General features: G+C 40.0%; 3 protein-coding genes across 4 annotated transcripts; 1 reads left to right on the top strand and 2 right to left on the bottom strand.

Moving 5' to 3' along the window:
* Positions 1-22,005: 22,005 nt before the first annotated feature.
* On the bottom strand, positions 22,006-38,837 carry LOC119728527 (COBW domain-containing protein 2-like). Its single transcript, XM_038200799.1, has 11 exons — positions 38,766-38,837; positions 35,979-36,193; positions 33,612-33,708; positions 32,606-32,697; positions 31,776-31,835; positions 30,333-30,417; positions 29,890-29,976; positions 27,824-27,868; positions 26,033-26,089; positions 24,420-24,564; positions 22,006-22,110 (listed from the first exon to the last, which is right to left on the bottom strand). The coding sequence occupies exons 2-11, from the start codon at positions 36,151-36,153 to the stop codon at positions 22,021-22,023; spliced, it is 933 nt and encodes a 310-aa protein (XP_038056727.1). The 5' UTR covers positions 36,154-36,193; positions 38,766-38,837; the 3' UTR covers positions 22,006-22,020.
* Positions 38,838-41,583: 2,746 nt separating this feature from the next.
* LOC119727082 (trans-1,2-dihydrobenzene-1,2-diol dehydrogenase-like) lies at positions 41,584-50,618 on the top strand. Of its 2 annotated transcripts, XM_038198949.1 has the most exons (8): positions 41,584-42,088; positions 42,323-42,486; positions 43,788-43,923; positions 44,615-44,728; positions 45,321-45,445; positions 47,057-47,252; positions 47,668-47,831; positions 48,926-50,618. In XM_038198949.1, the coding sequence occupies exons 1-7, from the start codon at positions 41,887-41,889 to the stop codon at positions 47,808-47,810; spliced, it is 1,080 nt and encodes a 359-aa protein (XP_038054877.1). In that variant the 5' UTR covers positions 41,584-41,886; the 3' UTR covers positions 47,811-47,831; positions 48,926-50,618. The 2 variants fall into 2 exon arrangements, with proteins under 2 accessions (XP_038054877.1, XP_038054876.1); XM_038198948.1 differs by lacking the exon at positions 48,926-50,618 and having other exon boundaries at positions 47,668-48,005.
* A 5,008-nt stretch (positions 50,619-55,626) lies between these two features.
* LOC119728162 (cystathionine gamma-lyase-like) lies at positions 55,627-71,815 on the bottom strand. Its single transcript, XM_038200245.1, has 9 exons — positions 71,446-71,815; positions 66,356-66,437; positions 64,778-64,983; positions 63,616-63,744; positions 62,075-62,210; positions 59,858-60,010; positions 58,661-58,835; positions 58,022-58,160; positions 55,627-56,072 (listed from the first exon to the last, which is right to left on the bottom strand). The coding sequence occupies exons 1-9, from the start codon at positions 71,626-71,628 to the stop codon at positions 56,052-56,054; spliced, it is 1,224 nt and encodes a 407-aa protein (XP_038056173.1). The 5' UTR covers positions 71,629-71,815; the 3' UTR covers positions 55,627-56,051.
* Between the last annotated feature and the right edge of the window lie 274 nt (positions 71,816-72,089).

The following is a 72,089-nucleotide window of genomic DNA, read 5'->3' as shown; positions in this document are numbered from 1 at the left end:
AGGAGATGGCAGTACACATTTGTTCCGCAACTTGACTCTTTATTTTCTCCCACCACCGTAAATTGAAGCCTCTTTTCATGGGGCAAACAATGCCGTTTCCCCCTCGGACCCGGCTGGCTCGCCCGCTGCCCCATTCCGCGGTCTTTCTCAGCGCGTTATTCGGCTTGTTTGGGAGAGAGATGGGGGAATTTGCCAGGGAATTACACATGCATTTTTTTGTGTGGTCATGCTCGTTCTGAGTGCGATTGCCGTCTGTATATCCCACTAATTGGATTAGCCCTGCCCATTTAGTGCATGTCTACTATTCATTACCCAACAATATTTGGCATCGTGGCTTTTTGTATTGCAATGCACGCTGTAACAGCATGTGGCACGACCGTTATATGTTTGTACATCTCCCCACTAATGGAATAATTTCGGGTAAAAAAACCTTCCGATTCGGGTCAATATTCCTATAATCTTGTAGTGATTTTGCCTTAACGAGGGACAAATTGCACAAATGCAAATACTAGACTTATTATATCGTGTACATTGTGTATTTGATGTAAATACCGCAGACACAGTGAATTTCTATTTGAGTTCGTAGTATATTCAATTAATTAATAAAGGACATATTTTTCAAAGACAAGATATTGGTCACCTACACATGTACATAGACCCACTTCTAATCTGATCATTTTAAAGATTCATTAATAATTCCACAAAGATTCGATTTATTAGCATCCTACAGATGTTCGATATCCTTAATACATGTAATTCAAAAATCCACAGCTATGTATCTTCGACTAGAAATCTTTCAAACGGGGAACCGGATGACTTTAACTTATTTAAGAAAGGATCTGAAATGGGCAAAGTATACAGATCACGGCATTAACCTGACCTTTGTTTGGTTCTCAAAAACAACGATGAAAAAAATAGAAATATGCTACCAGGAATTTCCTGTATCCTTTATAAAAAGAGAAGAAGTAACATTTGCATCTAAATTACAGATGTCACATAAAAATACGAAAAAAGCAGTTTACAACCCTCAATATCAAATGCGGATCGTCAACCAACAACATTAAATTCATCTTTCCCAAACCCATTGCAAAATCATAGTCCCCCCCCCCCCCACCCCGGAAAAAAACACTCAGCATTTTCTTATATTTCCTTTCAGTATAAAAAAAAACCCTAAAAAACAAAGATGTTTTCGGAATTTTGGAGCACTTTCAGTGCCCCCCTCCGATCTTCAGTCGCAAAGTATGGATTTTTTGTAGGGGGCTCTTGTTCGATGCCAGGAAATGCGACACGGTTTGCCAGCGGCACCGCACCTCACCAGCCCTCCCGGCCGTGGTCGGGCCCGCTGGGCCCCCATCATGCGGTGCATCAACGCGCTCAATATACAAATTCGCTACAATACTCGGGGCAGTTTATGCGTGTGTCAATGCCTGCGAGATAGTCTACCGCAACAAAGTTCCATGTACTTTCAGGATTTTCAGTTTTAATCTTTTTATTCTGTCTTTCTCCCTCTTTCTTTTTCTTCTCGGCTGCATGTATTGCATGACAATTGACATATAACATTTGGTAATGAAGAAATCTGAAGACTCCATACAAGATGAGGGGTAATTTGGGGTACACAGTATTACTCCTTTTTATAAATAAAGGGCCGGTGCAATGTAATGTTTTTTAAGCAATCCTTGGAACAATCCTTGGAAATGCACCTGCGTGTCTCATTTAACCTTTTTTTTTTAATTTTCGTTTTGAAATTTTCAATGGTTTTTTTGGTGGTTTTTTTTTTTGGTTTTTATGCTAATGCGAATCAGTCCATATCCACGAGCAGAACTGTGATGTCATTCCGGGCAGAAACCTCAAATGTTATACACAGCTATTTCAGCACAAAAGTTACTATCATTTTGGACATTTTGCTGTCGTAATGTTTCTTTTCTTTGGTGACTCGTTGTTGTGTCAGTACATGGCAGTTAGTCAATGAGCTGTCTCACAAATGTTTTCAACGAGCAAATTTTGGGTTTACAATTTGAAGTGAACACCCCTATAATGAACTGAGCAGTGTGTTCCTGAAATGACATCACAGCAGCAGCGCCCTCAGTTGTCCGGAAAAACATGGACATAGAAGTGCACTCTTCAATACAATTAACCAAAAAAGGATTTCAAATAGTTTTCCTACATTAAAGAGGAGTAGAAAGTTGTGTGTTCCTAAGAGAAATTCATCGTATGGACCCTTTCATAAAACGGTGAGCTTCCACATCTCAACTCCAACCTGTAATGATGCATGGCTAACATGACAGGATATTTCCATTAAAGGGAATATACATCATTTGCTTTTGCTGTAATTTTCAGAAATGGATGGCATTGGGGGGTTGGAAATATATAGCAAATATAGTTACACTGACTTTTTTGAGGTTTTGGGTTCGAAAATGCTATAAAAACCAAGAAAAACAATCATTTTCCTGTAGTCTGGTTCCCTGACTCCATTTAAGAAGAAACAGAGCAGTTTACATACATTGGGGAATTGTAAGGTCAGGGAACCAGTCTAGCTGGCTTGTACCCGTTCATAGATGTGTAATCGATTGCAAACAAGTGCGATTGTCAACTGGGGCCAGTATTTGGAGAAAAAAAAACAGTTTTTTTCCAACGCTGGTCGGCCGATCAGCGTTGGAAATTGATACAAAAATACCACTTTTCTTGAAAATGACAGTATACCAGGTGCCATGATTTTACAGGATGCTTTACACTGTCATTCACTAACAGTCCAGCAAGGTATTTCAAAATGATTTGGTAGTTTTATTTTTTGATGTTTGCAAATGTTGTATTTTCCCTTTAACTTTTGGTTAAAGGCATATAGGATCATTTGTTTTTTGTGCTTTTTTTCTTCTACGTTTCCAATAATAACACCATTCAAAGTCCGAAGAAGAACATTCAAAACCTAACCCGTTGAAGTTTCAGCTCAGTGGATATATTACACTTTTCGAGAAAAACAACCTTTTAACCCTAACTCCCTACTGAGTTTTACTAAGTAGAAGACCATGTCCGTTATAATCTATCACTTACTCTGCTTCACATATATGCTTTAGGACCAAATCAGTTAAAATCTACCACTGGCATGACTGATGCTAGTGGATTTTGATGGACTTGGAACACATGGTTAGCTGCCAAAATACCTCAAAACAGGGTGGAGTTGGTAAAGTTAGGGTTAATCACGAAACACAATTTCGCAGTCCATAGCAGTCTGTATTTCCAAAAATCAGTCAACTGAGTGATCCATACATTTCATTATTTCTTCTGAATGACAACAAGCCAGACGGAATAATTTCACAGGGTATGGCAACTTACATGAGATTATAAACCATGCTTTACATGTATGGTCTCACCATGCCCAGAGTGTGGAATGCCATATCAGATTATGCATTCTACGCCTTATGCTTTGCCACACGGGTGTGACATCTCACTTAAGATTATGTGACTTATGCCACACCACAAGAGGTTATAAACCATACTTATGCATTATGGGTGCTGTACCTCACACAAGATTATGCACCATGCTTTATGCCACTCCCTATGGGTGTGGCATCTTGTATGGGTGTTCCTACATTTGTACACATACCTCATACCATACTCTATGGGTATGGCATGTCACATGAGATTAAATACTCCTTGCCTTATGACACGCCCATGGTCTGGCCTCTCACATATTACATACTGCACATTATGTATGTCAAGCCCTATTGGTCTGGTATATGTCATGAGATTATGCACCATGTCTAATATGGTGAGATTATGTGCCATGCCTTATAGCACGCTCTGTGTGCAAAATCCTCAAATGAGATCATGTGCCATGCCTTATGCCATGCCTTATGCCATGCCCTATGGGTGTGGCATCTCACATTACGAGATAACGTGCCATGCCTTATGGCATAAGCCCTATGGGTGTGGCATCTCAAATGAGATTACGTGCCATCCAGTATTTAAACATGAAATTGTGTTCCATGCCGTATGCCACAACCTATGGGTGTGACATGTCCCATAGGATTATGTGCCATGCCTTATGTCACGTCCCTATGGGTGTGGCATGTCACATGTGGTTATGCGCTGTGCCTTATGCCATCCCCATGGGTGTGGCCTTTCAATGAATTTGCTGAGCATCTTCTGGAATCCAAAACCAAGTATGTACCCAACTACCACATCCAGACTGAAACACAAAAAAGTACAGCCCCCTCTCATCACTCCCCCCCCCCCCCCCCCCCCCTGTCTCAAAAACCAAAGATAGGCTATCGGATGCTTCCCAGAGTGCAATTTTTGTATTCTTACTTTTCTTCAATCAGCGAATCAGAGTCGACTTTAGCAACCGTGACGTCGTTTCAACCAGAAATGTGGACTAAGCTGTTGATTGGTCAATTCGGATGCCATTTTTTTTGTAATATACAACGGGTTGTCGAAGACCTGATATAGAAGGCACCCGCTGAATGGTCAGAATCTCGAGGTCCAGACGCAGTCTTGTTTTGCATAATTAATCTCCGAATCTGCTCGCATATCATAGACTTTTGCTGTGCAATGGGATATTCCATAGACTATCATACCCACTGCGTTCAGGTACAATCCAAGGCATGTATGCAGTGCTCATAAGATCTGCTAAGCCCCTTCCCCCTCCCAATTTCTCACAGTGTTCCCTTCTTTACAACTCCCCCATTCATTGATGTGTTCCTTTCCTTACCACAGCCCAATGCATTTCTTTTGCAGGTACATGTAACTAGCATGTATACATACATGTAAATACCTAGATGAACAGTTGCTGGTTCATATTATAAACAAATACACGGTCCGGTGTCCCATTGCTACTTCATGTTTGTCTGTTCGCATTGGACAGACCAGAGAATGATGATGTCATCCCAAAGACATTCCCAGGCAAGCAGGTAAAAGTTTGTTTTGACTAAGTCCCAGCTCCACCAGACCAAATTAATTAAAGACAGGTGTTTCTCGGCCAGTGTATATACACGTATATACACAAACTGATATTACATTTCACCAACTCCTGAAATAAATGGCAAATGGATGCTGATACATTTGGATCTGCTTGTGCCTGACCTGCGTTAAGTCCGATAATCCACGTGCAAACATCACTTCCACATTGTCGAGTGTTAAATTAGGACAATGACAAAAGCGCCGGTGCAGTGTGGACCGTCCGTTCCTTCCCCAACACTCCCCCTTTTTTTCCTTTCCTTTTCCCCCTCCCTGCACTAGGCGAATCGATGGTGTTATTCCTGTGGAGAAATGGAGGGAAATAATGAAGATTCCAGCCGATTGGGTCTGGACTGATGGGATGGAAGCCTGGACAGGTGCAAGCCGTTGATGATGCCAAGTCAAGCCGAGCGAGAGCGACGGGAGCGGATGCGAGAGACCAGGCCAATCACACCAAACTCGACAAATATGTACAAAACGGGAGGACATCATCCGACCAAATACACACGCACAAACACAGAGGGAAAAAAGATTGAGGAGAATGCAAATGGATGGATGTGTGCGGACTTCTCCTGTGACACAGATAGTCGAGATGTAGGTTAAACGCTGTTTACTGTTTAAAGTCATCCACTGCTGTACAAACTGTTGGTGAAGCAAGAGATTTCCGACTACTCCGTTCACTAAGTTACTTTGTCTTCCATGATCAATGCCGTATAAACACAAATTTTCTGGAATTTAAAAAACCCTTTGATATCCAATTCACAATTTCCACAGAGCTCTGACAATTAAAAAAAAGGGTAGGGCCTACGAAAGAGATATACAGTCATACATAAAGTAATGAGCTTTATAAAGGTGTCATTATTTTTCCTTCATGGCACACTAGTATAAAAATAGACTTGTTGCCATTTTGTAAAATCAACTTAAGACTACATACATATATGTATAGCAGCTGAGGGTTTGAAAAGAGGGGAAACTGACAACATACATTTAATGTCCAGTTTAACAAGTTTTGTACTGTTTCAATGTTATGATCATTAGCCAAGTAGCCGGCAAAATTTTAATTCTTCTAATTTTATGGGCACTGTACAAGCATTGAAAAAAATCCAACTTTTTAAAGTACACCTTCTAGTGATTACCATCCAAATTCCAGATGAAACATAATAGACTGCGATGAGAAAACTACATTTGTCTCACTAAGTCTCACATCAAATTGAACTAGGTTTTGTCCAGCTAAACAATCTGCCCCTTTGTCTTTCCTCTTAACAAAATTTAGTTTTTTTGAAATCACTGGCAATACTCTTTCCTGTGATTTTGATATCAGATTGAAATGGGCAAAGAATGGAAGAGTAGGATTTGAGTTTCTTTTACAGTATACATACATCCATACAATCACATTATCACCCAACCAACTGAGCTCTCCGATCCTACGGCAAAAATAAGGGGGGCTGGATACTTATGTACAAGGTGAATCAAAAAGAAAGTGACTGAACAAAATATTTTTTAAATGTGGCTTGCTCCATTTCATAAAAAATAACATATAGGGATAAACTACATGTTATTGACTAGTATAAACTGTGAACATTTCACATAATTTAAATACTCTATTCCCAAGTAAGGCCTACATGTACCGGGTATGTCTATTTTAATTAAAAGATCACAAACTTGAGCTGTCCACCATTGATCATTTACCGTTCCACGAAATAATGCATACCCATTAAATACAATGAAACATGGACATTTTCGCACCGCAATGAATGAACGAGAACTTGCAAAGGAAAACAGACAAAAATCGTCATCAACATTTCAGGAAAAAAAAGATTTCTTCCTCTTATTCAAAACACAAAATCTGACAGTAATAATAATGTTTCGCTTTTGACACAACTTACATACTGTATTAAAATCTCATTTGTATTTGAATGTCTGCGTGCAATCTGTAATTCTCACTCAGCTCAATAGCTTCCAATGACATTCTATAAACAGCTTTAAAAATAGGTTGTTTTAGTAAAAAATGCATAACTTCTGATAGCATTGATCAAATTCAGTAATTCCTTTACTCAGATGAGTGGAAGAACATGCTCTTTTAAGACCTACTTCATTGGTGTACATCACATTTGATTGCTATTTAAGAAAAAGAAATCATTAATCCAGGTCACTTTTTGACTCACCCTGTACAATGTACATATATAAGTACATATAACATCTGCCAATGTTAAGATGTGGTCAAACTGATACCTGTGTACATATATGTACATCAAAATGATCATACCGAGTGATAAACAATGTACCAAAATGTAGAACACACTAAAGTACAGTATCTACATGTACACTACTGTGATTAAGAAAAATTTAAAATAAAAAAAAATATCCTCAGGCCTGCTTTTGACTCATTTTAGAGAAAAACCTGACGTCTTTTGACCAAGATTGATAGAAAAACTGACTTGAGTGATTGTGGTTAGTCACCGGTCTGTGAAATAATAATGAGCATTCAGCTGACAACCGATCTGGGCAGATCCTCAGCTGAGCACCATACAGTTCAGGGATGACTGAGTAAATCTGAAACAACTTGACAGTGGGCAGGTGGTGCAACCGCAAGTAGAGTATACATGGATATTGAGTTGTTTGTACAGATTCTTAATTAAAGGGGCAAATTCTTCAATTGTAAAAAAATAACCACTATTACGGACATGCACAAGTACCCCCTCAATGGTTGAAAAGAGAGAGTTGGGAGATATTCCTGGAGGGTAGGGGGGGGGGACATTCAAAAACTATTGCTGACAGCACCTGACACTCGCGCGACGGTGTTACAGTTTTTGTGGGCATTCAGCATAAAAATGTGTTGTGCGAACTTCACACCAGATGCCTTATATGGAGATTGGTACTGCGCAATGTGACGCAGAATGCAGCTGTGACGGTGAATTCAGGACTATGAAATACGGACTCATTGGTAGTATTGTACATGCCTAACCGAGGATTGTGAACGTGCAACCAATAAAAGGGTAAAGGGACCGGATTTTGTGACACTGGAAAAGTGTTTAAGAACAGCCAGCTGGTGTTTTATGAACAAATCAAAACATGAAATTTTCGGGGATTTCAGGCCGTAATGACCTTTTAATATTTAAAAACTTTCTACCATTACGGCTTACGTGTATTTAGCAAATGTTACCTACATGTATAGTTCCAAAGCTCAACTAAATATGTGTGCATCTTTCTTTTAATAACTTTTTAAGGAAATGACAGGCCCTGAAAATCAGAATCTGAAAAACAATTTTCAAACACCCTGTAATTGTAGTTGGGTAGCCCGGGAGGAGACTTTCGCAAGCCATAATATTTTTTTGCACATGCATTCATGCTATACCTGTACCCACAAGCAGACCCTTACAGGAACACATTTCCCTCTTGTAACGAGTTCTCCCTTTCCAAAACAAACAGCACATGAAACAAACAGACACTCCAGGCCCAGGAATCTGGTCTGTCAAGATGGACACAAGTGTCCCCATGCGCAAGGCCCCCCCCCCTCCCCCCAGCCAAGGTGTTTACTGTTTTTCCCCCTCTCAGATTGTTGGAAATCGACCTTAGCGCTAGAATGACAAAAACACAATCTCCCTGATCCTGCAACTCAGAGGGGATCACCCTGAAACAACACCCGCAAATCCCACTCCTTGAGTGCCGTGCCGCCCTCGTGTTTGAAAAAAAAAGAAGCAGGACAGAGACTGAGACCTTGACTGTTTACGTGTCTCATCCAAATTACACAGATTCCCCAAAAGGAGGACAGGGGGCTTTATCACTAAAGGCACTACAAGTACATGTATAGAGACGCTAAGGTGAGCCTTCACAGCACGAGCCGGCGATGGATGCCCCTTCTAAAGAAAAACCCAAATGCCAGCATTCTAATCTTGACGAGGGTGCTCTTGCACGATCCGCACGCAAGGAAACAACGAGGAGTTGTTTGTATACGAGTCTGATCCAAATTACACAGACCGAGAGGGAAGAGTGGAAGGTTAAAGGAGGGTCTCAGCAGAGGGTACAGGGTGTGAATTCAGCACTTGACTCGAGCAGAGCAAAAACCATCACACTGCTGATTTTTTTACCCAGCGCAGCCGAAGACAGAGTCCTGGCAATTAGTGAACCCCATTTGACAACTGCTCTCTCCTCGGTTCAACAAAGCTTTCCCTGCCAAAGTAAACCGTCATGTGACAAGCCAGTCTAAGAGACACAAACATTGCCTCATCTGCAGGTAAAAAAAAAAAGAAGGTCTCTGCTTGCCCTTTTTATTTTCTTGGGCTGCTGGAATGTTCCCTTCACCTGCCCACCTCTCAGACTCCGAGGCAGCACATGTCAAGCCCGATTAAATGTTTACCCCGGGTGTTTTAAAGGCACTTGGCCTGTCTGATTGGACGTTGTGAAAAACACGGGCGAACAATTACACCTTGAGATGTCAGGCACTTGGAAGAACCTTCCATGTAGTTGCATAAACATTGCACACAACAAACTGAAAACTGTAATTTCAACAGATAAATGGAATTTCAAACAGTGTTCTCTTTCGTGTTACACTGGTTGATACATTTGTTAATCGAATGTAACGGAATGCAAATTAGGGAAAACGGTCCAACTTAGCCTACTTGTAGGCTTAGATCGTACCGTTTTGAGAGGATCTCAAAAAGCAAAAGAAAATGTAAAGAGCATCTTTAATTTTTGATTGATTTGACTTTGACAAAGTAGGAAATGACAGATCCACTTTAAACATGTAACTTGACACAAGACATCAAGTGGTGGTGCAACTAATTAAGCATATCACTTTAATTTTCATGGTGTTGTGTCCCCTACTACAGTGATCAAGAAATGTGCTTCATCCGCCTATGATTTCAAGATTTTGATTCACTGATTTCTAGACGTGTACCTAAAATAAGAGTGGCAGTGAAATTCATGTCTTTGTTAATTATGTGATACAATTCTGATACACAAATACACAAATATCAAACGTTGGCTGGGTGTCAGTGATAGTACCAGTAAGCTACATATGAGTCTGGGAAGTCAGGTCGATGCAGCGGAACATTCCTCGCCTTCCATCTCTGTGGCCAAGGTTCGAATCCCCCCAAGCCAACATTGGGTTTTCAGCCAACAACTGATTCTGTGGGCCTCCTCAGAATTTGGGTTTTTCTCCCTGGCATGCCTGGACATTTCTTCATCATCTTATCATTTCAGGGTTTTTCAGGCTGCAGAGCTTCAGTGCATTGGGCACTTTGGAGACATTCTTGATTTCATTACCATAAATAAATAACAATAAAATGCTACTATGGAGGGTTTATGAAGTTTGAGTGAGTCACAAAAAGCGGTTAAGGTTCCAGTCCCACCCAAGAACACATGTGCCATTTTATTTCAGAATCAACTGGAATGACAAATTCCTGCTATCACCATAATGCCACCATTTACATGTATCACTAATGCCAATCATATACCATCTGCCAATCCATCTTCATACATTAACTTCGATCTTCACCCTCCCCACAAATCTGATTGCAGTCGTCCACACAGAGCAAAGGGACATTTCCTTTGTATCCATTTGTCAGTCTTCCTGAATGTCTAGGTGTCTGTCATTCCCATTTTCTCCCTTCTCCATTCATACACAATAGCAACAGGAGGTCAGCAATATCGGGGCCTGTTTGTGTATCTAATCTGCCTAAAGGTGTGTTCAGGTGTTGTGTGTTTGTGTACAATTTCGTTGCTAATCTGGTCCGCCCGAATTCTTTTAAGGTGTGACCTCAGGGGCCATCTGCGTGTTCAATCACTGCCGCTAAGCCACAGAGACAGATGAGCTTTAAAGGGAGAGCTCCACCACAAGAGAGTCAAGTCACTTGTTGGCAACAGTGTGACACTATCCTCGCTGTTAAAATAACTGACAGAAATTGTATTAAATTGAAAAGGATTGACATGCTGGGACTGGAACTGACGTTACATGCACATCCAATGGCAAATCCTTACTATCAGAAGTGAAATTCAATCTTCATAGGTTCTACATGTAATTGTGAACAAACTGTATCCATGGTTCAATTTCCAAGACTCAACCTCACAGACTTCAATTTTCAACCCCAAATACTCAACCTCCAGCATTCAACCTCAAACACTGAACCTCAAACATGTAACCTTAAACACTCAACCTCCAGCATCACACTTCAACACTCAACCTACAATACAATGTACATGTACAACACTCAACCGTTCACTCAATCACAACAAAACCCCACCTCAAACACTTCTTCTCCAGCTCTCAACTTCAAAATCCCAACTTCAAACACTCCAGTTCCAAAAAGTACTCTTCCTCCAACACTCAACCTCAAACACCCACCTCTAACACTAATACCTCAAAAACTTGACCTCAATCTCCAATACTCTTCCCCTAAACCTCTGCCTCCAACAACCAACCTCCAACATGAAAAGTTCTAAATTTCAACCACCAACACTCAACTTTATACACTCAACCTCAAACACTCGACCTCAAAGGCTTTTAAAACCTAATGCTCAACCTCAACCTCAATATTCAACCTCAAACAATGTTCTTCCTGTGTTGCTCATTTTCACAACACTTTGTGTCAGAAAGTCAAACTTACAAAATGTACATTTACACTGTCTAGCCTAACACTGTGCAAAAAAGCAGGTATGTGGTCCCTGTTAAGTTTGACTTTTTGATGACCTACATGTACATGTATACAAACTACAGTCTAAGATGAAAAATGCAAGTATCATATAATAGAGGAGATGTACATGGAATTGAAACAAAACCTGAACATTTACTCTCTCAAATTTATTAAGGTGCAGTGTCGGTGATCAGCAATCACTGCACAAGTTTGTTCTGTTCAATTAAGGTGTCGGCCTGTCGCGGATGGAACACTTTCCAAATTTCCAAAATTCTATTCAGGTTGATGGGGGACACATGTGTCAAGGTGAACACTGGATTTGTTTATCTCCAGACGTCAACGCGTCAGCGGGCATCCGCTGTTTTCACAAGGACCGAAAACTTTGATCTCTCGAAGTGCCAAATGTATATTACTCTTTGCGGTGTGAAACACAAACAGTGTGTCTTATTTTGAATGGGGAGGGGGGGAGGGATGGGGGATGAGGAGTGGGAGAGGTAGACCAGCATCTGGCTGTCAGTGGGTGGAATCTCTCATCATTTGGTAGCAATTACAAGCTACATGTGTCAGGAAGAATATCAATCACTGTCAGGTTCAATGGTATCTGGCCACTTTGATTCAAACTCAAAGCTACATTAAATAACATGCACCTGAAAAACTGGGCCAATCACATAATTTGTCCAGATACAGTACTTCTTAAAAACAAACTGGTTCATATGACCATTTCCGTTTGGTTTTTTTAAACGTACGTACCGGGTATTATGCCAATGAATGTGCAGAGGCAATTATAGTTACATGTAAATGTCTTACCCAAGAATGAAAACACCATGTTCTATTTTGTCCACACACATTGTACCTTCTCACTAGTGTTTGAAGTGTCCAACAAATCATCCCATAAAAGACAGTTTATAAAGATTTCTGTTTCTTTTGAAAATCTAAGCACGCTACTCAGGTTACTTCTGATTGACACAAACAAAGCAAAATGGGAATCTACTATTAAAGTTGTTGTCTCATGCTATTTTAATTCGTATTTTCATTTCCCCCAAAAAGATTCAGTTTCGAAATTGCTCTATTTCTTGCAATACAAAACTTATTCACTTTTAAATAAGACCGAAAAAAGCAGCCAACGATGAGTTATTGAATTATTACTTTACAATTTCAAATTATTGGCTGGCAGACAATAATTCCATTCTCGCGGGGTAGGATGGTCCCGCCCCACAATCAGTAATGATAATGTATGGACCGGGAGCCAGTCTGGTCGTCAAGCTGAACCAAAAAAAGAGGGGGGGGGGGAGTTTTTTTGGAGTTTTTTTGGTTGCAATAAAACTAACTAAGTTGAAAATTTATAATCAGAAAAAAGTTGAATTTGTTGAAGAGCACGGGAACACAACTGTAAACGGAATGATTTATTACTAAATTTCAAAAATAAATTCCTAGATTTAAACGCAAAAATCAGATTTTCAGAGGGAAATTGATTCTTTCTTCTTTACCAAAATGCAAAAACAAAATTCTGAAAGTGAAATAGAGAAAGAGGAACCAACTTCTCAAATTTCACGGGAAAAAATAAAAACCTAGTTCAACACTGCAAGCACATATTCATCCCCATTATCAATTCTTGCTCGGCAGTTGTTTTGTGTGTGCGCAACCTTCCTGACACGCAGGGGGAAAACTAATAAACACGAGTCTAAATGATGAATGTTGATTTTTACTGGGGGCGCCCCCGCCGGGCACGTCACGCAACAAATTATTGTCAACAACCTACAATACTCCGGATCAATTTTCCCATGCAATTCCTTACTTGCTACCCCTTCACCGGTCCCCCGGCACGTCTTGTGGGCATTCCTCATTGGTGAAACGGGACGCCAATGAATGATTTCAGCTCCAACCAAAGAAAAAAAACAGTATGATCAGAAGATTAAGTACAACGCAATCCGAACCCTGTGTATTTTCCACCAACACACAATATAAAAACTGGACATCAATTTGTATCCAAATACAGGTCATTTATATATAAAGATCAAATCCAAAAAAAAGAAGACACTTGAAAAAAGATGGCTTTTGACATCTTGTTTTTGTTGGGCCAAGGATTGCATCGGCCTGGGAAGAAGCAACTTTTTGGCCAGATTAATTGAAAATCAACAACTAGCTACCACTTCTGGGGACATTCTTTTGTTGTTATGAGGCTAAAAGGTCCGCCAGATCTGGCCCCAGTGGAGCAAGCGGGAGTCAAGAGTATAAAAGGGAACGTCTCAGGCCCAGAAGGCTTGGACCATCTGCCGCTTCACAGAGAGAGGGGTGTTAATCCATTGCCGTGGTAACAAACAAGTAACCCCTAAGATCATGGGAAAAATGTTGCAAAAAAGTTCTGGCTTGGTTGTTGTGATCCGGGGCATGACACACTAACAAGGAGGTCGTGAACTCTTTATTTAGTTTCCCAATAACTTCAACTGTTTTGGGGTTCTTTTGTTTGTTTTGAGTTTTGGGGCTTTGGGGGGGGGGGGTTCCAAACAGATGTGCATGTAATTTGACAAATGTTGAGTTTTTCCTTTCTTATTCACTCACTGAGAAAAGAACAAGTAAAATCACAAATATTACAAATGTAAATCAAAACTTTATATATGTATTATTTATTTATTAGATTTCAGGCAACATCAAAATACATTCATGACTATATTTAAGAACTAAGATGAAAAAAAAAGAAGCAAATACTCTCCATTAACTTTTCTCAACATTTGAACTGTAAATTAAAAATGTTGGAAGTTCGGATGGATTAACAACAAAACAAAACTGGTTCAAACCATTACACTGTGCTCAGATATTAACTGCATATTAATGTTCATTAATATGTCCTGTGTAAATTGCAATCACCACAAATAGTGCATGTACCTGACGGTGGTTATAGGTAGGGGCGGCCTGACAGATGAAAACATCTATTCATTTGCACACCAGTTTTCATCGTTTGCTATGCGTTACCATTCAGCACTCCAAACTCAAGAACCATTGATTTTAAGATTGGAATGGTGAACATACATGTAGATCTGGGAAAAGCCACTGTAAAAAAATTCCCGGATGTCTGCGCCAAAGAGATTGACTGGAGCGGGGTTTGAACCTGAGACCTCTGGTTTACTGTACAGACGCTGTACCAACTGAGCTATCCAGCCCTTTGTACAAATAGTACATTGTAGGCTAAATAATATCTAGACTAGACAGTCCCCAAATCATTATGAAGGTTTCATTTTAAAAGCCATATTTTCAAAACCCTCAAGAGTAGACACAATGTTACTCATTATAACTTCCAAATATCCCAACTGCATGCTCAAACACTTGTGACATTTAAAAAAACTCCAATCCAATTTGATAAACTAGTTCCAGTCTGTTTTCCAGCAGACAACAGATGAGTCCGTCCAGTTGGTAATCTTTAATAACGGATTCCCTCAGTGCAAGTAATCTCACCGGTACCCGCTCCGAAAAAATAAACAAGCGGCAACTCAGGTGCAAAGGATGCAGCCTGTGATTATGATAACAATCAAATCCTGCTTTGCTTAAAGGGCCCCATGCGATGGAATTTTGTTTTCATCGGAATCCTTGAAATGAATCTCTGTTTGACATTTACTGTACCTACAAGAAACAGGTAAACTTGTGCAGAAAAAAAAGCGGGAACTCTAAACTATAATAAATATGCGCTTAGCAGATTTTAAACACGGAACGTTTAAAACCGGGTTGGGGCCTGGTCACAGATAACATCCCTTGTCTTCAGCTTGGGCCATTATCCGAGCACCTATTTATTCCTATTCATAAACACCTTTCGGTCCAAAAGTCAAAACAAGACATAATTCCAACGATTTTGTTCAACAATTTTACTTCATGTTTTGTGAAACACCCCTCTGGGGCCAATTTCATAGAGCTGCTTAAGCACAAAATTTGCTTAAGCACAAAAACGTCTTGCTTAATAAAATCAGGTGACCGGCCAAAACTCCATGCGATTGTTATGCTAAGTAAACAACAGCTAAATACCAGTCACAAGCAATGTACATCACATGGAGTTTTGGCTGGTAACCTAATTTTACTAAGCAATGTTTTTTCGTGCTTAAGCAAATTTTCTGCTTAAGCAGCTCTATGAAATTGGGCCCAGGCCATACATGTATGATGTCTAAGGCATGTGCCTCACGTGAGTAGTATTAAAAATCTCCTGATATGGAAATTGGCGCACGCACAGTGCGTACTGCGCGATGTGGTGCAGAATGCAGCGGTGTTTTATCGGCGCTTTAAAACCACCCACGTGGTGGGCTCTCGACCAACAGGAATGGTAAACTGTCTCGTAGAAATGGTCCTTTTTCCCCTTTGTCATGTTTGTGCTGGTTCTGATGTTCATATCATTGGTTAAATAGTAATGCTATCTGGAGCAGAGGGGCTTCAGTCTAAATAACAGCTGCACTAATGAGCACTAAATCACCACATTTTTAGTTTATTCTTTACATATAAGTCAATTTCCAGTATTTTTTTTTTATTTTTCCTTATTGATCAGTTTAGTTTAGTGGTATATCTCACAATTCCACCTCAAAGAACAGCTTTTTTTTAAAGATTGTTTTTAAAAAAATTTTTTTTTTTTAATGTATATATATTTATTTTGCTTTCAGGTCATTAGGCAGATAAAACAAAATTTCAACAAACCTTCACTTTCAAGGAAACTATTTGGTAGGACCACATACATACATGTATGTACTGAATGTACTTTCCACCCTAAAAACCCAAAAGAAAGAAGTTAGTTTTCTGTTTGTAGATAGACAAACACTGCCGATACCACACAAACTCTGTGAAGTTGTCAGCTCATTATGAAAATCTTCGCCCACAGTGTCAGGACGCTGCAAGAAGAATGCATTTACGGCTGTCAGTGCCAAATCATTCCTGTCCCAAATGACCAATAAGCAATGCCCACACTATAATTCTATTGGTGAACAAGATCGGTACACATTTGTACATGTACATAAAAGATCACAGACTCTCACTGACAATGAATCACATTTCTGGAATGAGAAAATCTAAACAATTTTCCAGAAGGTCCCCCCCCCCCCAACCTAATTTACCTGAGATGCATATTGCCGCTGGCACCTACATGTAGTGCCCTCTGAATGACATTGCTCTGAGCCTAATGCAGCTGATGTACGGCAAGCCAAATGTGTAAAAACTATTAGGAATAGGAAACGTCATAAAAAGTTGGTCCTTTTAGGCCTACATGTAAGTACTGGTATGTAACTCTGAATAAGTCAAGAAAACTGCTGCAACCATGCATCTGAAATTCTTTCAGGTACGTGTAATGTCTGTTAGGCCAAAAAAAAAATGTTCGGTCTCTGGTCAGACCAAAGTTCCGGAATTGACGCGGCCACGTGGCTTTTTTTTTTTTTTTTTTGCTTTTTTTTTTCTTCAAGCTTGGATTGTACAGACAAGGTGTACATCCCATACTGCACCACCGGCGTGGACAGCAGCATACGTCCCAGGGTAAACGTGTTGCGTGCAGAATGGCAAAAAACATGCGGGGACGCTTTGTGTATCCTCGGCCCCAATATGCGCGTACATGTAGGTCGATACCAATTACCGACTTCAATAATCTGTTCTCGGCTTTGTAACAAACTCGCTCACTGACATGAAGACACTGATCTGAAATCAGAACTGTGTTCCAAAGTGATCAAAACCAAAAATGGCAAACAAAATAATGTTCAGCCAAAGCTCTAAGCTCACCATACCATCAACCTAACAGACCAATGCACCCAGATCTAGACTGCCACCAATTTTTGTACTCCAATTCCACCCAACACCCCCAGAAGTTCATCCTCTGGCACGCACAACAAGTGAGGGGGGGGGGGCAGGAAGGTCTGCAGGTAAGGCCTAGTTGGAAGGCGCTGATGGACACATCATTAACTTGGAGCATTCTAACATCTGTTACAAATGGTTATGCTGTTTGCTTAACCTCAGCCAGCAGTTCCCTTTTCTCTCAACAGGGCAGCCAGAATGCCCAAGACTCCTCAAACTATTTCTTCTTTTTTTTTTTTTTGCTAAGTATTTTTTTTTGGGGGGGGGGGGGGCGGGGGGGATTGGGTACTGTGTCTGTCCAGTTTTTATGGCTGCTACACATCTTTTAAAGGACCAACACAAATAGCCTACTATAGGAAGTTCGGCGGAGTATGATATTCACTTCTACCATTATATCGTGGAGGAAAGAGTCTATTCCTTCCTCCATGCTATACATAATATACATGTAGTCATGTCCTCTAAAGAGCCTCCCGACAGGCAGGCCCTTTGCTAATAGATGGGCCTATTAGGAACTTACCAACTGTCTTCAGTTCACATCTAAAATCAACAAAAGAAATCTTCTCGCACTCACACAAAGGGCGTTCTTAATTAATATGCTGCTAAGTACCGCGTCTGTGCCCTGCGCGGAATAACCTACATGTACTAAGAAGTCTGCACAGTCTTTCTACAGATGCAGATATCATCCGATTCTTCATGCACTACCACTGCCAACTCACAAGACAATGCCCCTTTAAAACCCTGCAATCCCCCTAACGCTTGCGTGTGTGCGGTCCCAGTCCCTAAGACCTCTAGACGAGGCCCATCTGTACATGTCATCAATGTTTTAAATTGCCTGGCTTGAGGCCCCTCAGGGCCATAGCTGTGGCAGTTGGTGCCAGGCAGACCCGCGTTTGGGTGGTAGAGGCAGGTGAGGCTGACATGTGAGGGCGGTGTCCACATCAAGTGGAATGTAGGAGATAGGTTGCATTGTGGAAGCCGTTAATGGCAAAATGTGGCAGACTTCTTGTACCTATCATGACAGACTGTCACTTGTGAATACAATTTCTTAAGCCTCAACCTTGGCCCCAAACTAAACTCATATATAAAAATGACTTTCAATTTCCGCTGGACATCCACAAAAACATTTAGAAACTCTCCTGCAACTCCAAAAACTGCCTTTTTTAATAAGACATGTACACATAGCAATTCCTCCTCCCAAATTCGAAGTATTTACATGTACTTCCAGCACATGCACTTTTTGATTTTTTTTTTCACGAATGACAATAAAGGATGTTTGTTCAAGGTAAAGGTGGATCCAAGGGGTGGGTGGGGTGGCTAACCACTCCCCCACCCCCCCCCCCCCCCCCACCCACCCCCTTTCCAATGTTAATTATTTATAAAATTGCAAAAAAAAAAGGAAAAAAAAGAAGAAGGAAGTTCCTCAAACAATGACTTTTATGTTGAACTGCTTTAACTGTTTATGGGGCGATTGGTGGGGGGGGGGGGGGGGGGGGGGGGAGGGAGGGGGAAGCATTGATTTGATGTTGCAGCCCAGGCAAGATGATTTCAGTTGACCAAAATGAGTAATCCCGTCTGTCTGTATGTGTGTGGTCATCAAACAATGAACAAGAAAGGTGAGTATGCCAGGAATGCAGGATTCACACTCACTAATTGATTTATTGCAACTGCCCAAGGCTGACTGGTGGAGCCAGAACTTCTCCAGACCAGCAGGTGTGGGGGGAAATGGAGGTATTGGGCCAATAGAGGGCAGCACACATGCCACACGGAGCTCAACTGAACAGTACAAACTTCAATTGAACAGTAGAAATGGCCATGCACCAAAACCAGTGATCTCTATAATTATACAAATATGGATGCTCTATTGCCATCAGAAGTGAAGTCATCGTCCGCCATATTACTACTCTTAAGAACAAGATTTGTAAAGAAAGATATCTAATTTAATTGATATGCACACTTTTTACTGAACAAGTTGTTACACACTGCTTTCAAAAAAATCAAAATTCCAACCAAATATATTTTATGTAAAATTTCTGTTTAGAAAAAAAAAAGTTCTACATGAGTATAAACTTTTAGACAAATCTGGCGGAGTCAAGTTGTTGCGGTCCTTTCCGCGCCTTCCACTGCTGTGACCCAGTTTGAATTTCACTGGGTCAATATGTGGATTGGGTTTTCAGTCCCTACCTGATTCCGTGGGTTTTCCCCAGAATATCTTCTGGGCTTTTCCTCCCATCTCTAAAACTGTAATTTCTTCTCATTGCATGCTCTCTAAGTTGGTGTGATGTTTCCCCTGGGATACTTTACCGACTATAATATACAGACACAGATACACAATCTAGCTTGATTATTTTCATTAATGGGATTGGTTGAGGCTGGTTCCCTCCTCACATTCGAATGGAGGGATCAGGAACTGGTGAACAGCTTTACTTTTGAACAGCTCAGCCTGTCAACATGGAGATCAGTGGCCAAAAACTCACATGCATTCTTCTAACACAAAAAAAACTACAAGATCGTGTGGTTGAAAACTTACTGAATGTGGGGGTGCATGCATTTACGAGTAGTCCAGGAACCAGGTACTTGATTGATAAAAAAAAACAAAAAAAACATGGGTACCCGTTAAAGAAACCCAACGCCACACATGCCAATATTCAAATGTCGGAAGTTGCTGTTGAGATTGTTTACAAAGGTCCATGCGATAATACTACCGCATCAGCATACAAGTGGGTACAGTGAGCTTTATAGCTTTATGGTGTAAACTGCAGCTTTCGTGAGCGTCATACTGTGAAATGTGTTTTGTTTTCCCATATATGCCTGGTTTTCATTTTGAAAATTCACCACAAAAAACTTCAAAACCTGAGTAGGCCTAACTAAGTCATTTGTAAAGTTGGTTACGGGTACCCGATCCCATAGGTGACCCGGTTTCCGATGCACAGCACTAACTGAATACTCGTATGTCCTAAAACATGTATCTACACTCAAATGAGTAGACCACAAAACCACCTACAGTTACCTTTATTCACAGTTGTGGAATTTAGTGCTTTCAAGAATCATCCAACATTCACTGACAGATGGCACAAAAAAAGTACTACGTCTGAAACGGGAAGAGATCTTGAGACAAAGGGAATGGCTAAGTTGAGCCAACAGAGGGCGCTGTAACTGCTGATCAATGCTTTGCAAGTCTGTTAAATCAAACAAATGTACACTGTGTGTATGGTGACGATTAGTCTGAATATATTAAGAGCTAGAAATTTGGATGAGACAACTTCCTCAATTCAGGGGGAAAAACATATAAAGAAATACTTTTTTTCAAATGTATAGCAGCATCAACTACAGCACTTGTAGGCAGCCTTTTTCAAATACCCCCCCCCCCAAAAAAAGAGAGAAAGAAAAAACAAAAGAAAAACAGAATCACATGTTCGCATAACCAAAAAAAGTTTATCAGCTGGGTTTGGAGCAACTATAGAGGACAGTATTTTCAATGCACTTCATCACTGACTGCTTTTCATTGAAGAAAGTCCAATATTTATTTCAGTAAGAGCACTTGCCAGTTCAGCAAATCATATGATGACCCTTTTGTGTCTTGACAGAAATTATACACAAACAGCCGTTGTATTTGCTGTTATTATCCTTGTCTAAACTGCTATTATTTAAAGGTTGTACAGCCACGCTATGTTTCGTAAAAAAGATCATATGTTTATTGCACAGATGAACAACAAATTTGTTGTAATTCCCATGCCCAGCATAAGTTATGCACCATTTCATGAAATTGGCTGCAGAAGTTTTAGAGGGCAATTCCTGTCCCAATACATCAAGGATCGATTTTGGCAGCAATAGCTGAACATAAAGAGGGAGTAAACAGACACACACACATTTATCTTGGCAACATGGCATCCATGGCAACAAACCATGCTACATCATGCCAAGTAGCATGGTCCATATCAAAATCCGTGTATTGCACTATTCTAAGATGCGAGCGCCAGTCCAGCTGAAGCGCGAATAACCGCCACAAGGTTTCTGTACGTTGATCAAGTTTGCTTAAAGATAACTTTGTTTCGGCCTTGTGGCCATGTGGGACACAGAAGCACTACATTATTCCTTGTTCCCACTCGTTGGATAACTAATCATTTTCCAAGCTTAGCAATTTTTGTGTGCAAGGGCTTCTCAAAAGTCGGGGGGGGGGGGAGGGGGGGAGACACACCTCGTTGAGCACTAATGCGAGTGCGAAGCCCTAACGGCGTGGGGTTCGGGGCCCATTTAAGGGCCCCTAAAAATTTTTGATTCTAGACGCTCTGTGGTGCGATCTGAGGCAATTTTTTACCACTAAAGCCATGAGCAAAAGATCATCTTTTAAACATCATTTTCGAGTTTGGAGTCACTGCATCAACTATTCCGAGCTATAGAATCATTATAGCAGGCTACAACTTTCATTGGGGGAAGAAAAAAGTGGGGGGGGGTGCAAACGATATGATATCCCCCCCACATTAAAAAGTGGGGGGGGGGACAAACAATATGATATCCCCCCCCCCACCCGTCCCCCACCGATTGAAGCCCATGGCATGTTTGTGTGCTGAGTATCTCCATAAGCGTGGTCCCCTGTTCTCCTGTCAACATATCACAATAGCTGCACCTGTTTTTAGAGAAACCAAGCATCACTTACCTTCATCCTGAGAATTTCCATGGGTCGATTCTCCTCGTCAACAATATTCTTTTCCCAGAGTAGATCCTTCGAAATGTAAAAAAACCACAAGCCAAGACTGGTAAAACTGGTCCCAGTGCACACAAAACTCTATTCAATTGATTCAGAATGGCTGAAAAAAAATTGTAGAATAAGCTATAGTGGTAACGTGATGATTTTATGAAAACCACTGTTGCTTTTCGCATGGAAACTTGACTGATGCCTTCACATGCATCATGAAAGTACATGTACATGAAACAAGCGGCGCGAGACTGACGCACATGTGGTGTAGATACTACAAGAACTACACGTAGGCAAGCCTCATCAGGTTGCAGGCAAACAGGCCCAGCATTGCCTATGCCTAGCCAAATCACAATTTGCATGCCCTCAATTGTTTTTGCTATTAGAGCATTTTGTGAGCCATGAAGTTCAGGGTTTGTAAAAATGAAGGGTGGAAGCCATGAACAGGACTGCAAGCTAGTATTTCTGTATCATGAAAGTACATGAAACAAAAAGTGGTGCCAGACTGATGCACATGTGGTGCATACGTAGATGCTACAAGACAGAGGCAAGCCTCATCAAGCTGCTCCCAGACCAGTGTATGTCACAAGTGACAGTCAGTCAGTGAGATAGGTAACCGGTCTAATTCAAAAGCAACAGTGTGTCAGTCAGCCAGTGAGTCCCAGCGTCAGTGAGGTGCAAAAGGCCTGTAGGCTGGCCCTGTCGCGAATTTTTTTTTCTCCCAAACGACATCCGCATATGGGTGTACGCTATGGCATTTTGGACTTTACTTTTCTAAAAACATGAGAAGAAAATATGAAATGAAAAAAAAGTGAATTTGAACGTTATGAAAGTTGGACTTTATTTCCTTTTTTTTTAAATCTTCCAAAGCCTCAGGTTAGAAAAGAAAAAAAATTTGGGTGCAAAACCGAGATTCGAACCCGCAACCTCGCGGTGCAAAATCCTACTCTCTTTCGACTGAGCTGTCGCACTGCTCGCCAAAACGTGGGGAAACAAACAATTATACACCTGCGTGCGTATCATAAAAGTATCGTAGAGGGTGCTAAACAACCATGTATGCGGATGTCGTTTGGGAGAAAAAAATAGGGGCAACCAGTAGGGGCAACAAAAAACACAGCGGTTTTTCCCTCACCTTCCGATGCTGTGACCAAGGTTCAAAATCTAACCTGAACAATCTGTGGTTTGGGTTCTCAATCCCACATCCAAACCACTCAACTCTAAAGTTAAAATTTATAACAGGAAAAATGCTAGTAATTGACATACAGCGTGCTTATGTATGCATGTTCATGTGTCACACTGCATCCCCAACAGATTAACGTTGATGACGCTTGCGAAAATGCACTTCACTCTGTAAAGCTACATGTATTTAGCTCACTGCACACACTTGTATCTTGTTGTATTGACGCAGCAATGTGGTAGTATTATCGTGCGGACCTTTATGAAAAATTTGTACAGCAACTTCTGAGATTTAAATTTTGGGGTTGTATTCGGGTACCTGTGGTTTTTTTTCAAGCCGTTACCCGATTCTCGTACAAGCACACCCCTATTTGAAACTGGCCATGGACCCATACTGAGCAAGAGGCCCCCTAGCCTTGGTCAAGGCGTTCATCGATAGTGTCCGTGGCGGTATATGGCCGCCAATATAAACACTAGCCGCCCGCTATGTACTGTACGAAGGGCCAACAGCGACCTCATATGGCTATACAATATTCAAATCAACTGAAAAGAAGGAACACCTTGGGACAACGGCTTATCTTTTGTTTTCTTCTGTCGCTGGATTTCCAGCAACGACTTCATAAGAGAGTACAGATGAGATTATTATTCAGAACTTGCTCGTGTACGCTCATATTTTCACATGGATACAGAACTGGGTAGTGTAGGTACATGTACAATCTCCAACAAGTTTGGAGTCCACATACCAAATTTAACTGGATAGAAATCCAGCGACTAAATAAAGAAACAGATAGGCCAATGCGATCCGTTGTTCAAGTCGTTCGTCCCTCGCCAATTCATTTGCATATTGCATGCAGCCGCATGAGGTAGCTGGGTGAGGTCGCTGTTCGCGCTTCATACAGTGTACATGCACATAGCACATGGCTAGCTTTTATGTTAGTGGGCAATACGGACACTATCAATGAACAACTTGACCAAGGCTAGAGTCCCCAAAGTCAAGGGCCTTATTTCTCCCCAAACCAAAGGCATAGAGAAATTAAAGCATTGGTTTTGAAAACCCCCCTAAGCATCCACGCTTGGCTCTCAATTAGTCTGCATGGCGCCCTCTATCATTCACAGCACGCTTACACACTGACTAGGCAGATGATCATCAGCACACCTACCTGCATAAATGTGTCTAGGTCTTTGGACACCATACTGCCCTCTAGCCGGAATGTGATTGTGGTGACTGAGGGGTCTAGATGGTGACTCGGACCGTCCAAGACGATGTTCGTTTCCAGGCCTCTTTCTTGAAGAATTTCTAGTCCGCTGTAAAAGACAAGTACACTTTGTCTCATAGATAGGAGAAGCTCTGCGTGCATTTAGAGCAAGTTCTGGCGAGGACCATTAGTCAACTAATGGCTTATGTAAAAATAATAAAAACACCGGATTCTTATATAGCGCACGTATCTACCAACAATTAGGTACTCAAGGCACTGGTAATTATATCTATTTTTAAAGACAGTTAAATGAAGTTTTATGAGAAATGTGAGTCCCATTATGTAGCACCTTTATAAAGGGTATACAAGGTGCTGCGTTATTCTAGCGAATTTATTCCAACTATTTTTTAACTGTGGGCTCCGTGTGCCGAAGAAAGAGGGCGCCCTTTTACCTAGCAACGACGCCCCATGGGCGGGACATTTCGCTGGTTGACGCGCACCGTTCCTTATTTGTGACGCACGTACACCAGGGGATTTGTACCATGTACATGTACTACACGCAGTGGTACGGCCGCGCGTTGCTGCAAAATTTCAGTCAGGCAAGATGGCGTCGGTAGGTCATCCTCAACTGTACTTTCTTTGCCAGTGAGGGGGTACTTGTGAACGGAGCGGAGAGTTTGGAAAAACTACCTTTTTATTTCTATTTGGGGCATGTGAAACCCTCTGAAAAATCGGGGCATTCATTTTGGTATTCTTTAGCACCTCTAGCTAATGCACAGAAAAAGGCCCACTGAATTATTGTGAGGTTGCAAAAGATTAGAAATACGTACAGTGCTTATTCCATAAATAATTGTGGGCTGATTTTTTTCATTCAATGTCTCATTCAATGTGAACAAAAACGTTTGTGTTGCTTGGGCATTAGCAATTCAAAAAAAAGAAGAAGAAACTTTCCCATGTATCAACCATTGATAAAGAATCAATTATGGGCTCTGTGCACTTGAAACAAAGACAGCATGTGCTATATATGCTACTGGTTTGTGCATGTTCAGATGAAAACTAAATGTTTACTTCACGACATGCACCCAGAAATCAGTGTGTTCACACAGAGCTCTCAGAGAAGTGATCTGATACACCGTGCCCTCTGGAGACATGCACACAATGGGGAACAAAAAATTGTGTACGTCTCCACAGAGCAATTTCTATAGATGAATACGTCTCCACAAGGTTATCGCAAAATAGATACATGTACTTTACTCAAAAACTAGGAATTTCTAAGGTATGTTGATGTCGCAAATGGAAGAGTTTCAGAAAAGGGATATTAAGTCCAAATTTCATCCAAGGAAATTAATTCTGGTTAAAATAAGAGCATTTTGAAACTACACTTTCAAACTCGAAAACTTTACTACACAAGAACAAAGAAATGTCTCCACAAGGATACAAAGTTCAGTATGTGTGGTGAGGAACGCAATCTACTGTTCATGCACAGGGTCTAAAGCAATTTTCGTATTTCAATTTCAGTGACCCACTGAACAGAAACCCTGCATATTCTCAACATGTCTCCTCAGAATCTGTCTTACCTCTTCTCTCCTGTGTTGTCATAAGCATGTAGATCTAAAATCATATCTAAATCGATCCTGTAATAAAATTACAAAAGACACATAATACCGGTGTAATGCAATCATTGTAAAACTCTTTATCCAAATAAAATTAAACAAGCATCAAAAATTTGATTTGAATTTGAAAAAAAAAGGAAAAACAGATGAGAATCGTTTCTTTTCATCTTGGGAGAACTTTGTAGATGGGTCATAAATTTAGGGCCCAAATGTGAATACTTTTTCTATCCATGCTGCCTTGGTACTATTTGCCATGCAAGTATCATTAAGAATGACTTCAAACCATTTTTTATCTGTTGGGTAGGTAGTTTGCTATTCATGATTACTCTTGGAGGGCAACTGCTTTAAAAATTGCTTCAGAAATATAAAATCATAGACATCAGATTAAACAGGGACAGGAAAAATGTGGATCCCAAAGTTAAAGAATGATCCAGATGCATAATGTGGAGTGATGCACTCTATATATTCTTTCATCTTTCACGGACTTGCAAATGTAAAAAATACTGTATGTTCCATGTACGTGCACAGTGCTGAAGTTTGCCAACATTGGCTACGACTGCGCAAGCCGGGCAGAGTCCTGATTCATTTGCTACTCTTTCCAATATGGCAAACTCACACACAGTGTCAGATCTGAAATATGCCTTACATGTATTTCTACAGCAAAAATCTCTGACAACTTCACACATGTGCATCACTGACGAAATTGCAATTTTGCTTGTGAAATTGCAGTACAATTAAGGAATAGCAATGCAACAAATCTGAAGCAGGTTATTAACTCTTTCAGTGCCCGCGAAATTTGAAAAGTTTAACCCTAAAGTGCCCAACTTCGAGCGTTTTTGTTAATTGTTCGAAATTCTGTAAAAAAAAAAGTAAATAAGTTTTACTCACTAAATTTGTTGTTGTTGCTCTCTGGTATATCCTTGATATATTGGAAAGTCAAAGTAGTCACAAACATAGTGATACACCCTGAAACACTGGCCTGAACACAGGGGAATTCCGCACTTTTTGCAGAAAATACAAGATTTAATGCTGTGCCCTCTCGCAAGAACTCGAATGAAAAAATAAATACAGGTCGTACATGCATGAAAATGGTACCATTAGAAAGAGCGAGAGTGCCCCCTTTTGATAACATATTTACTCTACCTCGTACATGTACGAGGTTTGGCAATTTTAAGTACGAACATTACCTCGTACATGTACGAGGTTGGCGCTTTTGTACTAACAAATATACCTCGTACATGTACGAGTTTGGCACTGAAAGAGTTAAAAAAACTAACCTGTTGAAATTTCAGCACAGTAGATATACTTTTTGGGGTAGAAAACTGTGAAAATGCTACTTCATTTCTCTTGATGCAAAGCATAGGTTTCCGTTGAAAGCACAATGGTTTTGTCCTAACCATCAGGAGGAAATGATGGAAATTCCTCTTTTCTCGAAAATGACAGCACACCAGGCATAATTATTTCACGGGATACTTAATCCTATTATTTACTTACAATCAAGTAGGATATTTCATGATATTTTGACAGTTTCATTTTTGAACATGTGCAGATTGTATCTATTACCTCCAACACCCCAGGTTATTCTCAGAATCATTTCTCTTGTGGAGAGTAGGTTTTTCCAAAGTTGCGCTCTTCATCATTTTTGTGGCGTCTGCTGTACGCCACAAAAAGCTTCAGAATAAAACACTGGAATAATATATTATTACCATTTGCCAAATGAGCACAAAGTAGTCATGTTTAAGAAGGGTCACTTACTTCGCTCGCTGTGTCTCCACTAATTTTCCAAGACTGTTAATTGACCTGGAAAATATACAAAAAATTGTTTTTGATTTCCATCAGTCCATTCGATAAACCACCAAGGCAAAACACCCTACCTCTTGAATGCAGATTACCACAATACAATACAAATCAAGATAATCAAGATCATTATCCTTATTGCAATCTAATCAATCACAACTCAAAATAATAAGTCAGTCACAAGTCAGATCACGAGTAACAGGTGATGTAAATCAAATTAGGTTTTTGCCCTCCACCGACGTTTAAACACTGTATACTCAGTGTGTTACCTCCCGAGTAAAAGTTGGAAAAAATCACTCGGGTGGGACTCGAACCCACGACCTCCTGCTTTCTAGTGCAGATGTCTTACCACTCGACCACCGAGCTAACGGGATCGGTTGGCTGGTTCGAATCTGATGTACATAGCAGCGGGTACCATCTTATAACAGGTGATGCACAATAACGCAGGCATGCCTTTGTCACACAGTTCAAATAGCTTGTGATGAGTTGACTTGTGATAAACTCGTGGTGGGCTTGTGAGAACCTGCGATGTACTCAACTGCAGTCGGTAGGTTACTTTCAGGATCAACACATTGATCCTACATGTACATGCCTCTACACTGTCACTGGTTTTCAATAACAAACACTACCCTTAGTGAGGGTGCACTGTGCAATGGGTCAATTGGCAATTGGTCAATATGGCATTCTTGTATGATTATCAATACATCAACACAATGTTACATCACTACAACCAATCAATGCCCAATTCCTAAAAATCTCACAGATCTCAGGTTGACCTCAAAAACTTTTCTTCAATTTGTTTCTCTAAGAGGACTCCCGTGCCATAAAGGAATTTCTCCCTCATAATTTTACACAGCGGTAAAAGGTTCTTCTGGTATCTTGTCTCTGACACCGTGATTTCATTTGCCTAGAACAGTCAAGCTCCTGAAAGTGACTATGACATCATTTACATCACTCAAACACTGCTTAGTAAGCTATTTGCATCACCAAGCAGGCCTCGAAATAGTACTAGCCTGGCGTACAAATTCTAGCGAAAAATGCTCCGGGCTACCTAAACTTGGTTCCTTGGTTGCCTGGTGGGCTAGTGAAAAATTCAGTATTAAACCTACCTGTTGAAATTTTGATCAAACTATATAATGCTTTCGGTGATAGTAAATACACGATCGCAAAAACTGAGTCGTTGTGGATGTTTTTATTTGTGTTTTTGAAACATGATACTCGCGCGATAGGGCGATATAAGAGACCAGACCGCGAATGCCACGAACAGAGTACTGGTGGGTTGTAGTATATAGCATAGCACACGGTACGGCGTGGTACCGCACGTGCACACTATTCTCGTTTACATCGTTTATCAAGTTTTCTAACCTTGACTGGCCACAGCTAGCTGTACTGGGCGTTGCAGGAGTCCTTGAAAGCGTTTGATACGAAGTCTACACAAAGCCGCGTGCAAACAGCGCCCTCTTTGATTGAAAAAAAGTTTTTTCTTGTTCACCGCGCACATTCGGAGGTCCAAAAGCAAGCAAAATGTGGCGATTTTTGCCAAACGTAAGTAACCCAAATGATAACAAATTTGGGGGTTTTCTTTTTTTTTATATACGGGCTAGTAAAACTCTAAACGGGCTAGTAAAATATCCAGTTAACTAGCCCAGTGGGCTAGCCAGGAAAAAAAGTTAGCGCAAGGCCTGCCAAGGAGTATCGCGTGACGTAGCATGTGGTGCAGTGAGTCAGACGTGTAGGGCATGCCCTGCAAGTCCAGAAAAATGCATTCATGTCCAACAGGAAAGCTCACAAGAAATGCAACCTTACACACTACGATGATTTTTAATTCATTTCTCAGGGAGCATGCCACAACGTTTAATGTTTAGGTCTCACTGTCACGATACATGCATAAACTAATTTCTGACTCCTGTGATGTGCATCAACGATGAAGCATAACACTCTCAACATAAAGAAATGTGTAACATAAAGGAATGTCCCACATCACAGCAGTCAACTTCATACCAAACGATAAGCAACAGGCATACCTGATCTGTCTGTGAACGTCACTAAGTTCTTCTCTGGCAACCAAGTCAGTCTTGTTGAGCAGAATAAGATCTGCCAAAGCTACTTGTCTGAATAAAAAAATTAAAAAACAGAATACAGACCAAACTAGGCAATAAATGTTACAATACAACTACTGTGGACTTTTAAACAGTGGACTTATAGCTTGACATGAAAGTTCAGGGCTTGTGTCCTTCAGCAAGACACGTTATCACAATTTCAACCTACTTGCCAGGAGTGAATGGGTATTTGTCCAGAAGGTGAGTTTTTAGAAATACCCTTACTTCGCAAACCAGTGCATGCATGCAATGAGTCTGACACACAGAGCTTTCAAAATTGCTTTAAAAAAACGCCACTTATGTTCATGCACAGAAAAATCACTAGTTAAGTTCAAAACACAATTAGTTTTTAAATAATTTCCATTTACCTAATGGCTTCGTTTATGACCCCATCTGGTTTAACTTCGTCTAACTGTTGTGGGCCATACTTGGCATCCACTACCACTACAATGCCTGCACAAACAAACAAAAATTGAACAAAAGACAATCACAAAAAATTACCCTGTATGGTACTGAAATGTTTCAGCCGGTATGCTCCAACAGTGGAAAGGAATATCATAGATATGCACATTAAATTGAAGGTAATATACAAAATTTGCAAACATCAAAATACAACACTACCAAATTATTTTGAAATACCTCATTTGACTATTACAGTCTCAAACATCCTGTGAAATCACGGCATTTTTGTATCAATTTCCAACGATGGTCGACTGACCATCATTGGAAAAAAACATGACGTTTTCTCAAATAGCCCCCAATTTACCAATTTTAGTATGATCCATAATTTCTTTTGCAAACAGTTTAAATACACATCCCTGAATAGATACAAGCCAGCTACATGTAGTTTGGTTTCGTGACCTGACTGTTCCCCGACGGAAATTGTTCCGTTTCGTCTGAGGTAGGCTCAGGGAACCAGACTACAAGCTTACAGCAATTTTTTTTTGGGGGGGGGGGGGGGTTTTATCAGCAACTACCGGTATACATGTATGAACACAGTACTTTAAAGCTATAGTCCATCATTTGCAGCCATCCGAAAAGTAACTGGCGTAATTATTGTTGAAAAACATACTTGGTTGAAAGATAGTAAGGAAACTAAACTCCCTGTGAAATTATTCTTTCTGGGAAGCTGTCATTTTGAAGTAATCAACGAAAGAAGGCATTTCCAACGGTGATTCTTAAGAAGCACCGTAGGAAAATTTAAATTAGTAGTTCGTTTTGTTATTCAGCGCAGCGCGCACAAGTATTGGAACAACGCACGCGCGCGCGCGGTTGTTGTAATTCGTCGGATCAGTGCGCGACGTCGCGTAAAGCTGCAATTCAAAACAATTCAAAACATGATTCAGTAACTTTTGATTTGAAATTGAGATCTTAGAATGCTGTTTTCTCGGAATGTACAGCTGAAGCTTAGCTGAAACTTCATCAGATAGTTGCTCATTATCCTTCATTAGATTTTGAACTCTTTTGTTGCTTCAAACGAACAAAATGCACAAATTACAAATGATGGACTGTAGCTTTAAACAGGTCAATGTACAATGTAACAACCCGCAAATCCGTCTATTTCTGAAAATCACGGTAAAAGCAAATGCTCTATATTAATTACCATTAACCAATTAGCACATGCACTACATTGTAATACACTGTATTCACTTCTTGATGAATCCACTCCTTGATGAAGGCACTCGTGCAAATAGAGGCTCCATTTTCAGAGAGTGTAAGAGCAAATGGTAAAAAAAGTGAATTTTCAGAAAAAATCAGGATTTTGTTTTATCTTGTGAACAAAATACTAGTTTGGGTAAACCTGAACTCACCATCTAGGTATATATCACTTCCCAACTCATCGTCCAACCAAAATATGGAAGCAATCGGCCCTGTGGAACAAAAAGTATAAAAAAAGATTTAAAAATCAGTGGGTTTACTTGTGTTGAACCTGTGAGGCATTGCACTTCAAAATGGTGAGGAATCGGTTTTTATAAATATTCAGCATTCAAACAGGAAAGTTGAAGAAACTCTTTGAACTTAATCCAGTGGGCACTCGTGGTTAACTACTTCACACCGGGTTTATTTTTGCCGAAAATTTTGAAATTTTGAACAGGCAAAATTTCCCAGCCAACTTCTGATGTACATTGTACAGACAAACGCAACAAATAGTGATTCACAAGGGTGACTTCAACAGTATTTTGTACGATATTTCTTGTCGAAACCTCACGTTTCAATACTCCGGGGTGTGCACTGGAGAGCAAATTGTACAACAATAGGCTGTGCACAATAACCCACACAACGACTTTGTGTGTGTGCACAAAAGGCACAAGGGAATAGCATGTTTAGATGTCACCCGGAGGCAAGTCTAGTCAATCTTGACGTCTTAACCTGTCAGCCATGCCTATGCACAAAAACGACCAATGCGTGTTATCACGGCCTCCGGCACGAAGTGGTTAAAAACAAAGTTTGTCCCTCCCACCGAAGCTTCTGAAACTGTGAAAACAGCATTGTTACAACCCTGTAACCCTATGGTTCTCAGGTCAAATCGCAACTTCACATTTTAAAACAAACTGGACTAAAACCTTGGGAAAAAACGACCAGATTTTCCCTCCCCCCCCCGGAAAAAAACCCACCAAAAAAAACAAAAACCTTCCTCTACCTGGATCAGCCAGACCGGTTGTCTCCAGAAGAATGTAGTCAAATTTGCCTCGTTTCAGCATTAGGTTCTCAATTGCCTTGACGCCATTATCCCTGGAGGGAGAATTACATGGTGATTAAAAAAAGGAAACCCAAATGGCGCTCCCCCTCCCCCTTATTTTGTACAGAAGTTTTCCATGTAGCGCTTTCCAGACCTAGAATGTGAAAGCCCTATTAGTAAGCTTTCTTTTTGTACAAGAACCATACAAATCAGTCAGTAATTTTCAAGTTATGGAATTTTGAACACAAATACAATATTACCTTGATAATATCACTTAGAATGATCTGTGAACAAAATTATATACTTCTTTAAAAACAGGGGCCGCCATTTGGATTTCCTACTTTCGACTCGCCCTGTATAACCAAACATTCTGTGAAAAAATCCCAATGCTGTGTTTGCTAATACTAAGAAAACCTCTTTGTGTTTACATTTTTTTCAAAGTGCACCTTGTTTTTACATTGGAATTGGCTCAACGCAGTTTCTGAAAACTGAGGGCACTGTTGCTGTTGCATGTATGTCACTGTGGGCACACATGCCACAGTTTGGAAGTTTTACAAAATGAACTGAAATGTAGGGCTTCAACTGAAGACAGTTTGGCATAATAGTTGCTTCTAATAATTGACTTTAAATGTACTGAACATTCAATGCTGAGACAGCAGTATACATTTTTAGGGGAACATTGCTGGAGCGGGGGGAGGGGTATACTTGAAATTAAGCCGGAAACTGGCTGGGTTTAGTCCGCCATACCACTGGCACTGGCGTTGACACTGTACTGTTTGCATACAGCACTGTCCAGGGTTTACCTGTAGCGTGCGGTAAAATTATATGCGGGAACTTTCAGTGCAACTTCGGCCCCAATATGCGAGGTCATCATCGGACAAAACACAACAGTGTTTAACGACTTCATTTCAATTCTAAGGGAGGGGTGTGCCCGAAACACCCCCTCTAGTGACACCCATGGACTTACTTGACAGAACAACAGAGGCAGCCGTTACGTAGTTCCAACCACTCTTCATATAGCTCGCCCGATTGGCCGATGGACATGGATTTCTCCACCGCACTGCCTGGAATGAGATTATGCACAACACACACTTGTGTTGAAATCACTGACACTTACCATCACATGCTCTGTGACTTATATCATTTGCTCTTTAATGCACTTTGTTATTTTTAATAACAACACTTAACTCTTTCAGTGCCAAACTCGTACACGTATGTACGAGGTATATTTGTTAGTCCAATAGCGCCAACCTCGTACATGTACGAGGTAATGTTCGTAAATGTTCGTACTTAAAATTGCCAAACCTCGTACATGTACGAGGTAGAGTAAATATGTTATCAAAAGGGGGCGCTCTTGCTCTTTCTAATGGTACCATTTTCATGCATGTACGACCTGTATTTATTTTTTCATTCGAGTTCTTGCGAGAGGGCGCAGCACTAAATCTCGTATTTTCTGCAAAAAGTGCGGAATCTCCCTGTGTTCAGGCCAGTGTTTCAGGGTGTATCACTATGTTTGTGACTACTTTTGACTTTCCAATATATCAAGGATATACCAGAGAGTAACAACAACAAATTTAGTGAGTAAAACTTATTTACTTTTTTTTATACAGAATTTTGAACAATTAACAAAAACGCTCGAAGTTGGGCGCTTTAGGGTTAAACTTTTCAAATTTCGCGGGCACTGAAAGAGTTAATATCCAAAGAAGAATGTTCAAAGCCTTACCTGATGAACTGTCAGCTCAGTGGATCGTACACTTTTCGAGAAAACAGTGAAAAACCATGAACACTGTTTTGATCACGAAACATGAGTTTGTCAACAGCACTCTTTACTCCAAAAATCAGTCAATTGACTGATCGTTGGAAATCACCTCCTCTTTTTTATTTCTTCTAAATCACAGCAAGCCAGATGGAATAATCTCACTGGATGTTAAGTACCAGTATGATCTCTAATCCAAGTAAGCTTTTTAATGATTCTGTTGTTTATTTTTGGGATAAATGCAAATGATATACACATGTATGCTTTTAACACCAAGCAATCTTTATGTTGCAACAATTCAATAATCTTGAGAAATATAACCCAATAAACTGATACTAGGGTAAAAAAAAACAAAAGTTCTGCTTCCGTTTTCCCTACTAATTGTATTCTGACAGCCCCTACCCTAATGGGAAAAATGAGGGGAAAAAACATCCAAAACCATCAATTTTTACTTTTTACCGTTGATTATACACAGCTTTCCAAAAAAAAAAAACCACCTACCTACCCTTTTTTTCAAATGCCATATATAAATCGGAAGCAGAACTATCTTTTTTTGGCCTAAATAAAAACTACCATCCATTCTAAATGTTGTTCAACATGGTGAAAACCACAACTTTTGCGAGCATCAGAAAAGAAATTTATGTTTTTCTTTTCCATGTAGCCCGGTTAAGGTTTTCATTTTGAAAATTCCTCACAAATGACATTCAAAACCTTTACTTTTCATTGTCTGATATTTCAGTTAAAGGGAAAATACAACATTTGCAAACATCAAAAAATAAAACTACCAAATCATTTTGAAATACCTTGCTGGACTGTTAGTGAATGACAGTGTAAAGCATCCTGTAAAATCATGGCACCTGGTATACTGTCATTTTCAAGAAAAGTGGTATTTTTGTATCAATTTCCAACGCTGATCAGCCGATCAGCGTTGGAAAAAACTGGCTTTTTTTCAAATACTGGCCCCAATTGACCATCGCACTTGTTTGCAATCGATTACAAACCTATGAACGGGTACAAGCCAGCTAGACTGGTTCCCTGACCTTACAATTCCCCAATGTATGTAAACTGCTCTGTTTCTTCTGAACCAGACTACAGGAAAATGATTGTTTTTCTTGGTTTTTATAGCATTTTCGAACCCAAAACCTCAAAAAAGTCAGTGTAACTATATTTGCCATATACGTTGTATATCCAACCCCCCAATTCCATCCATTTCTGAAAATTACAGCAAAAACAAATGATGTATATTCCCTTTAAAGTTGTAAAGTTGGATACGAGTACCCAATCCCATAATCTGAAACCAGTTCCAGATAATCAGCAGTCGGGGAATTGGGTACCCGGTTCCGCCGCACAACCCTAATGAAATGAGTTGTAGGCAAAAGTGTAAACCATCAGGAGGGTACATAAACAGGGATCTGAGCAGGGCCATTCCGTGTCAGATGCTGTCCATGGATTCCAGGACACCCTGTTTCTCCCTCCCCCTCCCCCCCCCCCCCTCCCTTCCCCCCCCCCCCCCCATTGTTTGCACGTCCCAAAATAACAAAAATCTGGCCGTGAAACCGAGGCTTGTCTGTAGCCTACCTTCGCCAAACTCGTTCAAGATAACCGCTATTTTCTTGTCGTGCTGCTCGGTGAGGATGTAATTCAAGAGCGTCGTCTTCCCCGCCCCTAGAAAACCTGTGATGATTGTGACTGGAATTTTGGCCGTTACCGTGGCAACAAGCTCTGGGCATTCCTCGTCTGAACTGTCCGGCATGATGTCCTGATTAACGTGCAACTGTTGCCACCAGATGGATCTGTACAATATACCAAGTCCATTGCGTATCAGACACTAGTCAGACCAAGGCTAGAATATTGTTCCGCCATTTGGGATCCTCATCATGCGTCGGATAAAAAGAAATTAGAAAGCATTCAACACAGAGCAGCTAGATTTGTTATGCAAGACTACAGCAGGGAGTCAAGCATCTCAACAATGATGGTAATCCTTACTTTTAGGACCCCGTTACTATATAAGGTTAAAAGACTCACCAAAAGAGCTGACTAAATGATACTCAAAAGTGACATTCTGATGTTTATTGTCATATATCTGAACAGTATGACATCTTCATGAATGTCAGCAGGTTTAATTTTGTGGGAAAAGGCTGGCGGGGCTTTGATTTTAGAGGGAAATTAAGGGAGAAAGACGACGATGACGAACAGAAACCGACTCAAAAACCAAGATGGCAAACTGCAAAAAAGGGTAGGAAAGTCACATTTTCTTTGAAAGTGCTTTCAAAATTACAACTAACATGAATTTATCTGAAGAAAAAAGACTGCTTTAGCCTGCAAAAGTCACTTTGGTACTGGACAGTCATCTGCAAAAGTCAGTTATGAACAGAACTCATAAAAAATAGAGGTGTCCTAAAGATAAGGATTACCGCAATGATGAATAAACTCAAATGGGACACTCTTCAAGATCGACGGACCAAAGTTCGATTAGTCACACTCTACAAAGAAACCCATGGGCTTACACCGAGTAATATGGAAGATTATCTGAACATCGTCAACTCATCAAGGGGGGTATCTACAAGATAGACCGGACCTTTCTCATATAGAGTCATCACCACAAATAAGGACTGCTTTCGTTACTCAATGTAAGACCATCCTAGAATGGAATCAACTTCACCCTAACATCCGCTCTTCACCTGACATTAAGACTTTCAAACTGGCACTGGACAACATCAACATTCAAGACCTGGCTTCCAAAACCCAATCAAGAATTTAGTTGCTGCACACCAGACTGGGACCGTGAGTGCATAAAAACGTGCAAAATTACTACTGACGTTTTTTTACTCACCGTTAGGCTAATTAATGCCCACACAACACATACATCAAAATGCTATAGTTGCAAGCATGTCATCTGCGAAATTTGAGACCTTAAATCCAATTTTAAGGCAAGTTTTTGGCAGTTCAAAACCCATCCACGTCAATCTCCATGCTCTGGAAATGGGTGTGTGATTCCCAATGTATTCTGGGTAGGTGTAGGAAGAGCCTTGCAGCTTACTTGTTTTTTAATTGATAGCCAAATGAACACAGCGCCCTCTGTTAAAAAATGAAACATTCTGCATTCACTCAGATCAACAAGAGGGTGCTGCTTTATCTACAAGATGAAAATGTTCTAGCTAGGGAGTTTTTTTGCACAATGCATTGCAGTACACATCAACGTGATGTCTCACGTTTGGATTTCGATAACTCTCTGCAAAATTAGAATTAAAAGCTGAATTTTTGGTGATGCAAAACTCACAACAGCAACTTTGCGAGGCAGAAGTTTCGGGGATTATGGAGGAAACTGTAGTGAGTAAGAAGCTTGCAAATTTGATTCACACTGGTTTTATTATGCAGCACAAACTTTTGCATGATATGGATACCTTAAGTTTTGGGACTCTAAGTTTCGGACTAGCTGCACACCTGAACCTGACCAACGTACGTCGACAACCTTCTAGGTGTTTGTACGTTTATGGAACAGAAACAGAATAGCGTACGAGTTGTCCTGTTTGACAAGTCACAAGTGTAGCCTAAGGCTTAGCCCCACTAGTGTGGCCGTCGGTTTGCTGCGCTGAACCTAAGGCCACACACCGTGGTCCGCGCACTACTGAGGACGTTTTCATAAAATTTGCAGGGAATTTCTTACATATGGTTGTATTCTACGATGTCCCATCTATCACTTCTGGGATGCTTAGGTGTAATGATGTTCAATTTTCCGAGATATTCTTGAATCTTTCTGGAGCCCATATGCACTCGTGAAACGTCCGGTGATGGCAGCCATTTTGAATGTGACAAGAGATGACCTCAAGCTGTGACGTCACGTGTATGCAAATTGCTTGTTGAGCGAGGGCGCGAGTTGCAAATGCGACGGCTGTTTCCTGTACCATGCATTTATCGTCTGGGGGCCACGTGCACTGATCTCTATTCAGGATCTACGGCACATTCAAAATGGCTGCCATCACTGGACGTTTCACGAGTGCATATGGGCTCCAGAAAGATTCAAGAATATATCGGAAAATTGAACATCATTACACCTAAGCATCCCAGAAGTGATAGATGGGACATCGTAGAATACAACCATATGTAAGAAATTCCCTGCAAATTTTATGAAAACGTCCTCAGTAGTGCGCGGACCACGGTGTGTGGCCTTAGGTTCAGCGCAGCATACCGACGGCCACACTAGTGGGGCTACCTAAGGCTAAGCTAAGTGGCGTCTACATGGTCTAGCATTGTCTAGACTCAAGCTTCCATTTTCAACAGGAAAAAAAACACATAAAGCATTCATAAATAATGTGTAACTAGGCCAAGACTATGAGGCTATCCTAAGGCAAATATAACACTTACCTGGGTCCTTATTAATAAAGCAAACGAAATACCGTACGGAAAAGCTGTACAACATGCATGACATGTGTATAAGCGTGCGCGTGCAAAATTAACTACGGCACGGGTAATGCAAATGAAATGCAGAGCGCCCTCCTTTGTTGGGATAGATCATCAAACCCTGAGTATATTAAAGCAGTCACTCGCCGCAAATGTCTATCCCATTCAGGAAAGTTCATCCAATTGGATGTGATGTGATGCTGCACAATTGAAGAAAAAGAACATCCTCGTTTCCGATGAACTACTCAAGAAATACAAAATGGATTAAATTGAAATTTCGTGCAATTAGTTTTCACGATGTGTAGCATGAGTAGTTTGAATGGCGTGAGAAACCGTGGAGCTATAAATATAATATGATCGTAACAATCTAGTGTTTTAAACGTTAAAAATCCATGTTGACTTCCATTAGGATTGCATTTGTTGCAAATAAAATCCTGTATTGTTACGGTCATAATAGCTTGATTAATTGACGTTTTTTTATGAAATTAAATCTATTGATGCCAAACATCATGACAAATGAGTGTACGAAAATTCATTTTAATGTAAGGTGTATTTCTTGAGTTGTTGGCCCGAAATCGGGTTTGGTGGTGGAGATCGAGATCACTATAATAGAGGGCGCGCCAAATAAATAGTGGTCTTAACAACGCATCAACACGGATGCTGCACAAGTGAAGAAAAAGAACATCCTCGTTTCCGATGAACTACTCAAGAAATACAAAATGGATTAAATTGAAATTTCGTGCAATTAGTTTTCACGATGTGAAGCATAAGTAGTTTGAATGGCGTGAGAAACCGTGGAACTATAAATACAATATGATCGTAACAATCTAGTGTTTTAAACGTTAAAAATCCATGTTGACTTACATTAGGATTGTATTTGTGGCAATTAAAATCCTGTATTGTTACTGTCATAATAGCTTGATAATTTGACGTTTTTATTTTGAAATGAAATCTTTTGATGTCAAACATCGTGACAAATGAGTGTACGAAAATTCATTTTAATATAACGTGTATTCAGTGGCGTAGCCAGGAATTTTTCAGTGGGGGGCGCTGGGGGTCCTGGAACATTTCATGGGGGGGGGGCATCATCTAGATCAATGATAATTTTTTTAGAAATTCAAAATCTCAGTGGGGGGGGGGCGACTGGGGGGGGGGGCGACAAGATTTCATTAAGGGGGGGGGCTATCGCCCCCCACGCCCCCCGTGGCTACGCCACTGCGTGTATTTCTTGAGTTATTGGCCCCTAATCGAGTTTGGTGGTGGAGATCGAGACCACTATAATACAGGGCGCGCCACATAAATAGTGGTCTCGGCAACGCATCAACACGGATGCTGCACATTTGAAGAAAAAGAACAACCTCGTTTCCGATGAACTACTCAAGAAATACAAAATGGATTAAATTGAAATTTCGTGCAATTAGTTTTCACGATGTGTAGCATGAGTAGTTTGAATGGCGTGAGAAACCGTGGAGCTATAAATATAATATGATCGTAACAATCTAGTGTTTTAAACGTAAAAATCCATGTTGACTTCCATTAGGATTGCATTTGTTGCAAATAAAATCCTGTATTGTTACGGTCATAATAGCTTGATTAATTGACGTTTTTTCATGAAATGAAATCTTATGATGCCAAACATCATGACAAATGAGTGTACGAAAATTCATTTTAATGTAACGTGTATTTCTTGAGTTGTTGGCCCCAAATCGAGACCACTATAATAGAGGGCGCGCCACATAAATAGTGGTCTCAACAACGCATCAATACGGATGCTGCACAAGTGAAGAAAAAGAACAACTTCGTTTCCGATGAACTACTCAAGAAATACAAAATGGATTAAATTGAAATTTCGTGCAATTAGTTTTCACGATGTGTAGCATGAGTAGTTTGAAATTTAATGAAAATCCGTCTATAACTTTTTATCCTGTTCACAAACCAACCCCAACAAACAATTAAACAAACCAACGCCGGTAAAGCCTCGATCCTTGGCGAAGGTAATAGACTTGGAAGTAGATTAAAATAATTCCAGAACAAAATCTTCCCCCCCCCCTTTCAAGAGGTTTGCAGACACCCACATTAATTGAAAATGGAAGTCAATTCGTTCAGATAAATCATACAAGTTGAACGACTTTGTCAGTGTACGAACAGTGCATCTTTAACTTAAAGAATGTAAAAAAAAAAAAAAAATCGCAAAAACTATTTGACATTGCCTGCCATATCCTCTGGAAGTCGGGAAATGCCTATACTGATCGTAATTCAATACCTAACTATAAAAGACAATTTAGATTCTTTTTCGTTTTAGTCAACAGAATTTGATACAGGAATTTGTCCTACGGAATTGTGTCCCGGTATAAGTCTTTGATGGACCCGATAGGCAGAAAAAACCTAAGAAAATTCGCATATGTTATAATTACAGGAGAAGAGCACTACATGCATGACAGTCTTGTTGATGATATACATTTTTGCTAAACACGTACACGTGTCTAGGCTAAACAAATTTCTGAGGACAGCAGCTCATTGAACTTGGCCCTCGAGTCGAGGTCTTTTGAATATATATGCCTCCATATAAGCATGCATCTCCTTTTTCAAAAGTCTTTCTTGTAATTCTACCGCTGACTATATCTTTGTATAATTATCATTTCATTCCCATTTGCTGTGTGGAAATAATCTCGAATTGAATGGATTATGGAATTGAATTGAATTGAATTGAATTGAATTGAATTGAATTGAATTGAATTGAATTGAATTGAATTGAATTGAATTGAATTGAGGTCAGGCGAAGCTAGGTCAACGTTATCACATACAAACGGCGCCGTGCGAGCGGCCAAAGTTCATGATATCAAGTTACAATTATGTATAAATGCCCGTGCATACTGACCTTGTAACTCCTGGTGTTATGCAGGAGCTAGCTCCCCCTCAATACACCACTATATCTAGGGTCAGATCCACGCCTTCGTTGAATTAGAACTTAGCGTTTCAGTTGCCATTACACAAAACAACCTCATTTACTGTATAGGCTCAATTATTATTAGGTTAACTTAGATTCTGATATACCAGTACAAGGTTCTGTCACGATCTGTTCACGATGAAGCTACGGTGGGGTATTTGCTCGACCGGTAGAATCAGCAATGATTTCGTGTTGGCGCTCAGCCTTCTGCCTGCCGAGGACCACGAGGTGGTTGCCGTAGCTGCTCGGTCCGAAGCTAGTGCGAAGAGGTTCGCCGAGAAACACAAGATTGCAACGGCTTATGAGGGATATGAGGCTCTGGCGAAGGATGTCAATGTTGGTAAGTGGTTACTGGAGCTAATATTTATGTACCTTCGATTGTTGTAAACAACTTCTGCATTTGTGGAATACACTTTCTCTAGTTTCTCAACACTGGTGTAAAATTATTGTTGCTATTAACACTGTGCATTTTGTTCAACAAAAATACAGGCCTGTATAATACAGGCCTGTATAATACATTGATTTTGTTAACATGCTTCTCATGTATTGGGTGGCACATTTTGTTCTTTTGTAGACATCGTACACATTGGCTCATGGATCCACGTTCACCTTCCTTTGTGCAAGCTTTTTCTTGGACACGGTAAGAATGTCATTTGTGAGACACCCCTGGCGCTGAGCAAGAGAGAAGTCCAGGAGATTCTGGATCTTGCCAAGGAGAAAAACCTCTTCTTCATGGAGGTAAGTATTGGTGCATGGGTAATTGCAGGGTTGGCGATTTTTTTTATTTTTTTTTAAATAAAAAATAATCAAATCGGATTTATTTGATTTAAATTTGATTTTCTTTTTTATTTAATTCAGATATTTTTATTTTTATTTTATTTTTGATTATTGATTAGTCTTAAAATTTGTCTAAATCTCCCCATGCACACTTACACCCATCACTAAGAATTGTATAGGTTCCTATATACCCATCAACCGCAATCTCAAAAAATTGATAAATGCTTTTGAAAAAAAAGTATTGAATCAGTCATTAAAAAAAATCAATCTATTTCATCTACATGTAGTCTAACTCATAGGATCCAGGGTACATTACTACTGAAGACACTTTAATTAAAGGTGGATAATTGATGGTCCTTCGTACAAGGTGGAGAACAGAAATCAGGCCTTCACCTTAATAAAAGGTATTTTTTTCTCAATCTAAATTGTTATGGAGAAACATTAGGAATAAGACTATCAATTGGGACTTTAATACACGTAACCATTTAGAAGGTTAGGGTAAGCCTACACCAGCACAGTTGATTCACAATATAACTGTAAAGGAATTATTAAAGCAACAGTGAGTGTGCTTATTTAAAATTCTAACTTCTAAGAAAAACTTTAAACTCAGATCTTGACTTAAATCAAAACAATGATTTCGGGTGGATGCAAAACCTGCACGAGTCGATATTGATTGAGTAGGGGTGTTTGAATGTGTTAACATCTTACACTTTGTAATTAAGTGGAAAGTTGATTTAAATGGCCCTCAATCAATTTATTTTGCAAAAATAAGATTACTAAAAAAGGGATTTAAATCAGTGATTTTTTTAAAATCATGTGATTGAAATCACGATTTAAATCACTGATTTAAATCAACGTGATTTAATTCGGCCAACCCTGGGCTATTGTGACCAGTCAGACTTGCATTTTTCATTCACTGTTGATATTTTTGGTCTAAACACGATGTAGTAATGGTCTCTAAACTTGTAAAAATGTAATTATTTTGCAACCGGGTGATTTATCGGTTCCTACAGATATACGTTGTTTACGTCATAGCACTTTAAATGAGTAAAAGCGACGATGTGACTTTTTAGTCTGTATAGGGCTGGTAGAATCGATTTTTCCCAGTGAACGTAAAACTCCCTGAGCTCATTGCCGCAGGTCATATTGGCGAAATCAAGACAGCTATGCTCTTTTAGTATTCCAACATTCAGGATGAATTAATCGAACACAAAGGTATGAAAAGACGACAATTAATGTCTGTTAAAATATAAACCTCCTAGAGTTGGTGGTCGAGATTCTTTCCGGCGTATACGAAATTGCGAGAGCTGTGGGTTGGTGGAGACATTGGTGACGTGAAGTCAGTGAATGCTTCGTTTGGGGTACCCATCCTGAATGAAGAAAGAGTGCAACTTAAAGGTATGCGTTTGGGAAGCTAAGTGAGACCCACTAATCCCGTACCAGTACGACAAAGTGGCAACTAAAGTCAATGGTCTTGCCCTTCACAGACTTATAACACTGTACATGCATACTCAGTGTGTTACTTCCCGAGTGAAAGTTGGTTAAAGATCACTCGAGTGGGACTCGAACCCACGACCTACTGCTTTCTATAGTGCAGACGTCTCACCACTTGACCACCGAGCTTGCGGAATCGGCTGGCTATTTTGAATCTGATGCACATGTAGCAGCGGGTAGGGTACGTCTAACGCAATGAAGGTATTTATAAGATGGAATTTAATTACAGTACCCGCTGCTATTAGATTCGAACCAGCCAGGCGATTCCGCAAGGTCGAGTTGTAGGACGTCTGCACTAGAAAGCAGGAGGTCGTGGGTTCGAGTTCCACCCGAGTGATTTTTCCAACTTTCACTCGGAGATAACACACTGAGTATACACTTTTTATACGTCACCGATCGGTGAAGGGCAAAACTATCACCCCTACGGAAATTCCGTCTTATAAATAGTTTAAGGTGTTGGCTGCACAGTCCTATACGTCACAAGTTGTTGTCAGAAATCATACGTTGTAAGAAACCGGAAGGCTTTTGACAATTAATCACATCGTTGACCGGAAACTGTCTTGCAACTATCACAGTGATCTATGATTCTTGACAGAGTTCGGAGGAGGCGGACTGATGGAATTCGGTGTGTTTCTTGTTAACGTGACGCTGATGCTGTTCAATCAGACGCCAATATCTTGGTCCACCAAGGGATGTCTTGCACCATCAGGTAGGCCTAAGCCTAATCAAAAGAGTTGTCCAAAGTCGAAACTGTCCAGACGTGCTTATGGAAACGCGTTCATAACTATTCGTTAGACGTTTTAGGCTGACGTATAATAGACATAGCAAATCTTCAAAGTGAGCTTATTCTGGAATTGATTTTGTCACAACAATATCTTTATATCAATATATTTATTTTTGGAGTTTCACGTTCAGATCAATACGTTCGTCTCCATCTTATTTAATTTGACATTTCGTATCATGATAGGGGACCTAAACTCGAAAGGTGCTATATTTTAGTTCCATAACATCGTTACCTTTAAGTGCTATTTTTTCAATTGTGTAGGGCCCTACTACTTTTTAGACTTCATTTTGATCACAAGTTGGAGAAAATCATGTTAGTGAATGTTGGCGTCGTATATACTTAGAGTAAATTTGTTTCTGTTTTCTGTTCTGTCATACATAATCTGATATTAATATTTTAGCGAAAGCTTAAGCAAAAGTGAACGTAATTTAAATATAAACTTAAGTGCGGACATCAAAGAAAACACTCGTCGGTGCGCTTGGTCTGCATTGTGTAGAATCCCGATTTGTTTCCATAGGCGTGGACGAGCTTGCTGTTACAACCATTGTCTTCCCTAACAACGCCATAGCAACGCTGACGAGTAGCGCAGGAGTGTATCTTTCAAATGAGATGGAAATCCGAGGCACCAAGGGATATATCAAGGCAAGTTGTGGCTTATAATGAAACCCCGCCCCATGACGTTTGGACCAATCACAGAGCAACTTGTTACGCGATGCTGGATCACGCGCACGCACCACTGATTAGCGCCATTGGCTAAACACGCCACTTTGTATGCTAAATACTTCCGGTTCTCATTGTTCCAATGTTTTGTGCACTGGACGTGGTTTAAACTGAAATGAGTTGACGAATCGGATGGCGTTGGGTAGATGCACGTGTTGTCGTCCAGGTGCGAAGTGGGCGGAGCATAAGGCCAAATTCAGAACAGGGGTTGTTAACGACTTACTTGCGAGCTGCAGGGCGCTGCTAAGCACAAAAATGTGCTTAGCACAAACAAAGTCTGGCTTATAAAAGCAGGTTACCAGCCAAAACTTCCAGTGATTTTCATGCTAAGCAAACAACAGCTGAATGCTAATCACGAGCAATATACATCACATGGATTTTTGGCTGGTAACCTGCTTTTATAAGCCAGACTTTTTTGTGCTAAGCAAATGTTTGTGCTTAGCAGCGCCGTGAAATTGGCCCCTGGACACTATTATATAGCTAGAGGGATTTTTCGGAAAACTTGAAGTTACATTTTGTAACAAAAATCGTGGAAATTTTAAATTGTTGCCTTGTTTTGATTCTTGGATCGAAAAGTTTTGATTTTTTGACCGAAGGTATTTATGAACGGGAATTAATATGTGCTTTGGTGGGTATTAAACACTATGTTTAAAGGGACACTACGGCCTGGAATACGCCCAATTGGGCTACAAAACGCGCTCTGACCGGATGTTAATCTAAAAGAAAATGTAAAAATCGGATATAAACATCCACACAACCATCCTTTAAAAACTGGGCGTTTTGTGTTCTTTTTGTGTTATTCGTGCGAGAACGAATCGGGGTCCACTTTTGCGACCCCCAAATACCTGGCTGTCCTTAATTGGTAACTTATGTGTACACATACCGTGTATCGTGCATTGAATGAAAACGGCAGGCAAAAACGTATGCGTACTCCGTCCGTGTCCGATGTAAACAATCGGGGGGGGGGGTTCTAGGGAACGGTAAGACATAATGTTGGTTTCCTTTCAACCAGATGTTTGAAAAAGCATAAGTAAACAATCCAAAACATGATATTTTCGGGGATTTCAGGCCGTAATGCCCCTTTAAGACCGGTTGGACCCTGGATGCTGATAATTACCCTCGCCGTCGGCACGGGTAATTATCAGTATCCAGACTCAAACTGGTATAAAACAGAGTGTTTATTTTATTCCCTTATTTAAAATGTTGGGCTTCCCTTTGCAAGCGCAGCTCAGAGTCTGCAGTATGTTTGTTCTAATAGAAAGACAAAGGAAAAGTAGAGGAAAAGTAGAAGGAAATGTAGAAGCATGCGTGTTTGGAAGCTTCGAGTTTGTAAAGGATTTTTTTGGAGTAAGAGAGTTATAAATGCAGGAAAATCACTAAATGTGTTGTTGCCTTCGAACTATCGATGGAATTTAGATCATTCAGCCCATAACAGTGCTCTCACTGCATGCGCTGCCTGTTGTTACTGAGTTTGGCGTCACAAATCCTCAGTAATACGTCATAAAAATCTCGTCTATCTGAACTTTATCACAGATTCCGCCTTTGTTTTGGTGTCCATTGAAGATGGAAGTGACCACCTTCATTCAGAGAAGTGATAGAGCCATGGACATTGAGGAGAAACGTGAAGTGATGGAATTTCCTCTTCCTAGTAGCAAAGAAGGGTTTAATTATCCAAACACTGCTGGGTTTCAGTACGAAGCAGAGGCAGTGCGTCAGTGTATTATGAAAGGTGAGCTATAGGTATTCGTGGCAAATTAAGCTTTTATAAGATATAACAAAACACGGTAACTTATAGAAATGGGAAAAGCAGTGATTGGACATTTTAACAATACGTTGATAACAGATTAGAATAACGGTAAATGTTTCTACCAAGGGAAAACAGTGTTTGAAAGTTTTGCATTTACGTTTATACGTAAATTACTTTATATGAGATGTAGACCAACGAAACAAACGGATGATAGATGGATTGTATCTAAAAACAACTATCCATTTTGGGGGACTTTTTTCGGATGCTTGTTGGAAAACTTCAAAAAGAAACCGAATAGACGTGTCTCATGTTCGACTGTATTGTTGACATTAATATGACAACTTACCCAGCATTATTTTAGAAAGTGACTTTTTCGATGTTTTTGTGTCGTCCAAAGGTTTGAAAGAATGCCCCACCGTCAGTCATAAAGATATCTTGTTGGTGCATGAGATTTTGCAAGACGCACGACACGATGTGGGATATATAAGTGATGCGGACAAGGAACAGCAGACGACGACTGGGCCTATGCCTTGTCAGTAAAAAAATAACTTACCAAATAAGGTAATGCCACGAGTACGCGCTTGTCCTTCATTTGCGGCGCACGCGTGAAAACGTAATCCTATTGATCAAAGGAGCATTGAGCGCGCGCGTGCCACCTGTGCGATATGTGTGGTGCCATCATATTAAGTAACAGCTTCTAATTGAAAACTTTTGAGACGTTGGTGGCAGCAAACACACTGGTCCTTTTTCCATTGTTTGCGTCATGTTGAGCATGCGCGCTTAAGGACCGGTGTGTTTGTTGCCACCAACGTCTAAAGGCTCGTGGTTGGATTTTTGATAATGTTCTCAATGTCATACGTAATGTGTCGTTTTAAGATCTTCTGAAACGACATATAAAGGAAAAAGACAAATCTTTTTATATTTACAAATGACCACAACTGTGTGAAAATTCTGAAACTTAACTACAAATATATTAACGATTTTCTCTGTTTAGAGTTTTGAGGGTTTTTTTAGTGTTCTGCCATTTCACATAACCATCCAATGGACTTTAACTTGTATTTTATTTTTACACCAAAGTGAATTTACAGAATTGGTCATGAATTTTACCTAATTAAGCCGTTTTCTCCGTCAATGCCACATGACAAGATGTAAATATGATTCTCATCGGTCAAAATGTGTTCTAAATCGCATACAATTATGTCTTACATCTTTAAATTAGAGGAAGTGCACTTCTTGAAACTGCTTTTTCGGACAACTGAGGGCGCTGTTGTTATGATGTCATTTCAGGAAGGCACTGTTCAGATAGGGGGTTCTCCGTTCGAATTGTGAACCCAAAAATGTATTTGGCGAAAACATTTGTGAGAAAAGTTTGCTGATTGGCCTACTGCCATGTACGACACAACAAGGAATCACCAAGGAAAACAAAAACTACAAATTACTGCAAAATATCCAACATTCTGGCAAATTTTGTTGCTGAAATATAACATCATGAGGTTTCTGCCTGAAATAACATCACACATTAACAAATGTTAACACATTAACAATTGCATTTGAAATGGTTAAAAAAAACTGGCCAATGATGATATCTTTCCGTGGAAGAATTGTGCTTTGTTTGAATTTGATAAACTTGGTCCAGATCTCTCTGTATTTCACAGTAACTGTAGTGCCAAAGATTTGCTCTGCTGTTCTGATCTGAATAACCTTGCGCCCTTCTATAAGAACATCATTTTGTCTTGGTTGCAGTCAGCCCACGGGCAGAGGCTGCAGACATTACTGAAGTTGCGAAGCAAAGAATTTGGAACAACCATGCAGTCAAATTCAAGGGTAAACCGATTTTTCTGAAAAACTGGATCTCAGCTGGTGTCATTTACGTTGATCATCTTTAAGACAACCACGGTAATTTCATGACCGCTGATCAGATTAGGCAAATCATTGGCAACAAGGGTAACTACTTACTGGAATATTATATTGTCATTAATTCCCTTCTCGTGGAATGGAAACAACTTTCCAAAGAAACGATTGGTAACATTAATATTGATGTTCGAAATGAGCTAATTAAGATGAATATGAAGCGCATCAGGAAGAAATTTACTGACACAAAATTCACTTCCCCCATAGCAGAGACATTTTGGAAAAACAAATTCCCCACTCATAAATTTTGTTTGGGATGTAATATGGAAGAGGCTCAACTATTGCTGTCCAGATAGTAAGCCCTTTTCAATCAATTGGAAAATCATTCATAAGTGTTACCCCAAGCAAGTCTGGCTTTGCAAAAGGAAGAAGAGTGATTCAGAAAATTGTACATTTTGTCATGATAGTATTGATTACATTGAACACTTTTTGGGTTGTGTAAAATGGTAAAACCCCTTTGGAACGAAATCGAAAAGATTGCTGCATCTAAGTATGGCAAATCGATCAGTCTGTCCGTGGAAAATATTCTTTTCGGGGTCAGGGAAACATACAATAGTTATCGGTTTCTAAATACTTTAATTAATATAGGTAAACAAACAGTGAGTCGTTTTAAATTTGGCCAGCATTCCAACCTTATCATCCTTTTTGAGCAGGAACTCCAGCTTCGTCATGTCGAGTAAACTGTTTTGTTAGAATTTTTGTTGTGTGTAATTCAGTAGTACCTATAGAGCAGATGATTAACTATACATGTACATAGATTATTGTTATTTAATTGTTGATTGTATCTTTGAATAAAACAGAAAAAACAAATACGGAAATTCGCATATAAAAACCAAAATTACACATTTCATATACCCTTTAACTTTGGGATTTGCTGATTGAGAACCTCATTTTACTGGGATATCATAACTCTCTGAGGGTCACTTACAAAGTGACCATAGTTAGTTTACCAAAATACTTAGGGAAGAGCTATTTTTTTTGTAATTACATTACATCCATTTTCATTAGCTTTAATTTACATAGAGCACGTAGTGCAACGTATTTTAGTCGGTTTCTTTTGCACTGTATTTGAGTACTGAACCTTTCAGTTTGAATTGCAATTAAAAATAATTAAAATTAATAAGTATTATAGTGAGTGAAAAGAATTACAACTTTTGAGTGTTGCATCTAAATGCTCATTTGAGTTTAGAAAATAGTTTTAGTTTTTTTTTTAAACTAGTTTGACATTTTGAAATTCTCAATGCACTGCTTGCGCAAATGTATATTAAAAAGAGTTTTGTTATTAATGATTGATAGGTGGTGGTTTTAGTGTCTGCATATGCGTCCTCACTGAAATTGAGCTGCTATTATTAATAATACAGTCACTGGAGAATATTGTACAACAGACAAAACCAGTACTAGCTGTGGCACATCCGGGGGGAGGTGGGGCGCTCGGGGGCTTGAGCCCCCCCCCCCCCCCCCCCCCCCGAGGTTGTCAATTACTTTTTATTTTATTTAAGTTTGTTTTGGTAAAAAAATTTTAATCCCACGATGTTTTATTTTCAATGAAATAGTTTTTAAAAAATGAATAACATAATATAATACATTTGCGGGTGAATATACAAGAGAGGTCATCCACTGAAAAAAGGCGCTCTCTCTTGCCCACAATATTTCAAAAAAGGCGTATATGGACCTTATAGGTAGCAGTCATCAAGGCAATACATTTTGTCTTGCTGTGACATACCAGAAATAAACCTTTTAAGCACTCATTGTTACTGAATTAAAGTAACAAATGATGCCCTATAAGACGGCCGCTATACTCATAAAGTCTACCCATGAGGTCTAAGAAATACGAAGGGTGCTCAAGTTTAAGGAATAAGTCAATCTGGCATGAAATGTCATCATGGCCTACGTCAAAGTGAAAATGCACAAAACGCTGCTCCGTCCCATAAATTCAAAACTTTTATTTTTCGATTCATTGACATTCAACGGTTGTATTCAAAAATGCTATCAAAAGCTTGGAAAACACAACGACTATCCTCTATCAATAGAATTTCTGTAGAAATATAACTATGCAGTTTTTCTAGTATATATTTTTCTGCTCAGTCTTGCAATTGACTTTGTATTTCGTTAATCTTTCAGAAATTTGAGATAATTAACACACTGTTATAATGCAACTCAAAATAATTATAATATACACGACTACATGTAATTGTGGCACAGATTTTTCATATTATTCAGGGAATTATTGTAATTAAGGGAATTATTGTTGTTAATGTATTTTTACTCTGTTGGACGGTTTTTAATCAAATTTGGTATACTACTTTTAATTGGATAGTTGTATTTTTGGGAGACAGGTGTTTTTACCAATTAATCTGAATAAATAAAGTATTATTCCATCCTGTATGCTCATTGTCTCTGTCCCTTTGCCAGATTCATGCTATTGTGTCTCATTCAGTGCACATCACTGGAGTTCGTTTCATTCCCTTTAACGCGTTTCTATCATTCCGTTCCCCCTGTGAGCGTCCTTCGTCTGTCTTCTAAGGCCAAAAACAAGTCTCCGGTTTCTGGTATGGAGCTTGCCCAAAAAGTGGTGTGGCGACGCGGCTTTTTTTTTTTTTTTTACCTGATTTGTTTGCTTCAAATGTCGGCTGATGACTGCAACTGGTGCCCGACTAAACTTAGTGCAAATATATAGGAGTCCAGAGAGGCCACATAAAGCTTATTCTCGACCATAACCCACTCTAAAAACACGTTAAAATTGTGCAGCAGCATGATTCCAGTCAAACCAGTGAGTTTGGCGGTTTTGAGACATCATCTTTCATTGAAAAAAAACCTTTTTCATTTTGCCGACGCGCATGGCTACGGCGACGCGCGCGCATACCAGAAACCGGAGACTTTTTTTTTTTTGGCCTAAAGATCATTTCATGCATTTTGTTCGCGTTTCCAATAATAACACCACTCAAAATCCAAATCCAAACATTTGGAATGTTCGAAAACCTAAATTGTCGAAGTTTCAGCTCATTGGATATTATACTTTTCGAGAAAACAGTGAAAAACCATGCACAGCCTTTCGATCACAAATGACGATTTTGTCCACTGCCGCTCTCTATCTGTATTTCAAAAAAAATCAGTCAACTAACTGATCATTGGAAATCACCTACATTTCTTGATTTCTTCGAAATGCCAGTAAGCCGGGTGTTTAGTACAAATAGAATCTTTAGTCCAAGTAAGCCTTTTTTTACTAATTCGGTATGTTACTTTAGGGATAAATGCAAATGATTATATATGCGAAATCTTGTTACCAGATTGTACCACACTTTGTGGTGAAAGGAAAAACACGGGGAAGTTGCTTTAGCCCTAACTCCCTAGGGGGTGTGCACAATCATATTAAAATTGGAGGATTCAGGACTGTAAGGGTTAAGTTCTTCTTTATTTTGGCCTGGTATGGAGTGTTGATGCAGCAAAATGTGTTGTTTTTCATTTAAAATCAATCAGTGTTGGCAGTTGAAGACGAGACATGACGGTGTGCAGTCAATGGGTGACTTTTGGATGTATTCCTCGGTGCACATTTCTCGCTGTAACGGTACTGAATTATAAACGATAACGATTCTCTTTAGGTTTTCATAAGGACAAAAGAAAGACTTGGATTCAAAAAAAAAATCAGAAAAGCGTGAAAAACGCCTTGAATAAGAAAATTTTCGTGCGAAAATTCAAAAATGTGCAATTATTTTGGTACATTAATTTCTTAAGAAAATCATCCTCGAAAAGAGCTTTGTTAAAATTTATACTGTCATCTCAATTTATGGAAACTGAAAAATCGCCGGACGTGAAAGAGAAATATCGTGCCCGAAATTGACCTCTCACTTCCGAAAATTTAAAATAGCTTCCATGATAATTGGGGGGGGGGGGGGGGGGTTGCCGCAATGCTATAGCAGAAGGCAGGTGTCTTCTACTAAAGGTAGCGAAGGCCTTTTTAAGGTATTATTCAACACTGCTATCACACATACATTCCGAGAAATTCCACTCAAAAGTTGTATTAATTGTGATTATGTTCAGATCACTCCAATTAACATGTAGGCCTATATCAAGTATACACTGTACCATTTGAGAAAAAAATATATTATTCAGTACCCATTTAACAAGAATGAACACATGAAATACAGCATAAATAGAATATAAGTTATCAACATTAAGTTGATTATTCAGCATTTTAAATTGAAGTTTTGCACAGGAAAAAAATAGTGCTTATCATTAACTCCATGAAAAAGTCACATTATTCAAAATTTTAGCGCTATAGATATTGTGCAAAGTATTGCGACTATTACAAATATGTGTGAAATAATTTACGTTTTAAGCACACTGCAACAGTTCACTAGTTATTGCATCGCAACTTTAAAAATTCAGTGGCTGTATATACGAACTGCATATAATTACTTCTTATATACAAAGTGCATATTTATTCAAAGTGAATAATATCAGAATAAAACAGTTGTTTGATATTTTGTTTCCCCTGTAAGCTGCTTTGGTAATCTTAAAATGCATGTACAAGGATACATGTATGATTATTACCCTGGTACATGCCTACCCTAGAAGACCATCCACCAAATAAATATGCGCTATGCCGGTTTTAAACAAATACGTTTAAAACGGGCTAGGGAGGGGCCTGGTCGCCGCTAATGGCCCAAGCCGAATCCGCCATCAAACGTACTTGTTTAATACCGGACAAATGAATAAGTCACAAATTATACATTTCAAACGACTTTGTTCAACACTTTTACTTCATAATTTGTAAAACACCTCTCTGGCTATAGCTATGGTACGCGCCTCGCGCTTAGTGCTAAAAATCTCCTTACATGGAAATTGGCGCGCGCTGCGCGTGCTGTGCGTGCTGTGCGTACTGCGCAATGTGGTGCAGAATGCAGCGGTACTTTACCGGTGGTTTAAAACCACCCACGTGACGGGCTCTTGACCAATAGGAATTGTTAAACTGCCTGAGGTATTTGTGAATAGTACACAACATAACCTACGCTATAATTATCCTGAGAAAATATCACAATATTCACTATTGTTTTTACGGCCAACAAACAGTAAATCCATTGCTCATTTGAGAATTTTTCTTTTCAAACTAGAAAGCACTCAGAGAGCGCACACCTCCGCCAAGGCTGAACAATTTCCCGCCACTACACACAGTACCAATGCACAATGTGGTTTCTAAAACAAATCCTTAAACTCACACATTTTGTAGTTAACGAAATGATTTTTTTTTCTGAAAAAGGTTGCAATCACAATTAATGGAATTGTTAAAGCCTGGATAGTCCGCAATTTGTAACATAACAATCTAATACACGAATAGTTTCAAAATGAAAAGAAAATACTTTAAACCTAATGGAAGAAATCAAATTGTTCTACGCTAACCTTATACCTTTACTATTCCAGTCAAATAAGTATTACAGTATTATAAATAACGATAGATAAAGGGGGAAAAAGGGATTAGTACATATATCTAACAACCCATAATATTTTACAGGAGAGAAGACCCGTCAATACAGAAGTGTCAAAATTCTGACACCAAAAAATTCAAAATTAAACTTAAAACAGCTGTCGTAAGGTTTTTTTTTTTTTTTTTAAGGTAATCCAAATTCTTGATCGAAATTTCAGCTGCAATATTCCAACAAATGTACTACCTATTGTTCCCCCCCCCCACTCGTTTGGTGCATGCTTTCCCGTTTACTTTTCCGTCTTGCCTCAGACTGTCAATGGCAACATGTATTTAAAATTTCACAACAAAAATCTTGTGGGATAGTTTCCAATTCGGGCGATTCACAATGCAGTGCGCCACCAAGAGTTTGCCATGGAGAGTTCATTTTTCAAGTTTACGGTCGACAAAACATGGCCCATTTGGACGAGTGTCAGTAGAAAACTTGAGCTAATTTGTTATAGATTGGGGCAAAGCGTTCTGCCGCCTTACAGAAAACTCCATATCGATAAAACGAAAACAAAAGGGCAAACAGATATACTCGAATCATACGCTTACGAACTTTCTGGGCGTAAAAACTAACAATTTCAAATGTCCCGCGCTGCGAATTTGTCGACCATCTCCCACAATGCACTGGGAAAAATTAACTCTTTGTTGCCAACTCTTGGTGGCACACTGCATTGTGAATCGCCCGAATTAATAGCCTGAAAAGTATTTGACTGAATTTTTTCCCTAAGTATTCAAAGGAAATGGATACCACTTGCGAAAGGAAAAATGTGTGTTTGCCCATTTTAAGAAACAACAAAACAATAAATCTCAAGCAGGTAATTAAAAAACTAACCTGTTGAAATTTCAGCTCGGAAGATATACTTTTTGAGAAACCTGTGAGAACACATCTCCATTTTTCAACACAAAGCTTAGATTTATGTTGAAAAGCTGATGGTTTGTCCCAACAATCACAAGGAAATTATGGTTACTTTCTCTTTACTAAAAATAAAAGACAGCATTCTAGGGGCAACGATTTCACAGAATGCTTGATCCTATTATTCACTTACAATCAAGTAGGATATTTCAAAATATTTTGACAGTTTCATTTTTGAATGTTTGTAAATGGTGTATGTTCATTACCTTTAGATAATACCCAGCCCCCTATTAAGAACGGACAGAATTCAATAAATTTGCAATGGAAAATTCACATTTATCCTCTTAGTGTAAACCACATGTAGGGTTAAAAAAATATTTTGCAATTGTTTTATGTACTTGGTCATTCCGATGTCTGTAAAATCCACTGCAATAATTACAGAAAATGTGTCGTCATACTTATTGACAATTTAAAAACATGTTACACTGATGCAAAGCGCCATGTTGGCAAATGCTGATTCTCAAAGTCGTCACTGCTGGATGTCCCCATTTTACAGCATAGATGCAGGAACCTGCAAAGAGAGAGCGAAATGTAGTTTTAAGAAAACATCAACGACCAAAAAGATGTCTTTAAGCAGATGGTCAAATAAGTAATAATAATAATAACAGGTTCTTAGGCCAAAAAAAAAAGTCTCCGGTTTCTGGTATGCGCGCGCGTCGCCGTAGCCATGCGCGTCGGCAAAATGAAAAAGTTTTTTTTTAATGAAAGATGATGTCCCAAAACCGCCAAATCACTGGTTTGACTGGAATACTGCTGCTGCACAATTTTAACGTGTTTTTAGATTGGGTTATGGTCGAGAATAAGCTTTATGTGGTCTCTCGGGACTCCCATATATTTGCACTAAGTTTAGTCGGACACCATTTGCAGTCATCAGCACACATTTGAAGCAAAAAAGTCAGGTAAAAAAAAAAAAAGCCACGTCGCCGCATCACTTTTTGGGCAAGCTCCATACCAGAAACCGGAGACTTTTTTTTTTTTGCCTTATATACCGCTTTTAACTAAGATCAAAGCGCTTTACATTATTATTACCCCTGATCATTGGGCAGATGAAACATTCAAATACCATCTCAGCTCCCTGGGGAGTATACAGCTCAATGCAGCCATTTTGGCGCAAGGCAGCTACAATCAAACACAATTACTATCTCTGCCCTCACAGCTACCCAATTACTCCCGGTAGGGAGAAGCAATGAGTGACAAAGTGCCTTGCCCAAGGGCACACGCACCATAACCCCCGGCTGGATTCAAACACACAACCTGCAGAATTACCCACAGGCCGCAAATTCAATGCACAAGGCCACACACTAGCCCCTGCTTAGCCCATAAATGTGGCCTATTTACTGGACTGCCTCTGTAAACATAGGCCACACATCCACATGTACAAAAACATGTCGCATTTGCCAAATTTTGATTTTCACATTTTGGCTTAGTTTGTAGGATTTTTTTGCTTTAGAAGCATACTCACCCCCTTTATAGGTTAGTCAGAAAGTGCTGCCTTTTTCAGATGTCTAATTTTTGTGAAATTTCATGTTGAAATTTTGATACGCAAACGTGTAAAAATGAATCTGGAAATTTCACGAAAAATATACATCTGAAAAAGGCAGCACTTTCTGATTAGCCTATAAAGAGGGTGAGTATGCTTCTAAAGCAAAAAAAACCTACAAACTAAGCCTAAATGTGAAAATCTAAATTTGGCAAATGCGACACGTTTTTGTACATGTGGATGTGTGGCCTATGTTTACGGAGGCAGTCCAGTAAATAGGCCACATTTATGGGGCTAGCCCCTGCTTAGCTGGATTGAAGTGATGAGTTGTTCCGTTGTTTGTATGCAGAAACTACAGCTACCCAAGAGGCCTAAAGACAACTTTGATGCAACTGTGGCATTTTGCTTGTGCGTTTCTTTATGTTTTTGTGTGCGTTTCTTCATGCCAAGATGCTGCCCTGCGTGTAAAAAGCCATGTCCCAAACCACAGCCATAAACAAGTGCTACCTTGAAATTTGTCACGATCACAAGTTTGTTTTCACAATGATGAAATAACTCGTGAGTGTACACTAACCACAATGTATGGCTGTTTAAGTTTGGGTTCCCCGTGCTATTTTCAAGTTTTAACCGCAAAAAAATAGATTCCTTTTCGAACTGCTAATTCTCTAGCAATTGATTTATAATTTAACAATTTTGAACTACTGGCTTTCAGACAGAAATTCCATTCTCACAGGATAGGCTGGTTCCTGCCCCAAATCAGTATCGCAAATGTACAGACCGGGAGCCAGTGCATTCACAAAGCATATCTGTTTGTGCCCAAACCAAAAAACCAAATTCAGAGGGTTACAGACGTCCAAATATTGGAATAAAACATACAACTTGAAAATTTGTTTAATAGGAGGAAAAAAATTCAAATTTTTGAAGAGCACGGGAAACGCAACTTAAAATATATTCATGACATGAGACTAGATTGAACTTACAGCCTTCTCCAGAGCTTGGGTCAGATCATTGACCAGGTCTTCCGCGTCTTCGATACCCACGGAGAGTCGAATCAGTGTATCATCAATGCCAAGTTCCTTACGCTGTTCTGGTGGTACAGATGCATGTGTCATTATCGCCCTGAAAATAGTCAAACATGCAAAACAGGTTGGTACTTTTCGAATGTTTTCAGCAGTATACATGCATTACTTTTTGAAGTACTATTTCATGGCGTGAATATGCACAGCGTTAGGCACACACGGAAATATCAATTGTTTCATCATTAACTTTTCAGGTAGTTTTTCCTCTTATGTTAGCTCAATGTGCTGTGCTCAATGCTTAAAAGGTAAAGCCAGCCAAGGTTACATTATGATGTTCTTTGCGGCTCGCTCTGTCAGACTCCCAGCTTGACATCTATGCAATCAATGTAATTTACAAAAGAGCTCAGCTGTACCCATCGCCATATTAATGCCACGGGTAACCCCTTATTTCTCTGAGTTCTCACTGAACGAAGTTTGTTTATTCCATGACCAAAGGTCAGTACTTGAACATGGGCAAGGGTCAATGGCATCATTAACTTGGGCGGGTGGGGAGGGGATATTAGCCAAAATTCTTCCAACCCTTGCTCTTGATTAACTTACGGCAGCTCAGCCAGGCTTTCGAACCCTCCAAGACTCTCGGCCAGGGTGAAGACCTTGATGTATTTGAAGAAGTCCTGAGCCTGAGCCAGTTCCCCCTTGATCCTGAACGTCACCATTCCACTAAAGCCTCTCATCTGCTTCTTGGCAAGCTCGTGCTGGGGATGGGACTTCAGACCTGCAGATTTTGTTCATATTTTTGTTGGAGAGGCAAGTACAGAAAAAAAGGGGCTCTGAAAATCATATTTTATCTGATATTTGACATGGCTTTCAGAGTTGTAGTGCGGTCTAATTCACACAAGCCAATCGCAAGTCAGTCACAGGGTTAATAGTCAAGTCCATCGCAAGTCCTCCAGTCCTAAAGCTATAGTCCATCATTTGCAGCCATCCGAAAAGTAACTGGCGTAATTATTGTTGAAAAACAAACTTGGTTGAAAGATAGTAAGGGAACTAAACTCCCTGTGAAATTTTTCTTTCTGGGAAGCTGTCATTTTGAAGTAATCAACGAAAGAAGGCATTTCCAATGGTGATTCTTAAGAAGCACCGTAGGAAAATTTAAATTAGTAGTTTGTTTTGTTATTCAGCGCAGCGCGCACAAGTATTGGAACGACGCACACGCGCGCGTGGTTGTTATAATTCGTCGGATCAGTGCGCGACGTCGCGTATAGCTGCAATTCAAAACAATTCAAAACATGATTCAGTAACTTTTGATTTGAAATTGAGATCTTAGAATGCTGTTTTTCTCGGAATGTACAGCTGAAGCTTAGCTGAAACTTCATCAGGTTAGTTGCTCAGTATCCTTCATTACATTTTGAACTCTTTTGTTGCTTCAAACGAACAAAATGCACAAATTACAAATGATGGACTGTAGCTTTAAGTCAAGTCACGAGCTATTCATGTGCAATGTGACAAAGGCGTTTCTTTGGTATTGTTTATCTTCTGCTACATGTGAATTGACTTGTGACTTGACTTGTGACAGGACTTGAGACTGACTCGACTAGGCATTGTATTGAATTTTTGCCCTAATAATTGTAAATCATGCAGAGTCAGTACTTTTTGCAATGTAATTTTTGATGTACTACGATTGACGAAGAAAACTGTCCTGATAGACAAATCACTCTGAGTACTGCAACAGAAAACACTTCATCAAATTTGCTGATTCATCATGATTCACTATTGCTGTAGTACAATTTAACTCACCTGGGTAAGTGACCCTTGTTACCCGTGGGTTGGCCTCCAGTGCCGTGGCGACAGCAAACGCATTCTTCTCGTGCTGCCGCATGCGCACATGCAACGTCTTGAGGCCACGGTTCACCAGGAAACAGTCGAAGGGGGACGGGATGCCTCCAGAAGCTATGAAAGAAAATATAAACCCAACATAATAATAATAATAATAATAATAATAATCGGCATTTAAGAACGCTCTTATTAGTAAACTAAATCACAGCGCATACCGGTACAGTATTATTATTACCCCTGATCACTGGGCCAATTAAACATTCCAAATACCATCTCAGCTCCCTGGGGAGTATACAGCTGAATGCTGCCTGTTAGGCGCAAGCAAGCTTATTCAATCAACAATAACCATCTCTGCCCTCACAGGTACCCATTTACTCCTGGGTGGAGAGAAGCAATGAGTGACAAAGTGCCTTGCTCAAGGGCACACCCACCATGACCCCGGCTGGACTCCAACCCACAACCCGCAGCTTTACCCACAGACCACGAATCCAGTGCCCTTAACCAAGAGGCCACAGCACTCCAACATGATCAACATCTCTACTGCCTTTAATTTTCTTTTTTATTTTAGTATTTTAAGGCCTCTATAGCTGTCATCAAACAACACTATATGATGTGGTTCAGGACTGGACTGTACACCATCTGACATGCCTCTACTAAACTGTTTTGCTGACTGTGAAGGATGCAGGATAATTTTTAACGGTTAACACCTCTACATGTTGTTATGTCTCTGTTTACATGTGAGTAAATGTACATTGTACAGCGTGTCCCCAAAAAAATGTCCCTCTGATAGACTGCTTAATTAATTCCAAAATCAAGTATTATTCTCAATTTAGTGTTCAGATTTAGAAAGCCCATTTAATTTTGTAACTTTTGTGAAAATTTCATTGGTCTCGCTTCATTGGTTTTGAATACACAGTCTATTATGTAACAGCAGTGCTTTTCAGCCCATTCCAAGTTTGCAGGTGGAAGGACGTGCAGCGGGACAATAAAGGTTTACAAGCTGGACATTGAAGGACAAACCATAAGTGGAACACACCCTGTGAAAGCAAACATGACCAGTGGAACTGAACTTTGATTCGTTTTCATTTTAAAAAGTAAATGAACTTGACTTTAGTTACTCAATAACAAAAACAAGAACAGAGTTGTTGAATTTAAAGTGAAGCATGGAATAAGGTATGTCTGTAGTGTGCATTTCTTTTTATCAAACTTGGAATGGGCCAGAAAGCACTGCTGTTACATGAAAGCCTGTGTATTCAAAACCAATGAAGCGAGACCTTTGAAATTTTCACAGGAACTACAAAATAAAGTGGGCTTTCTAAATCTGTAAACTTAATTGAGTATAAAACTTGATTTTAGTAATTATTTTGTGGTCTATGAGAGGGACATTTTTTTTGGGACACGCTGTAGTGTGCAAAAGTTAGGGATAGAAGCACATGTAACAGACCAATCAATAAGCATGTACATGTACCGGTAGGATCATTTACAAAATGTAAGATTGTTGTAATTTCATGAAATGGACCGATTTATGGGCGATCAATTCATAGCAGACAGCGTTCCACCGAGCTGTTCAATGTTTTGTGTCCATTGGTGCTGGAAAAACACCCAAAAAAACCATTGTTCAGTTTTCAACCTTCAAAGTGCAGCTCACGGAATCTGTTGTGCGTAAGTCACAGGGAGTGTCTGAGTGCTGTCTCAGTCGTGGGAAAAGTAATACATGTACATACATATACCGAACGTTTCCTAGCATAAGCCAACAGCTGCCTCACAGCCACTTAACGTATGTAGTATTGAAGAAAACTGTTTGTTGTCAGTGATGGTTAGGCCCTAACCATCGTTAGTACTGATACAAAATTCCTCTTTTCTTGCGAATGACAGCATACCATATGCTCAACAATTTCACACGATGTTTCATACGATTATTTACTTACAGTCAAGTCGGATATTTCATATTTTGGCAGTTTCATTATTGAGTGTTTGCATTTAAAATGATACTACATGCCTTTGAGCCCTATCCCATAATGTTTTGACTTATCACAGCTGTGACTACACAACCAAATGGTTGTCTGACATTCATGCACTAAAACATGGCATGCATGGCTGGAACAGTATGGTGCAGAACGGGCAAGGCTTATGGCCAAGTCCAAAATAATCTATTGGTTGCGGATCAACTGCACTCACCGTACTGTAAGAAGTGCAACCTGTCCCTCAGATCGTCGCGTTTCATGCTGATGAGCCCCATGACGACATCACTGTGTCCGTTGGCATACTTGGTCGCAGAGTGAAGCACGATGTCCGCTCCAAAATCTAGGGGGCGCTGCACAATAGTAACATGAACACAGATTGATCAATGATCAAATTCTGCTCCCTATACTTGTCTAGAAGTACTTTTACTCCCTATACTTAATCAGAAGTACTTTTTAAAAGGTACAAGGTATGATCCAGTCAATGTATGTAAACTGATCTACAAAACCTTTCAGATATCACCATACATCAATTTTAAAATGTACATTGTTTTGTGGTCATAATTTTTTTTTATTATAAAAAAAAATTAAAGAGAAGGGTTTTGGGAGACTATATACTAACACCATTCTTGTGTCTTGTTGTCTTTTGTCTTCAAGTAAGAAAACAAAAACAAACATTTTTTCGCATTATTTATTAGATACTTGATCCTCACATTAGGAAATACTGTGTTCTAAATTATTGAAAATAAATTTCATGCATTTTGCTTATGCTCATCAAAGCTGCATTCTGAAACCCCCCCTCCCCAAGAAACTATTGTTTCCATGCGTCAGTAGTATTCTACCATATGTTTTCAAAAGTGCACCTTCTCAAAACAAAGCTGGACTACTGATAAAAAATTACAGTTGCCATAATGACCACACTCAATCGTACCATTCCACTGGCCAGTGGAATGGTTATTCATTAACCAATGGCAGGATGTTATCCTTTTCACAAAATCAGACAAATTCCCACCAAATTTGGTCCACTAAAAAAACACAGTACGCAAAGCTGAGCTGATGCAATAGCATGCTCCGATAATAAAAGTTTACAAAACGATTACGCAAATATAGGTTTTATTGGAACAATCAACTCCTGCTGCTGCACAGGATGACAGATTATCAGGTTTCATGAATAATTGTTTTCAGAAATCAATAACACGCAAACCAAATTGTTTCGGAGGTAATTAACATTAAATATTGAACTCTGTCTGGTCTTTTAAAAAAAGTAAGCGATATTTCAGCAAGCAAAAACAATTTACATATCAAAAAAACACATCTGAGCACTCTCATAACCATGATCATGCAGTTATCGTAACCTTTCTTTAAATAGCTTCAGCTTCCAAAGTTAAAACAATATGATTTACAATGTCAAGGGTTTATAGTCTTGCCCTGCCTTCTACTTGGCTACCCAGAGTCTTAAGGGATTATTCTGATATCGTTTTCATATTTCGACATGGTTTCATTTTACTGAAATATCACATGCCTTAAAATTTTAAAACTACAGTGTTCAAAACTCCGTAACTCAAAACGTACATATTGTACATGAGTGATTTGAATGATTCTTGTACTGAAAGAAAGCTTATTAATCGGGCTTTCACATCCTAGATCTGGAAAGCATTACATGCAGAACTTCTTAACAAAAAAGGGGGGTGCCATTTGGTGGTTTTTGTTTTTTTACTCACCCTGTAGAGAGCCTGAAACAATTCCAAAAAGTTTTACCTGGAAGTAAGACGAAGCAAAGGTGTTGTCCACCACCACGATGATGTCATGACGATGTGCTACATTGCAAATTGCCTCGATGTCGACCAGCTTCAGGGTTGGATTGGTTGGTGTCTCGATCCAGATCATCTACAGGGAAAGGGAGCAGGAGAAATACAGTCTCCACAATCTTGCAATGGCATAAAAATGAGTGGAAAACAATCCTCTCATTTTCGTGGAAGGTTTCTTGGGGGGACTGCATGTGGTCTACATGTAGTAGTAAGGGTTTGTGACTCGTGATCAGAGGGTCAGGGGTTCGAATCCACCCGCTGACCATATGTTTGTCCTTGGGCAAGCCACTTCACCCCTTATACCCAGCACAATATGGGACGGAGGGGTACCCCCCCCCCCATCTCCCTATACCCTTTGCAAACCCTAGACTATTGTTACCTCACACATCCCCCCTCGATATCTCAAAAGAATTCCTGAGATTCTGGTATAAACACAATGACCAACACAAAAGAGGGGGGTTCCCTCTGTCCCATATCGTGCCATAAATGTCACCCCTACTTGCCTCCCTCCACCAAGGAGTATTTAAATGGGTACTGGCATTAGCTGGTGAGTAACTTGCGATGGACTGGCATCCCATCCAGGGGAAAACAGACATATTCTCAGTCATTTCATTCTCAGTCACGCAAACTTGGGATAAACCCCAGCTTGATGGGCCATATTGGCTTGTTTCAGACTTTACTACTACCGGTACTTACTTTCTTGATAAAATTCTGGGACTGCTATTCCCAAGGTAACACATAATCTGCTGGTATAGAATCATTTGTCTGTTGAGGTCGTTTAGGCTGTCCATTTTAGTTTAAGGTGCATAAAGAGAGGCGAAAATCAAACGAATTACAAGTCAGCAATGACAGGCATTTTTTACTCAAAAAAATTCCTTTATACCTTGATTTTGTTACAAATGAATACAGTTTGTTTCCATCAGTTGTTATTTTACAATTGTGCATTCATTCATAATCATAGTGGATTTGTGTTATTTGTAATTTTTGTTGTTATTATATCATGTTTTTATGCAATCCTGGGCCCCTAGGGAGAACAGTTCATTGACAACTGATGGGGGGCTACCCTGGTAAACTAACATGAAATAAATAAATAAATAAATAAAAATTTGTACCTTTGTGCTAGAATCAATTGCAGCCTCTACCAATGCCATATTGCAAGCATCCACCATTTTGATTTTCACCCCGCCATTGATCAGAATGCGGTTGAAGAATCGGTTGGTGCCACCGTACAGGTCGTCCATGCACACCAGACTGTCACCAGTCTTAAGCATCTGGCAGATGGCGGTCGTCGCCGCAAGACCAGAACCGAACGCCAACCCTAGTTTGTGAGGAGAGAACAACCAAGACAAGGAATGTAGAGCTGGTTTCCAGATCCCACAAAATTCTATTCAATTGATTTGAAATAGCTATTCACTGGAAGTCTTTTCATGCATCTGTTCGGAACAATGGGCTCCGTGCACAAGTACCCCATCAATGGCCAGAAAAGGAGAGTTGGGGGAGCCCTACATATAGACTGGTTCCCAGACCATCAACTGCGTAACTATATTTCGAATGATCCTAAATTATTGGGAGCGGGGATAAGTCTGGCTAGACCATCGCAAGTTAAATTCGAACGTATTCGCATGCCGACGACAACTGACGCTCACGCGCAAAGACACTACGGCTTAGCTTTGTGCACATTCTGGTTAAATATATAAAATTATATAAAATTCTGGTTATGTACTTCACGCGCGAACCAGTACAGTATGCACACGTGGTGTCCCGTCCAAGGGTTTCTCAAAAGCGGTAAACAATGTGCCATCTTTTGTCAGCGAACGGAGCCCATAGGCCGTATTTAGCCCATTCCTGAATTAATGTTACGAGTTAATCCTATAAATGTACGGTACATGTCAAAGCATTGCCTGAATCGCAAGTGGCAGTCAGGGAGTCAGTCCATGAGTCAGCTAGAAAGATACAAAGCATATGTATACATGTACACAGGCATGCAACTGGGAAGTCACAACAAAAGAGGAAATTCAAATCTTTCCAAGACTTATTTGTACAGTGTTTTTCTATTTTTTAATGGCACGCATGGGAGGATGAAATCAGCTGATCTGAGGCCAAAAAAGAAGAGTACATTTCACAGGAATCACTGAGAGGGGGTGCCCCCCCCCCTCCCCCCGCGTTGACCAAGATGTTCCAAATAAGGTCATTTTTCACTTCAGAGAGCCCTTCTGCCCCCTTCTATCCACCCCCCGCCAGTAACATCCGTTCTGGACCCGCCATTCCTTGTGAGTCATCAGTCTACTTAAAAACGATATTCTTTTTTTTCCCAAATCATTCTTCAAACATGTATGCACTAGGTGCTCTATGAAAATTTCTCAGCATGGGGCCAGATCACACTGAGGATTGTCTCACACATTTTGTGCAGAGCCAGTCTTTTATTGACAGCCTGGCTCAAAATTCCATGCTTACACACAACAGACAGGCAAAACACTGCTGCTGCAGTAGTAAACAAACAGAGGTATTAAATGTTTTTTCTCAAATGTAAGACATTTTCATGTTTATGGATTTCCCATGACCAAGTCCTTGGAATGTACCGTATGTAAGATAGGTAAAGAATTGATGTAGTCAGAAACTTGTGAATTTTTTTTTTTTTAACTTCATCAGAATGTGTGTGTACATTGTACATGTGTAGTTTTTTGACTTACCATATTTGCCACCATCTATTGCTGCGATGCACTCTTCCAGGGCTTTTCTGGTAGGGTTGCCACCTCGACTGTATTCAAATCCCTGCCAGAGAAAAGTTCATAAAGATCCCAGTATGAATTCTATTTTTCTTTTTCTAGAACTGGAAATTGTGTCAGGGATCAGTGGTAGGGAGTAGTCTGAGTAAATCTGAGACAAAACCCAGTTAAGTCAAATTTGGATCTCCAGTCAAAAATACATACATGTAGTTCAAGTTTATGTACCAGTAACAAGACACTATGCCATCAAAGGCGGATCTGGGGGGGGGGAGCAAGGGGAAGGCCAACGGGGGCCATCCCAACGAAACCAATTTTCTTTTTTTTGTCGCAAAGAAGGCAGGCACTGTGTACACGGTTACACCTCTATGTTCCGACACCCCTATGTTCCGACTGCACATATTCCTATTCCTAACCCTAACCCTAACCCTAACCGGGAGTAACACAATCTAGGTTGTCGGAACATAGGGGTGTCGGAACATAGAGCAGTCACCGTGTACACCACCATTTTTTCCTAAAAAACAATTTGGTTAAAGTGGTCAGAAATTGCCTCAGATCGCACCACAGGCTAGCATCTAGAATCCAATTTTTTTTCTATGACCAGTGCTCTATAATGGTTCATAGTTTTCACATTATTCCTGATTTACAATGTCAAACATCAATTTGTAGTCTGCTTCCCAAAAAGATGAACATCTGACTTTATCGTTTATTGCCTATCGTTTATCTAAATATTTTCTTTTGTTGAAACATGAACCGGAATGTTCTTGTTCATCGCTTAACTTTAAACATTTAGAAATAAAAAGGTCCTTTATATTTATTCGTACTCTGTTATTGGTCTACTAAAATTATCCCCCCCCCCCCCCGTTGTTTGTTGCTAGTAATTTGTTTCCGCTACTAATACTATAGCAGCTATAGCCATGTAGATTAGATTTTATAACCTTTTGAGAATCTGAAGCTGCATGTATTTAAGCAGTAGATGTTGGTTTGGATTGCTCGAGTACATGAACGCATGAATGTTACAAATAAGTGTTAACATGGTAAATGTGGGATTTCTAATTTATGTGTTTTTTTATGAATATGATCAATTTTGCAGAATACTTTATCACTTTTATACAGTATCTATGGACAAGTACATGTACTGGCACCCCAGTGAAGCTATATATTCAATTTCCAGTCAAAGGTTTTTCAGGACTGTGCCTGACACCAAGGTTATCTTTTGATGTGCAAAAATCAAAATTTAAATAACAAATGACAGTTTGGTTTGTACACTTGTACACATGGGATGGGCACACACATACAAGTCAATAAACGTGTGTACGTGCACATTTCGTAACAAGCATTCTGGACATTCAATGTAGTGTTTGTATGATCACCCCCATGTTCCATTTTGGAAGTGTCCCATTATGCTTCAGCCAATAAGAAACAGGAACACTGCACAACACCCGCACAACACCCACACAATGCCTATTTTCAAGTGGCTGCACAAACACAGCTGAAGTACCGGGTAGGCACCCCCATGTTGCCAGTATCTCGTCTTGTACAGGTCATGCATTCATAATTGAGGTACATGCATTTATGTTCACAGTGTCGAACCATAGACATGGCAGAAAGGGAAAATATTATAAGGAAGGGATAGGCCTGTGTTGATGTGCTGCTGTTGCAACGTGTAACCCCAGCTAATGTCACTTGTCTACACATTAAGTAACAGACCACTGTCCACGTCAGCTTGCTGACACTGCAACATTGCAAGACCACTACACTGACCATTTATACTTGTAATAATAAAGGCCACACTTGGCAATAGCACAGCCAACTTATATAACATCTGCTTGTCTCAGTCTGTGTGTAAAGCTTGACAAATATATAGCTTTAAACATGGTGTTAGAAGGCCTAGTTAGAAAAATTCATTCAAATACAAGCGTTGCAAAACTCTGCATCCCAGTGTTTGTATATATGTAGTTATTATTAGCATTACAAATTTATGGGGTAGGCCTGTCACGCCCCAACTATCGCATCGGTCCCAACTATAGTTGGGACTGTCCCAACTATAGTGCGGCAGTTGGGTCGGCCCAACTATAGTTACGACTGGAGTTGCGCCGGATGCTTTATGCTTGATAGATCTTGTTGGATTAAATGTTCCGCGGCGCTGGCACCGTGTATTCGTCGTGCATGCATGCCGCAAGGCTGGCCGGTCACGTGGTACTGCCTAGTTGGATGAGTTGTCCAGCTGCTGGGTTGATTGTCCAGCAACATTTTGCAAAATTCAAAGATTGCCATGGCCGGCCAACTATAGATGGGCCCCACCCATAGCTAATGTCAAAGGTCCCAAGTAAAGTCGGACAGAGCTGTAGGGAATGTTTTATAGTCGTCGTACATCAATTATGTAAACTATAGTTGGGACCGCCAAATAAAAATATTGCGGTGGCCCAACTACAGATGGTCCCCACCCATAGATAATTTCATTGGTCCCAAGTAAAGTCAGATGTGTATTAGAGTTGTAGGGAATGTTTCTTACAACAATGTACACTATAGTTGGGACCGCAAAATAAAAAGATTGGAGTGGCCCAACTATAGATTCGCCCCATCAATAACTAATTTCAGTGGTCCCCAGTAAAGTCAGACGTGTATCAGAGCTGTAGGGAACGTTTTACAGTTGTACATCAATGTAAACTATAGTTGGGACACCGCAAAATAAAAAGATCGGAGTGCCCCAACTATAGATGGGCCAGCCCAACAGTGGAACTTACAGTTGGGACCGTCCCAACTATAGTTGGGACAGGCCCAACTATAGTTGGGCCAGCCCAACTGTGGAACTACAGTTGGGACAGGCCCAACTATAGTTAGGACAGGCCCAACTATAGTTGGGACCGATGCGATAGTTGGGGCGTGACAGGCCTACACTACAGTGTTGAAAATGTGCACGATGGATTAAAAAAAAGTTGGAAAGATCAACGAAAAATAAGTTGCAGAGACTGTTTTACGTGCAGTGCAGTATCACTCTAGGTTAGATGCATCAGACCAACCAAGTGTCATGCCTCCGACTATGTCACATGCCTCGTAGTCAATTCACACAATCACATGCCGGACAATCGCAATCACCTGCCTCACACTGAATTTTTCTAAAAACAATTTTGGTGTTGTTTTTCGTGTCTGGGTAAAAGCGTTTTGGTATCTTCGGTTCTGCGCAAAGATCGTATAGCGCCGCAAGGTGTGGTAGAACTGCATATGAATGACAGTGGTAGTTCAATCAAACATGTTTCTGGTTGTGGTGGCAAAAACAACCCCCAACAACATCATCAAGCAAAAGAGACATCCTCATCCCCAGGGCCAGCCAAGGTTACATTATGATGATGGCCTTTGTCGCTCCGCACTGTCACTATGAATACTGTGCATGTACTGTAGGCTTACTCATTTTTGTCTGAAACACCTGTGGCTAAATGTACCAGTAGGCTGAGTACATGGTGATCCATTTACATGGACGCATTCCTGTGTTACTACATGTACCAGCTGTAGCCAAGTACATAAAGGCCTACATTGGATGCAGCCAATGATAATCCAGCAAAGCCTTGTCCCACGCTAAGCAATAAGCGTATTTAAACAAGTACCGTATAGTCCTATCACACTTACAAGTGAAATCTACATGTCTAATAGCTATTGTGAAAACCTGGCCTTGTCTAGCCCTTTGTATATGATTTGGTCCCCTGGACACTTCTTTTCACAAAGATTGAATGAACCCATTAGAATGGAAAGAAAAAAAAATAGGGGATGACTTTCCCATCCTTGATTCAAGTCACTGCAAGATACGTACATAAATTAGGCCTACTTCTCTTGCAACTTATTTCGTAAGCTACATTTGAAAGTAAATGTAAAATGTATATAGCCTGTGTTTGCTGAAAATGGTCATGCTAAGCACCACAGTGGGAAACTTACCAGGTTAAAATCAAACAGGATTTGAATGTACAAGAAACGTTGTACCACTACCAGCATTTTTTTATTTTCAATTTCAATTGAGCTTTCCAGTCTATACGTGTTAATTGCCAATGTTTTTTTGTTCTTGGGATGCTACCCAGAAGCCACGATATTGAAAAAGTGGGAGACAACGATCAAGACAGCTTGCTTGGTAGAGTGTTGGTATGGTGTTCCCCGAGTAAAAACATTCAAGTCCCACTCCAGCTAACTTTTTCATACTGTAACGTTGAATTTCTTAGATTGAGGTACGGTAACCTGGGTGTCTTTTTTTAACGTGATTCAAAAGTATGGATGCCCATTCCAGCAGGCTTGGTGGTTGATAATGAAGCAAAATGTCAATTGAAAGTAAGTTGAAATTGGGGGGGGGGGGGTTCGAGTCCCAGCAGGCCTCACAGGCCCTAATAACAATGTGCCAAAACCAGGAGGGCAAATTCTTGTACAAGTTTATAAAATGCTTAACATTGTAGAAGCATTAGAAAATTGAGGTTCTTGTGAAGAGCTAAGGTAGAAAGAGGGGATATATTTGGAAGATGAGAAATGAAGTGAAGAGGAGTTTTTCCTTTAGTAGGTAAGCGGAAGCCCGTCCCTTGACAACCCTCACCCTGCTCAATACATGATCCAACTGTTTTACATTTCCGTTAGATCCTGTTGGAATGACCAGTAAAGACCTTGTGTATCCTGTTGAATACATACATGTATGTTGGATTCAGCAGGTAACAAAAACTTAAAGGGAATATGGTTGGATTCTGTTGGATTCAACAGGCAACTGAAAAAATGCATAGTCGATTCTGTTGGGTGCTGGTAAATAATGCCAAGTTGGACTCTGTTGGATTTAGCAGGTAACCAATACTATGGACAGTTGGATTGGGTTATTGAGCACAAATTGAACAAACAGGAGGATTAATTGTTCAACAGGAATGATCATTAAAACAGTTCAAAAAGTAACACTGATTTATAAATGAAAGAGTGATAATTAACTAAAATTAAGACAATTAACTTAAAAAAAAGGTACAATAAAACACAACCACATGAAACCACGGAGCAAGGCTTCATTGCTCCATCATATGCATGATGAACCATAAACCTACCGCTTTCAATTCTCCTGGTGCAGACTGCTTGAATGTCGTCGACATACAAATCAGCGGGGTGACGGCGTGCGAGGCCCATTGCTCCGGGTCCTGGCCGGCGTGGATCGCGGCCGTGGCAAACCCGGGGAACGTGGTCTTCGTCCCAGTCGAATTTTCCCCGTTAGAATCAAGTCCGTTCATCATGGCTGGCGTGTAACGTTGATGAGATTGTATTACTTAAGTCCGATCTACTTGTATGCTCTGAATTAGTTGAAGACTTTGGCAGGAAATTGATGTTTTTTTCAGCATATGGCAAATGTTTACGATGTGTGCGACAAGCCGGCCGGTGTTGGATCGGATATGTACTACGTAGCACGCGTGCGTGCGCATAGCGTATTTATATGATTCTATGAATGAGTGATGCAATCAAAAATTGCTACGTCACTCGGCGCTTGCACTTCTTATGAGGAGGGGTATTTTGCAAGTCATTGTGCATGTATGTTCTTCCAAAATTAGACCGGTATTCATCTTAAATTATTTCTAGTATGTTCTGCCAAAATATTTTAAACGGCTATACAAAAAAAGATAAGGTGATATATTTATGTTCATGGAAGACAGATTTTTGTTTCACGTGGACGCGTAGAGGAGATTTTTTAGAGGATCAT

This window comes from Patiria miniata, unplaced genomic scaffold, assembly GCF_015706575.1.
Source record: "Patiria miniata isolate m_02_andy unplaced genomic scaffold, ASM1570657v1 HiC_scaffold_20, whole genome shotgun sequence".
Lineage (NCBI taxonomy): Eukaryota > Metazoa > Echinodermata > Asteroidea > Valvatida > Asterinidae > Patiria > Patiria miniata.
This window is presented reverse-complemented; position numbering and strand designations above follow the sequence as displayed.

Coding starts and splice junctions, on each gene's coding strand:
- LOC119728162 (XM_038200245.1), bottom strand. CDS start 71,628: ATGATGAACGGACTTGATTCTAACGGGGAAAATTCGACTGGGACGAAG. Junction 64,984..66,355: donor AATAGATGGTGGCAAATATG/GTAAGTCAAAAA, acceptor CTCACAAACTAG/GGTTGGCGTTCGGTTCTGGT. Junction 62,211..63,615: donor TTGCTTCGTCTTACTTCCAG/GTAAAACTTTTT, acceptor ACTATTGTGCAG/CGCCCCCTAGATTTTGGAGC.
- LOC119727082 (XM_038198949.1), top strand. CDS start 41,887: ATGAAGCTACGGTGGGGTATTTGCTCGACCGGTAGAATCAGCAATGAT. Junction 43,924..44,614: donor AGAAAGAGTGCAACTTAAAG/GTATGCGTTTGG, acceptor GATTCTTGACAG/AGTTCGGAGGAGGCGGACTG. Junction 47,253..47,667: donor GCGTCAGTGTATTATGAAAG/GTGAGCTATAGG, acceptor TGTCGTCCAAAG/GTTTGAAAGAATGCCCCACC.
- LOC119728527 (XM_038200799.1), bottom strand. CDS start 36,153: ATGCCGGACAGTTCAGACGAGGAATGCCCAGAGCTTGTTGCCACGGTA. Junction 31,836..32,605: donor AACCGGTCTGGCTGATCCAG/GTAGAGGAAGGT, acceptor TTTGTTCCACAG/GGCCGATTGCTTCCATATTT. Junction 22,111..24,419: donor ACCTAGACACATTTATGCAG/GTAGGTGTGCTG, acceptor TACATTTCGAAG/GATCTACTCTGGGAAAAGAA.